This window comes from Heptranchias perlo, chromosome 33 (genome assembly GCF_035084215.1).
Source record: "Heptranchias perlo isolate sHepPer1 chromosome 33, sHepPer1.hap1, whole genome shotgun sequence".
Taxonomy (NCBI): domain Eukaryota; kingdom Metazoa; phylum Chordata; class Chondrichthyes; order Hexanchiformes; family Hexanchidae; genus Heptranchias; species Heptranchias perlo.
Window position 1 is genome coordinate 14675179 of NC_090357.1, and position 72089 is coordinate 14747267.

The window sequence follows — 72089 nt, forward strand, 5'->3', positions numbered from 1 at the left end:
TTTTGCATCGGAGGTCAGCATTGTGCATGAGAAAGTGTGAGGAACAAACGAAAAACAGAAGTGTAATCTTAGATTTCTAGCTGTAAATTATTACTAATATAGTTACTGATTCATGGGCCAAAAGTACTTGATGGAAAATGGAAATGCACTTTAAAAACAGGACATTTTTCTAAAAATAATGGTGGCTTTAGAGTGGCAGTAGGCTGAGGCTGAGTATTATGACTAGAATTTCTAAATTAGGACTGATTTGTTCTTTAACTTTCGGCCCCACTGCAAGGCCATGTGAAAACAAACTGCTTCGGTTTTTATGATCGTCTTTCATTCAAATTAAACTTGGGTGGGAAGGGTTATGCTGAACACAAGTGTTAAATACCTGGTGACCTAAAACCTAAATACTAAGCCTTTGTTGCAATTAAATATTGGTTTGACTTTGGAACAATACCGTCAACAGCCATCCTTCCTCTAGGCTCACTTCTTCCAGGTCTTTCACAGCTATCTACCTTCATATCCCCCAGTGCCACCAGACAATCTCTTTTCTCCTCTTGGTTTCCAATACTAGTTTTCTTTTCTAATTCATTCTGGCAAACCTCCAAAGAAAAATTAATGTATGCAACCTTCAAACAAAGTATTTTTATACCTGGGGATTATTTTCATATGGCAATTATGCCAATACATTTTCTATTTACATTCTGCCCATTATGTCTGTATATTATTGACCCAGGATTAACATTTACACTGGGACAGTGAACTTTAGCTACCAACCACATCGACAGAAACTTCAGGCTCTTCCACCAATACAAAACAACATACATGTTAAGACATCATCTTAGAAGAAATAAGGCTTCGTAATTTAAAGATAAATCTCATGAAATCAAGACAAAGATGCTACCCTACAAGCATGTACATTTTAAAATCTTCTATTAAATAAAACAATTAATCATAGCCAGTGCCACTAGATTATGGTGAATGAATATGTAAAATTACCTTTATAACATGGATGATTCTGGGATATTTGAAGCTTCTCTTTGGGATTCACATTCCACAGTTACATTTATTTTTCTGTCAAAACTCAAAATGCTGTCGCAAATTCCATGTAGCCTTGGGACAAATAAAGTTGATTAGACCTTGGTTGTTATTTCTTCTTCCTAAGCTCTCATCTCCATGCTCTCCTGTACTTTTACATAACAGTGCTGCAGATCATGTGGATGACAGGGCTGCTGGTGAGACTGAACCACAGGATCTTCTACAGTTTCACTTAATGGGTGATTAAAAAAAAGGTACCTATTTATTGGTGTTATACTCTGTTCAAACTCATTCCCACAGTACAAATAGGAAGTCAGCCCCTCAACCACATCACTGTTCACTCCATGCTGGTCAGATAGTTGCATTAATTCAAGTCTTTTGAAAGCAAGACCTTTTTACCCTGCATCAAAAAGATTTTTTTTAAGATTTGATTTATCTGTGCTACTTTGATTAAATGATATTTAGAGAAAACACTTTTATCTGTTCAAAGCACAAAATGACATTGCCTTTACTGATAATCAGTCCAAGATCATTAAAAACACCTCTTTTCCTCCAATTACTTTTCCAGCATTGATCATTGAAGTGACATTTCCCTCACATGTTCTCCAAACACACTAGTCAGCGTGAAGTGGGAGAGTAACTACTACCTGCTGTCAACTAGGAAAATTGCTTCCTCCATAACAACCTGAAAATCTATACCTCAAAGAGCGATTCCATTCAGTCTCTTTATTCAAATATTTCTATAAAGTCCTAAAATAAAACCAAAAAAAGCTGGAGAACAAAAAAATAACAGCAGGAAAATCAGTATCTGTAAAGTGAAATGACAGGCTAATGTTTTGGGTACAGATCCTTCACCAGAACTGGAGAGATTTCGATCCACAGAATTAATCTCTCATTTTTCAGATGCTGATGGAGCTGCTATCCATTTCTAACATTTTCTGTTTTGATTTCACATTTCTTTTTAGCCGTTCTATGAAATCCTTATTTCTGCTTTGCCGTTTACGTATTTTGCAGTGGTCATTACCAATATTGAGCATATCTATAGGAATATAGGAAGGACATAGGAAATGGGTAGGCCATTCAGCCCCTCAAGCCTGCTCCGCCATTCAGTTAGATCATGGCTGATCTGTATCTTAATGCCATCTACACGCCTTGGTTCCATAACCCTTAATAACCTTACCTAAGAAAAATCTATCAATCTCAGTTTTGACATTTTCAGTTGACCTAGCCTCAACAACTTCTGGGGAGAGAGAGTTCCAAATTTCCATGACCCTTTCTGTGAAGAAGTGCTTTCTGACATCACCCCTGAATAGCCGAGCTCTAATTTTAAGGTTATGCCCCTTAGTTCTGAACTCCCCTACCAGAGGAAATAGTTTCTCTCTATCTACCCTATCAACTCCTTTGATCATAAACACCTCAATTAGATCACACCTTAACCTTCTATATTCAAGGGAATACAAACCACGTTGATGCAACCTGTCCTCATAATTTAACCCTTTTAGACCCAGTATAATTCTGGTGATTCTGCGTTGCACCCCATCTAAAGCCAATACATTATTCCTGAGGTGCGGTGACCAGGACTGAATGCAATACTCCAGGTGGGGTCTCTGTTCAGCTGTAACATAACTTCCACTCCTTTGTATTCTAGCCCTCGAGAGAAAGACCAACATTCCATCAGCCTTTTTAATTGTATTTTTGTACCTGTCCATTAGCTTTTAGTGATTTCTGTACTGGGACTCCTAAATCTCTCTGCTCATCCACAGTTCCTAGCTTCTCGCCATTTAGAAAATAATCTGATCTATCTTTCTTACAGCCAAACTGGATGACCTCACACTTTCCTACATTGAATTCCACTAGCCGCAGTTTTGCCCACTCACTTAATCTATCAATGTCCCCTTGCAACTTTCTGCTCCCATCTACACTATGTGCCACAATGCTTATGTTTTTTAGACACGCATCAGAAAATAAAATTGAGAAAATTCAACTGATTGAATTGGGGGAAAAATTAGGTTAGGTCCAAAATGGGTGACGCATTGCAAGCACACGAGAAGCCAAAGGCCCGAGACTCACTTCAGGCCTGTTTTAATAATAGAGGTGAAAAACTGATTTCCAGTGATTCTTGAACCTGGACAATAGTCAGTTAAAGAAAGTCACACTCATGGTAGTTTCGTTAATCATAAGTAATTATTTAATGATGTTATAATAAATCCGAGCATGCATGAAGCAAAATCAAACAATACATATGACCTTACTCTCCCCATTATACACTTTGTAGTTCGCAACGTAATTATTTAATGATTTAACAATTCATACAAACATCAGGCAAATCACGCAATATAAATACCTTAAATCAAGGGTTTTATTCATCAAGGCCTGAAGGGTGATCAGCTCTTCTGCTCTTGAGGTCTTTTCTTCTTTTCTGATGTCCTTCCTGTAACCAAAGCTTCTTCAGACTCCATCGACTGCAAAGAGACTTTTTTCATCGCAAAGTCTTTTTATATTGTTTTGGACCAATGGGACGTAGGATTGGGAGAAAGAGTAATTCTTTTTGTCCAATCATTCTCTTTGTTACTAGGCTTCATCCATTACTAGCTTTCTTTGATGTAGTTAAGACCACGTGCAGTGATCTCAAACCATCGGAATGTGGGAGGCCCCCCTATTATCTTTGTTTAGACTCTTTCATGCAGAGATCGGAATGTGTGGCCCCTTTTTCTCTGTATACAGACTAAGTTTATAGTCATGTTGTCTCCGATTTTAAGGCTTCAAAAATATCTTCCCTTTTCCAATCAGTCACTTTCACAAGCTGAAGGCCTGCTAGGAATTTCTAAAAGCTTTTCCAATGTTTACAGATGCTGTTGGTTGCAAGCCTGTTTTAAACTTTTGAAAGCTTTGCCAACTTCTGGCAATTTTCTGTGTTTGTAGTTTCAAATGTAATGTTTGAAATGGACATAGTTAACATTTTCCTTCAAATGTAGCAATGTTCAATAAAAAGGGTTTTTTAACACCACAAACCATTGGTGCCTGTTATGCCTCCAGAGGCAAGTCGCCCGATGTCAGAGATCGACTTTGGGCCTGCTGACTCGTCGGCAGTGGCCCTCGGGTAAGGCCTTAGGGAGGGGAGCTTGCATGGCGCTGGTCCGCCTAACCTTTAACAAATTTTGCAGAAGGGATCTGAAATAGGCACAAGCCCCTTCTTTGCATTTTTAAATTGGTCCAACACTGCTTTCAGGTGACCACTAGGGACTCTAAAAACAGCGAGGACCAATATGGTGGCGGCCATGCCTTGCGCCCAGAAATTGGTATATGTTGCACCTGTTTTACACCCGAGAAATGGGCAAAATGCTTACCAATTTCTATCCCATTATCTTTTCTTCACGACACACCAAAGAACACATGGCTCATATTTTCCTCTCTTCGCTAACTTTAGTAAAAAGCAATTTACTGTTGGTAGAAGGTGCTAATTGGCCATGTGGCCATGGTAGACCTGCTCTGAAGATTCCTGCTCATTCAAAAATAGAATCATGAATATAAACGAAAAGCAAGTCACAAAGCTTGTTCGGGCCTTGGTAAGGTCATCAATAATAAATCCCTGCAACATTCTGCAGCTGCACAGTTAAATTAAGAAGTGAGTGATTTACTCCAGATCCGACCTTAGTAAGTTTGATGAAGGGGAATATTTTAAAGTATCACCCGAGCAATCAAATAATACTGAGGCATTTTATGTCCAAGAGCGTGGGTTTAGTGGTCATTGATGGACATATTGTGGTGGGTTAGGAGGCCTGAGAGTCAGCAACCTGGGCCTGGCAGAGGAGCAGCAGTATAAGGAGACTCAGGGTACTCATCATGAGGCCATCTCCTCACAATACCCACTGAGCTTCATGAGCATACAATGGTGGGGTAATTTTAACCTAACCCGCTGGGTGGGAAACCGATCAGATCGGCCACCCATTTAACACCCCGGGTTCTATTAACTTCTGTAAAATCAGGTGGGGTGTAAAAAGGGCAGCCATTCCAATCCCGTCAGTTTCTCGTCGGGCGGGTTAGGTTAAATTTACCCCCTAGACCTTGGAATACTTCTCTCTTGGCCATTCTCCAAGCAAGTTGAAGCTGGCTCTGAGTGCATCTTGAAATGTGGAAATCAAAGCTCCCTGACCAGCATTCAGGAGAGAAGTGACTATTTTGCCTATGCCTTAAATTAATGAGATCTCCACTACAGATGCTACTTGTGTTTCCAGGTTTGGCCCAATCTAACCATATCACATTCCAATCCCACATATATCTGTGCAACACAGATCCTGTGTTTTAACAGGCTCCATTAGAAAGTCAGCCCACAAAGGTGTGTGTCTCCATACAAAACAACCGGGATACTCAGCACAATGATCTTCATCCTGTACCAGATGTTTTACATCAACCCCACCACTGCTACTCCATTGTCACTCGTTTGGTGGCTTGCTAAAACTCACTATAATCTTCAATTGTAGGGTTAGTTTGACTCTGTGGTAGCTCTCTTCCCTCTCAGTCAGAAATGTTGAGTACTGAAGTAGTGTTGCAATGTCCACGGCACTGTTTTTCTGATAAGAAATGAATCCTTTGTGTCTTTTCCTGCACTACTTAAAGAAGAGCAGGGAGGTCTCTTGGCCAACATTCGTCCCACAAATAACATCAGCAAAACCAGATTAATTAGTTATTTATCTCATTTAGGACCTTGCTGTGCAAAATTGGCTGCTGCCTTTGACCACATAACAACAATAATTACACTTAATTAGCTGTGAAGTGCTTTGGGACATCTTGAGGATGTGAAAGCAATATATGAATGCAGGTTCCTTCCTTCTCATAATGTGTGGTGTCTACTTAAAGTGGGGGTGGTGACAGTTGGTGCTTATGTAAACGATTGAGTTTTCCTGCTTTGTAAGAAGACCAGATGGAACACTGTTAAGAATGTCAGCACATTTATCAATTTGGGTATTTTGTTGTCATTACATGCTCTATTATTTGCTTGTGCACAGTGCATACAGACAGGTTGATGTAACGTATGAAGTGTAATTTTCTGACTTTGCTCACTCAGAAGGTGCTTTGCCTGTCAGAAACACTTGTCAGAAATTCAGGTGTGTGCTTCACATGATGTTCTAACATTAATAAATGGTTGAAAATCATACACAATGCATGCCTGAAAATTGTTTTGAAGAAAAATATATCAATCATGAAATCATTTCTTCTGTGTCCCATAACAAGATGATACCTTCCTATAAGCTATGTGTACTCTATTCTCTCCTCCTCTCTTCCCCCTAAGTTTTCTGCTTGCATTTATTCTGTTCTTCTAGGCTGATAGCTCGTAGATGCCATTAATCTTACTTCCTGGTCACACACTGTGCTTGAACATGGGCAATAGAAACTCTTTATTGGCCCAGTTAAGATTGTCAATCTCGTTCTGGTGGAAACCTACATGCAAACAACAGTAGAGGCTTGAATTTAACTTACATCTACTATTATAGTCACCGGGTATCCTCTCCGTCTGAAAACGTTGACATTTGTTTCATTGGTTTTACTTCATTGGGCATGGACATCCCTTTTACCACCTCCACAATTCTAAGCACAAACTCATTCTTAGAATTTGTTGTGTTACCAATCTTGATTTTGAGTGAGGGGCCAGCTTTCCTTTGAAGGTAGGTATTCCCTCGGTACTGTGTTATCGTTCCTATGTTGCAATATTTTTTAGCTCCTGAAGGATGGGGCATGTTTTGAAGGTGTCTGTCAGACTTGTTTTCCGGTCACTACTGGAAAACTGATTGACTTAATCTTGAAATAAGATGAAATAAAATGTCATGGCAACTGCCTCTCTTTGGTGTAAGGAATGATGCATTATTTAAATGTGCTTTGAGGGCACTCCATACAGATTAATACAAGTTGTGTAGTCTGGTAGGTTATAGAGGTGCTGGACAGAATAATCAGATCTATATTTATCAGAGAACAGCAAGGTCCAGAGAATCATTGTGATTAACTCATGCATGTACACTAATATGCTGCAATAGCATGCAGCTCAGAGCAAGTGTGGTGTTCGTGTTCAATCCTATGCATGGACTGCATATATTGATGGGAGTACAGAAGTAATTTAAAGGATGCTTGTGTAAGCAGGCCGACCTGACCTAACTGACGAGGGACAAGGAAAGCCCACAGGTCAAATACATTTTGCATAAGTATATTACTAAATCAACATTTTCTAAGCAATATTCCAGTATATTTCTGAATGTTGGGTGAATTTACATGGAATGTAGGTGTGGAAATTTGTTTTGACCCTTTTTCGGGCCTGAAATAAGCAGAGGCCTGAGGGTCATCTGAAATTGGGCCTCAAGCCTCATCAGTATATTGCCGGCAAGCTGTGGACGCCAATCAGGTGACCGGAGGCAGCTCATCAGTTCCACAAGGATGAAGTTGGGCCTGCTGTTTCCCCGGCAATGGCTCTCAGGTAGGTCCTGGGATTGGGGGGGGGGGGGACGCGATGGGCAATCGGGAGGAAGGGAGGTGATCAGGAGGGAGGTAATCGGGAGGGAGGGTGGCGATTGAGAGGGGTCCGACAACGGTCCTTATGACTGCTTTGGAGCAGCTTCTCCTGGCTCCACATTCAGGTAAGGTTTATACACAGACAAACAACACTTTTCATCATGTATCTCAGGTGCCTTTCGATAAAGTGTGTGCACATTTTCTATTTGAAGGTTACGACAGCTTTTTGGGACTGTTTATGCTTGTCCTTAATTCTCGATACTCTTGTTTACTGTAGCATGTATGATTCTAAGCTTTACTAAAAGCTCTGCAGTCCTGCCATAACAGAAATAACCCATTCAGTGAGAAACATGCATGGCCATCCTGACAGATACAATATATTAAAACAGCATTAAAAGCTATTCATTTCTAAGCGACTCTCAAAGACTGTGAGCCACCCTGTTATTTCCAGAGGGGAAGGGGCTCGCTGGGATGCTAAGAAAACTTAGAATCCAACCTTTGAAACTGTAGAAATCGGAAAGTGATCCATCATCAGGTAAACATTATACACACATTTCTTAACATAAAAAATAAAATATGGAAAGGATATTACATGTTATCTCCAGGATAAAGTGATTGTTTGCTCTTAACCTGCAGTATTGTATTAATTAGAAAAACATTTTTTGTGCAATAATTTTCGATAATAGAGTGTCATTTTATTTATAACCAGATATTTCAACAGACAAACAAAATCACGTCAAATGGAAACATAGGGACAGGAATTCAACTCACAGACGTTTGTTTTGCACCTGAGAAATGGGCAGCCATGAATTGAAAATCAAAGGGGCACTTCAGCTGCCTGCCTGATGCCATATTCAGGCAGACCTGCAAATGGGCAAGCTACCCGCCTGTCTGAATCAGGCATTAGGCTGGCTTACCCAGCAAATCAGGGTCCTAGGCCAGTTGTAGGACCTTGATGTAAAATTCAGGTAGAACTGTGCGGCACAGATGTACCAGGGAGTTGCGCGGCCTAACCAGCTGTCCTTAAAGGGACCGCTGGAGGAGGCTCATCAAATGGGCACAAGACTTTTTCAAACCTATATTCTCATGGAGCCAGAAGGAGCATAAGAACATAAGAACATAAGAAATAGGAGCAGGAGTAGGCCAATCGGCCCCTCGAGCCTGCTCCGCCATTCAATAAGATCATGGCTGATCTGATCCTAACCTCAAATCTAAATTCATGTCCAATTTCCTGCCCGCTCCCCGTAACCCCTAATTCCCTTTACTTCTAGGAAACTGTCTATTTCTGTTTAAAATTTATTTAATGATGTAGCTTCCACAGCTTCCTGGGGCAGCAAATTCCACAGACCTACTACCCTCTGAGTGAAGAAGTTTCTCCTCATCTCAGTTTTGAAAGAGCAGCCCCTTATTCTAAGATTATGCCCCCTAGTTCTCATTTCACCCATCCTTGGGAACATCCTTACCGCATCCACCCGATCAAGCCCCTTCACAATCTTATATGTTTCAATAAGATCGCCTCTCATTCTTCTGAACTCCAATGAGTAGAGTCCCAATCTACTCAACCTCTCCTCATATGTCCGCCCCCTCATCCCCAGGATTAACCGAGTGAACCTTCTTTGTACTGCCTCGAGAGCAAGTATGTCTTTTCTTAAGTATGGACACCAAAACTGTATGCAGTGTTCCAGGTGCGGTCTCACCAATACCTTATATAACTGCAGCAATACCTCCCTGTTTTTATATTCTATCCCTCTAGCAATAAAAGCCAACATTCCGTTGGCCTTCTTGATCACCTGCTGCACCTGCATACTAACTTTTTGATTTTCTTGCACTAGGACCCCCAGATCCCTTTGTACTGCAGTACTTTCCAGTTTCTCGCCATTAAGATAATAACTTGCTCTCTGATTTTTCCTGCCAAAGTGCATAACCTCACATTTTCCAATATTGTATTGCATCTGCCAAATCTCCACCCACTCACCCAGCCTGTCTAAATCCCCCTGTAGGTTTTTTATGTCCTCCTCACTCTCCACTTTCCCTCCCATCTTTGTATCATCTGCAAACTTTGATACGTTACACTTGGTCCCCTCCTCCAAATCGTTAATATAGATTGTAAAGAGTTGGGGACCCAGCACCGACCCCTGCGGGACACCACTGGCTACTGGTTGCCAGTCCGAGAATGAACCATTTATCCCAACTCTCTGCTTCCTGTTAGATAACCAATCCTCCACCCATGCCAGAATATTACCCCCAATCCAGTGATTCTTTATCTTGAGCAATAATCTTTTATGTGGCACCTTGTTGAATGCCTTCTGGAAGTCTAAATACACTACGTCCACTGGTTCCCCTTTATCCACCCTGTACATTATGTCCTCAAAGAACTCAAGCAAATTTGTCAGACATGACTTCCCCTTCGTAAAGCCATGCTGACTTTGTCCTATTAAATTATGTTTATCCAAATGTTCTGCTACTGTCTCCTTAATAATAGACTCCAAAATTTTACCCACCACAGATGTTAAGCTAACTGGTCTATAATTTCCAGCCTTCTGCCTACTATCCTTTTTAAATAAGGGTGTTACATTAGCAGTTTTCCAATCTGCCGGGACCTTTGCCGAGTCCAGAGAATTTTGGAAAATTATTACCAAAGCATCCACAATCCCTACTGCCACTTCCCTCAAGACCCTGGGATGTAAGCCATCAGGTCCAGGGGATTTATCCGCCTTGAGTCCCATTAATTTACTGAGTACCAATTCCTTAGTGATTTTAATTGTATTTAGCTCCTCGCCCCCAGAGCCCCCTGTTTGTCCAGTGTTGGGATATTCTTAGTGTCCTCTACCGCAAAGACTGAAACAAAATATTTGTTCAGCATTTTTGCCATCTCCATGTTTCCCACCATTAATTTCCCGGTCTCATCCTCTAAGGGACCTACGTTTGCCTTAGCCACCCTTTTGCTTTTTATATAACTGTAGAAACTCTTGCTGTCTGTTTTTATATTTTTTGCTAATTTATTTTCATAATCTATCTTCCCTTTCTTAATCAATCCTTTAGTTACTTTTTGCTGTCTTTTGAAGACTTCCCAATCTTCTATCCTCCCACTAAGTTTGGCTACCTTATATGTCCTTGTTTTTAGTCGGATGCTATCCTTAATTTCTTTACTTAGCCACGGATGGCTGTCATTTCTTTTACACCCTTTTTTCCTCAGTGGAATATATATTTTTTGAAAGTTGTAAAATAACTCCTTGAATGAACACCCCTTCTCATGTACCGTCTTACCCTTTAATCTATTTTCCCAGTCCACTTTAATCAATTCCACTCTCATACCATCATAGTCTCCTTTATTCAAGCTCAGTACGCTTGTTTGAGAACCAACCTTCTCACCCTCTCATTGGATATGGAATGTAACCATGTTAAGGTCACTCATTCCAAGGGGATCCTTAACTAGGACATTATTAATTAATCCTGGCTCATTACACAGGACCAGGTCCAAGGTTGCTTGCCCCCTTGTAGGATCAGTTACATACTGCTCAATAAATCCATCCCTAATACACTCAATAAACTCTTCCTCAAGGCTGCCCTGCCCAATTTGATTTGTCCAGTTAATATGATAGTTAAAATCCCCCATAATTATAGCTGTTCCCTTATTACATGCCCTGACTATTTCCTGATTAATACTTCTTCCAGTAGAGTTGCAACTATTAGGAGGCCTATCTCCTACGCCCACGAGTGTTTTTTGCCCCTTATTATTCCTTATCTCTACCCAAACTGTTTCATTATCCTGATCCTTTGTCCCAATATCATTTCTCTGAATTACAGTGATTCCTTCCTTTATTAACATAGCCACCCCACCTCCCCTTCCTTCCTGCCTGTCCTTCCTGATTGTTAAATACCCTGGCATATTTAATTCCCAGTCGTTGTCACTCTGCAGCCATGTTTCTGTAATGGCCACAAGATCATACCCATACGTAGTTATTTGTGCCGTTAACTTGTCCATTTTGTTACGAATGCTACGTGCATTCAGATAAAGAACTTTCAAATATGTTTTGTGACACTTAGTTCCTGCTTTTTCCTTTTTTAACACTTTACCTTTTACTCCATACCTTCTGTCCCTTCCTGACACGCTTTCCTCTGTCTCCCTGCTCAGGTTCCCAACCCCCTGCCACAGCTTTGATGCTGGGTTAATCGCCTTACGCCTTCTAGTTTTTATTTTATCTGTCGTGCCTAAAGTACACTTTCTTTCCGCTGCTCTACGCTTTTCCCTCTCACTTGTTCTTGAACAACTGTTTGTACTATTTGAATTGTAGATTTCCCCTGGGTCTTCCCCTCTCTTGCTGCTCTCAATTTTATTCCCTTCTGACTCCCCGCTCAGGTTCCCATCCCCCTGCCACTCTAGTTTAAACCATCCCCAACAGCACTAGCAAACACCCCCGCGAGGACATTGGTCCCGGTCCTGCTCGGGTGTAACCCGTCTCGCTTGTACAGGTCCCACCTTCCCCAGAACCGGTCCCAATGTCCCAGGAATCTAAATCCCTCTCTCCTGCACCATCCCTGCAGCCAGGCATTCATCCTGTCTATTCTCCTGTTCCTATACTCACCAGCACGTGGCACCGGTAGTAATCCTGAGATCACTACCTTTGAAGTCTTGCTTTTTAAATTTATCTCCTAACTCCTTAAATTCACCTTGCAGGACCTCGTCCCTTTTTTTCCCTATGTCGTTGGTTCCAATGTGGCTGTTCACCCTCCCCCTCCAGAATGCCCTGCAGCCGCTCGGTGATATCCTTGACCCTAGCACCAGGGAGGCAACATACCATCCTGGAGTCACGTTTGCGGCCGCAGAAACGCCTATCTGTTCCCCTTACAATTGAATCCCCTATCACTATAGCCCTGCCACTCTTCTTCCTCTCCTCCTGTGCAGGAGAGCCACCCGTGGTGCCCCGAACCTGGCTCTTGCTGCATTCCCCTGAGAAGCCATCTCCCCCAACAGTATCTAAAGCAGAATATCTGTTTGAGAGGGAGATGGCCCCAGGGGACTCCTGCTCTACCTGCCTACTCCTTTTACTCTGCCTGGCGGTCACCCATTTCCTTCTGGCTCCACAAAAATACTGTGTGCTGCTACCCCCATCCCCCCATCATTATGGATTTGATTCCCTTCCCCCCAACATCATGGATTTGATTTCCCCCCCAGGACCTACCTGCGGGCCGGCTCGAAGTCGGAACGGGCCCTGACCGGCAAGCTGCATTAGGACATCATTTGGCGCCCGCAGCTCGCGCTTGCATTCAAATCAGGTCCAGTGCTGACTTAACTCGGGCCTCAGGCTGGCGCGGAGCCATCTCTTCACCTGTTTTGGGCGCAAATTGAATTTCTCTCCTATAAAGAGCTAATTTTCTGACTTTGCGTTGCTGGAGTGGGGTGGGGGGCTGGGTGATCTTTGCCTGCTGTTGCTGCTTATGAAAAATGCAGGAATGTACATCCAAGTCTCCATCACATTTAATTGATGCTATCAGTGGCTGAGGCTTCCTGTCAGCAATGCAAGTCAGTAAATTACCCCATGCAATGTTTCTTTTCATATCAGAATGAAACACTTCCTTCACCCTAAGATAGAAAGAGGCAAACAAATTAATGGAAATGATGAAAGTAGCAGTAAAGTCATCTAAAGGAAAGGATTTGCATTTATATAAGGACTTTCACGACCTCAGACTGTCCCAAAGCGCGTTATAGCCAATGCAGCACTTTTGAAGTGTAGTAACTGTTGTAATGTAGAACTAATACATAATTCACATCAAAAACAGACTTAACAAGCGCATGAATTCTAGGTGTTAAATTATTAAATGAATTGAAATGTACTCATTTCAAAAAAACCTCCTGCTGTGATTAATTAGATTTTAACAATTCTGATCCAAGTTTTAAAAAAAAGATTCATCAGCATCTTGCTAATTCCCTCAATATTCTGCATCTGACAACCTAAATCCTTGTATGGTGTACTTGTCTCCATCATTAGGGGTACACTTGTTTCTGAGGTTCCTATCACAACATAGTTCCCAACTGTAACTGCCCAGTCATCTTGTTATAAATGCTTCCAGCATTCCAGGACTCAAGGAGGTGACTTTGGTCTCGGGCAGTAGTGAAAAATGGGCGACTTTAATGGGAAAGAATATTGGGCAGCCTGTTACACAGGGCACATACAACCTCAAATTTTAGACATCGATAATGTCAAGGATGAGGCAGAATTTGTACACGGTGAGTAGAAGTTATACACAGTTACAGAACTACCCCTCCCACACACCACCTTCCCACCCGCCCCCCTGCCCGCCTAAGAAAGTCAAACTCAGCATCAAGCCTTCTCTGTTCTACAGCCTGAGTGGCCCTGAAGTGCTGCATCCTTGAATTGAAATATCGCTGATGGGAGACTGAATCTATTTCTGGGGAGGTTTTGTCTAACATCTTCTTAATGGTTTTGAGATTTCATTAAGACAAGTCAACAAAATGGGAAGGCTTCAACTTTAAAATTAAAAACCTGGAAAATTACTTTTTAACTACTTTACTAATCAGAGTTCCACATGGCGCCCTGTTTTGCTTCTTCTGTTAAGCTGCTGCCACGATAATCATATTTAAATGGTTTCACAGCCACGGACAATTGGAGAGTTTGAGAGAATATAATATGGTGTGTTGGGCAATGGTCTGCTACTAATTAATACATTAATTTGCTTAACGGACAAGGCTCTGATCAGACAAGATGACACTCATTGCAGAGTCGATTCAGTGAGACGCTATTGATATTCTATGCATGGGGTACTGACTCAATAAAGAAAGAGGCTACGGCAAGTACTATCCACCATGATTATACATAGAATGTAAGATGCATGAGAGTGAGGGTTGAGGTGTAACATTCCCAGGGGGTTCTGGTGACATCAACATGCATGATATTAAGGTTCAAATAATTTAGAGTTTCATTTGACAATGTGTTCAAGGCACCATCCACTGTCACATTTACATTTTATTTTATATACTCTATGTACCTTGTGCCATCAGTTACAGTGTATGCATTGCATACGGCAATCTTCAGGCTGGCACTCGAGTACATTAAGGCCACCAATACTTGCTTGTTTGGATAGCTTCTCCAGGATTCTGACTAAAGATCTTTTGATGGTCATGTTAAGAGGAGGTGGAGATTTTAATGCATTCTCTTGCTGGTAAACAACATCTGAGGTATAACATCGTGTTCAGTAGCGAAGCAATCTCCGTGTTACAGATGCTATTATAATAAAGCTATTGGATAGTGCTTCCCAATTTATTTCATGATCCATTTAATGCTGTGTTGTGGAAATAACATTGATTTTAATGAAACATGAAACGGCTAGGAGACTAGACTCGCTTCAGCAAAAGTAGTGCTAGGAATGATAGTCTCATCATATCAGAAGCTACAAATGCAAAATTCCTAAATGGTTTAACCCCTCCATTAGATGGTTTAGACAGACATTTGGTATGAGCTTACTTGTATGATGACACCTCCAACTGTAATTTCTGCTCTTTGGAATATTCTATAAGGGTGAATAACTTTCTTGCTACATTTGGCTCCAGCTGCATTTTTTGCTACCTTATGAAAAAGAAAAACATAAGTGAATAAGAGCATATGTTTAAATGGGAGTCCGTGTGTGTACAAAATTTCTTGAATAGGGACCTCATACCTTACCTGTGACGAATGCTTTGGCCAGGAATTTCCTTGAAGCTGCTCCCACTCCACTGTTGTAACTTCACAAGAAGTGCGGCAGAAACGGGGAACAGCTCAGAGGAAATTTCCGGCCTTGTTTCTGTTGGCTCATGAAGTGGCCCCGGCATTAATGCCAGCATCTCAGCATCTGCACCGGCTGACTGCTCCTATTTCCTATCTACCTCTTCTACATGTTTCTGAGCTTATACCTTCCTTTAAGTGCAATAGACCTTTAAGACCTCCCGTCCCCACTCTTCCCCCAGTCCAACGGTGCTACTTGGGCAGGTGATAAAATGCAGGAAGCATATTTAAATTATTTAAACAACCCAACCATGTAGAATCTGGTAGTCAGCTGCCACACAAGCAGTGCAGGTGTGCTTGGGAGCTCTCAGAGGACTGTTCGGTTTTAGTCCCATTTGGAGAATCCCGGTTCAGCCAGTATTGGTTAACTCTGTATTTCAACTTCCATACAATAGACTGGACGAAACTGTCTGGAAAAGAGCTCCACAGGCAGGAGAAATGGTGTGTGGATGGGATGATAAGGAGACTTTTTCAACTGATACAGAATGTGATGATTACTGCATTTAGTTTTAAGATGACTGCTTAAATTTTAACATGAATGAATCTTTGCAAAACATTGCTCTCTTTGTTAAGATATATTAAATGATTAATGCTGGTGACTTTACATGTTAAATCCTGACCTTGTTTGATTTTACTGAATTGTGGCTACAGGTTTTAAATTCAAACAGCTGCAGTCAAGGTTTATGAACTTATGGAATTACTTCTGCAGTGAACTGACTGGATTTGAATGCTCATTTATCAAAATTATGTCCATAGCTACTTGTGATCGATTGTTTCTCAATGCTTTCGTCTGACCAGTTGTAACAGTTAATTTGTATTTGGTGAGTAATCTTGCTGATCACTCCCAAAGGCTGATTCACCAATTGGGGAGTTTAAATTGATAGATTTTCAGGGGCTGTAGGCCCATGACCTCCCGACCAGCACTCACTGTGAGTGCCCCTTCTCAATGAAAATACCTGGTCGGAGAATCAGTCCTTCTATCTCTCAATGTCTCTGATTGATGGATAAGGCCCTGAAATTACGTGGGGGTTCTCCTGATCTGCCACCCTAATTTTAGCGGGAGACCTCTAGCAAAACAGTGCAAGTGGCAGAAAACGGCCATTACTCTGGGGGTTCTGGTGGTCTCCCACCGAAGTTACAGAGGGACACAGGGAGAACCCCCATAGACTTTCAGGGCCTAATTGTCCATACTTGTATCTGTTCCAATATAACCATTTATTAAACTCTGACTATAAACTGTATAAATAAGTTACTGTTTTAATAATTTGTTATCAGTCATGACTATGTATATAGCCCATTATAAGTAGCGAATTGCACAAAAAGGTGTGAAATTCCTTTTGATACTAGTACAGTCCCTGCCGCTTATATTGGGCTTGCTGGTATTGACACGGTTAATGAGGTGAAATGAGTAGTGCTTCTCAAACATTAACCTGACAATCGAAATGCCCCCAGATCGCCAGTAAAAAAAGTAAACCAGCTAGAGGAGGGCCAGTGAAAAGAGCATCTCTCCTACATGCATTGTTAAATCAGTGCAAAGCTGCCTCCTCAACTTCCCCTCCCTTTCCCTCGAGCTTCCTCTTTCTGTCTGGGTTGGAATTTTTGATGCCATTCAGTGGACAGCTGCTCACGTTGTCTCTGATAATAGATTTAGGTAGACCGAGGCGCTCTGCTTGTTTGCGCTGACTCATCTTCGGCAGCTCCTCCATCTTGTTTCAGAGGTCAGTTTTCGGGCTGAGGCTCATCGCTTTTCTCTTTCCAGCCATGTTTGCTGCTGCAGTCAGTGATTTTAGTGCAAACTGTAACTCAACACTAATGACAGGCGGGTTAAGAAGCACCTTAACGAAGAGAATCACGCTTTATCGAGCTACGAACTGTTGAGCCAGCCCGAAATAGCCAGAGTATAATCTCACTAATCCACACTGCCCAGTAGTAATAACATGTCTTGCTCTTGTTAGCATTGGCTTTATGGACCTGTTCTGCCTAAGAGGTAGTACATTTGCAAAAAGAGAACTGCTATCCCAGTGAAGTTAGTTAATAGGCGATTCTAGCTCATTTTGGGAGACACAGTTCTGGGAATAACATGGGGATAATGCTAATGAATCCTGTTACATACAGTTCAGTTTGCTTAATTAGAAACATGAGAAAATTATCTTTTGCCAACAAAGTGCAGGCCTGTACTGCTGTTAAAGATAAGCATACAGAAGCTGTAGTGCTCATGCACATCAGATACATGCGACCCACATTATCAGGTGCTGAGATCTGTTGTGTGCCCATTGTGCAGAGCATGGGATAATAGCCCTGTGGGCCCATATACCATGCATGCAATATGCTCATTAAGGCCTCAGGAACAATGTTAATTCATTCGGTATCTGACTGTGGTCATTCAGAGCCCACGTAATACTAGAGCTGAACGGCAGGCCCGAAAGTCAGCCATGTTGGGTCCTCTTTCTTAAAAGGGATTCAGCTTGGTACGTATATCAAGTAGCTGTATTTTGACTCACTGACTTTTATGTTAACACATTTTTGCCCATCTAATTGGAAATATGCAAATCTTTTTTAAAGGGAACTGCAATGATACAGAGCCTTTTTAGGATCTATATGTCTCCCACTTGGAATCCTTTTCTATCTACAGATACTGGAGGAAGAAGAGGAGGATTAGTGCAGCATCACACCAGCTGGTTTTGTACCTCCACACTCAAGAAGGAGATGGCCGTATGCTATCACCCATGTATACAGGTCATGGCACTCACACCTGCACATGTCTGAAGAGATCTGCATGCTGAGACTATAAGATAAGGTGGGACCTCACAGAATGCACCCTTATGATTTACTACAGAGGCTGTGATAGAACTTTGCAGTATCCCGCAGCCAGACTTCAAAACTACTTTGAGAAGGACAGGGCTGTCATTGGTTGTCGAGGCAACCCCTGCCTTGAATTTTTAAGCCAATTTGTTATTGCAAACAACAGCATGAGATATATGATAAACCTCCAAAGCTCAGGTCAATGGAATAGTAAATCGGGCAGAGTGTAAAACATGCTGCTGATTGGCTATCGCTCATTTTGTGTCACTGGCTAGGATGAATTACTACCCCTATGAGTGGGTGGGGAAGGAGATAAAGAATTAAAACAAAGGAAAATACCAACTGAGAGCTTGAGATGGCCTCCAACTTCCTCCTCCTCACTTCATCTATCGTCTTTAGGCCCAGAAGCTTCCATACTCTTGCCTCAGAAGGTTTTAAATAAGGTAACCTATTACAATCTGTGTGCACTGCTACCTGTTATATGTGGCTTTCTCCTACAAGTAGAGAGAAAAGGTCTATGAGGGAAGATGTGTTTAAGTCTGAGTTCCCAGCTTAGCAGTGTTTGGTATTTATTATCTGCTACGTTTAATGGATCACAGAGTAAATGCATTGTCAAGGCAGCCATAAAGACTGTTTGCTAAAACATGGGCATGTCTGTGCATTTGGAAAGTGCATGAAAAATTGTGTGCTGTATATTGTCCCTGTGCAATGCTCCATCAAGCTTGCAGTGAAGTGCTATTAAGATGAATTATAAGGCACGTTGTAAAATGTGAGCACACTTACCTTGGCAACCCCCCAAGGCCAGCAAATGTCTTGTACACCAAACCCAGCAACAGGTGGAGAAGAGAGACAGCAAATAATCTTTTAGTCACCTCCATCCAGGCTGCTCTGGTGTTGCTCTTGACTGGAGGATATCCCTCAACTCTAAAAAGAACTATCTATTTCTACAGGACCTCACTGAATGGAGCATTTCCATTTCATTGCATTGCTGTGGCCATTTCTAACTCCCTCTATTGTAGCAAGATAGCTTGAAGGTGAGGAGTAATCCTTCAAGAGCTGCTTGCAACAGGTAGTCTACCCCTTGACCCCCTACACACTCCCAGCAATCAGAATATTACGTAACTAGAGTAAGTAGCCAAGTGGACTTGTAACCCAAGGGCTATCAGTTCCAATCTCTCCATGGTAAACTATGAAATTGAATTCAATGATAATTATTTGAGCTATGAAAATTTCCGGGTTGTCATAAAAACTCAACTGGTTCACTAATGTCTGTCAGGGAAGAGTGTTTGTCTCCCCAATCCGGTCTGGCCTACATGTGACTCCAGTCCCACACTACGTGGTTCACTCTTAATGCCCTCTGAAGTGACTAACCAAGCCACCCAATTGTAAACAAACAGTACAATGTTCAATAATAAGAAAAAAATTGTATGGACCTATCGGCAATGATCCAGGTATCGTATCAGAATAAATCTAAAGCAATATCAACACATTTGACCCTGTAAAATCCTCCTCACTAACACCTGGGGGCTTGTGCCCAAGTTGGGAGCATCGTCCCAGAGGCAAGTCAAGCAACAGCCTGACATATTTGCATTCACGGAATCATATCTATCAGCCAGCATCCCAGACTCCCCCACCACCATCCTTGAGTATGTCTTGACCCACCGGCAGGATGGACCTACCAAAGGTGGGGACACAGTGATATATAGTCAGATGGAAGTGGTCCTGGGAGTCCAGAAGGCTCATGGATTCAGGTCAAACAAGGTAAAGGAAATCTCCTGCTGATCACCACCTACCACCTTCTTTCCCTGACTAATCAATACTCCTCCATGTTGAACATAACTTGGAGGAAGCTTTGAGGGGGACAAGGGAACAGAATGTACTCTGCATGAGGGATTTTAACATCCACCACCAAAAGTGACTTGGTAGTACCACCACTGACAGAGCTACCTGAGTCCTGAAGGCCATAAATTGCCAGACTGGGCAACTACTAGTTACCTAGAGGGTAAGGAATCCCTTGACATCACAATTGTATGGGACTCTGCAGATGGACCAGCTGATGTATTCCTGTCTCACGTTTTCATATATTCATATTACGCACCATCCTGACTTGGACATATATCATCGTTATTTCATTGTCACGACATCAATATCCTGAAATTCCCTCCCTAGCATTATTGTGAGAGCACCATCAACACACGGACTGCAGCAGTTCAAGGAGACAGCCCACCACCACCTTCTCAGCACAACTAAGAATGGGCAATAAATGCGGCTTTGCCATCATCACCTACATCCCGAGATCAAATTTTAAACAGCTGACCTTTCACTATAAAGCAGTGCAGGCACATTCAATGCCCAAAGAGCAACCTAAATATAACATCTACAAAAAGCTGGTTGAAGAGCCTTGGATTGGATGGTTTACTGCAACTATAAGAATAGTCAAGGTTTTTTTAACATTGGGTCAACAGCACACAATTTACCACAATTTGACATTAGACTGATAATCTGACTCACAAGTTCAAAATGAATGCTTGTTGTGGGAAGTGGAAAAACTCATACTGGTACTTTAAGAGATACTCTGATGTTACAGTTATTCCATATTGTTGGGGGAGAGTAGGGAGATGTTTACATCTGACTGGAAGGGGGGAATTTTAGCCCCCCAGGATGGATGGGAGAGATGCGGGGGGGAGGGGGAGAGGCTGTAAACACGCCTACTTCTGGTTTAATTGGGGTGGGCAAGTAACCCGCTCTCAAGAGGCGGGTCGGAAATTCTAATATGCTAATGAGGCTGCGTGCCTCAGATTTTAGCAGCCATTTTGATTTAACTTATGCGGGCCGGGTATCCCAGGGCTCAGGAAACCTGGCAGCTAAAGGGAGGTAAGAACTGCCGGATCCAACAGGTAAATGCTTTTCCAGCACTGCTTGTGGGCCAGGAGGAGCAGGAGTGCTTCCCTTCGGCTTCTCAAGCTAACCTACCGCCATCTGCCTCCCCCCCAACAATATCCAGACACCCCCTCCGCAATCTCTTCCCCTCCGTGATATCTTCCCCTCCGCGATCGCTTCCCCGCGATCTCTCTCCCCCCATTGTGATTCCTCCCCACACCGCGATCTTTTTACCCCTCACCCCCTGCGATAACTTCCCCTCCCTCCCTGCCCCCCCCCCCATAAATATTGGGGCCAGAGTGTTTGATGCTGAGCCTGGATGACAAAAATGGAAATGTGCTCCATTTCCCAACATTGGCTTCCCCAACTTAGAGATGCTTAGAAATTCATCAAAAAAATGAAACCAGTACTTTCAAGGACTGGTGCATTGCAGCATGTTTCAAGGGTCATGCCAGCACTGGAACACCACAAAGCACTAGTTCCTGATTTGATTTATAAATTGTCACAGAATTGATTTCCAGTAACTTTATTTAGATGTATTTCTCGGTGCCTTGCACTCAGAAATCTTGAATCCCTTCCTTGAAGTCTTGCAAGACTCGGCATAAGTAGAACTGAAAATATTTAAAGGGAAAGGAAAGTCCAATGGGAAACACTTTCTGTTCAGACTGCTCCCCTGGAGCCTTCATTAAAAATAAAGTTACAAAAATATTTCTTGACCTTCTTTAAAGCAAAACTTCAAAATTTCCAACCCTGTGGATACCAGTGATTTAGGGCTTCTTGCCTCCAGCCCTCCTCTGGTGACATCACTGAAGGGCTGGGGCTGCCTGGCAGCAGAGCAGCTCCATTTATTTTAGTGGGGGATACAAATTCAGACTTGTCTGGGACCTGATCAATAGCCATTAGACCCCAGGGGAACAAGCAGCTGGCAAAATGGGAGTGTAATCAGCTGGTAGCATGTTTTGCCAGCATTAGGTGCCTCTGGGTGAGCTCCCGGGCTGATCTTTAGTCTCCATTAAAATGAATAGAAGCGCTTTGTGTTATGCAAATAGCTGCTGCCTGTCTGTTCCATCATCCTCTCTTGGGGCAGAAAATTTGATGATTTTTGTAATTAAAAGGCTTATTTTCTAGAAATGTATGTTTTTACATAGATATTGCAGGAGTACTTTGAACAAAATTACTCCCCTGAGTCTTTCCTTCCTTTTTAAACAATTTCGAACACTTTCTTTTAAGTGCCTATTGTAAATTAACAGCAAAAAAAATCTAACAAAGCCGTAATAATCCAATGTTTTAATAATAATGTAATAATATTGTCATAAATATTTAACATGGACTTGTCCCTTTGAGTACTGTAAAGCCTTTTCAGTTTTGGAAGTACACACTTCTTTTCCATTGCATGAGTGCCATAAAATGTAATAGATTGGAGAAAGTTCTCCATTCACCTCGTCTTATGTTACTTTCTCTCATTTTTGGTCTCCTCATACAATGTGATGCATGATTGCCCAACAAGAGACAGAAAGGCAATCTCTTCCTAGGTATCTGTTAATGATCTTCGAGCTGGCTGCTCAGAGTTGCGTAAAAATGCTGTTTTCCTACCATCTCTTTGGGTGATATCTTGCCTCCACTTGCTGCTTCCCAGACACAGCTTGGCCACTCACCACATGGAAAACATACCCTGCAACTTCATGATGCAGTCACTAGTTCTTCAACATTCTGCAGCACGAGTTCCTCTCAACAGGGTGATTCTTAATTCATAGATATTCTGGAGAAAACTAAAAACTATTTAACCTCGATATCTCATTCCAAAAACTCCCCCCAGTGCTCAACGTATTAATTCTGAATGTAAAATTGTGTTGGTTAGATGAGAGTAATATCTAGGGCTCTCAGTTAATTGAGGGGTCCCAGTAACATCAAAAAGGAACATAGGAACAGGAGTAGGTCATTCAGTCCCTCGAGCCTGTTCTGCAGTTCAATTAGATCATGGCTGATCTGTACCTCAAATCTATTTACCCGCCTTTGACCCATATCCCTTGATACCCTTACCTAACAAAAATCTATCGATGTCAGTCTTGTAAGGTTCAATTGACCCAGCATCCACAGCCTTTTGGGGGAGAGAGTTCCAGATTTCTACTACCCTTTGTATGTAGAAGTGCTTTCTGACTTCACTCCTGAATGGCCTGGCTTTATAATTTTAAGATTATGCCCTCTTGTTCTGGATTCCCTCACCAGAGGAAATAAATTATCTTTACCTGTCGAATCCCGATATCATTTTAAAACTGGAAGAGTGAACCTTTAATGCTTTCTGGCTGAAACCAGAGCTAAGGTAAAATTACATTCTGATCCCTTGCTTCTACAGCCTACAGTTTTAACTTATAATGCACTTATTTAAATAATATGCATCCTATAATCAAAATAAAATAAAAGCCATACAAATGACTGTTAAAAGTGGTGCTAAAATTATATTAACTCAGGACTGAGAGTGATGGTGATGTCATCACTACAGTGTAATATATCATGTGATGCACAGTAGCATGTAATAAGAACATTACTGTCAGGAATGAAAACTCTGGGTTGCTGAGACGATATAATTATTTACAAATTATGCTACAACATTTCAATATTTAATTATGAATTCTAACCAATTACACTAACACAGTAATGTGAAACTTCTATGGGCGGTATTTTAACAAAATATGACATAAAAGCTTTGTTAAAATAACACATAAAGGAATTATACATGAGCGCCTTAATCAATGAGGCAAAAATAGTGCTCAGTGGAATTTCAACTCTAGATAATCTAATCCCATGCTTATTAGATAATGACATCTTCATTTGTAGAATAATAACTTAACTGAGAATTGTTTGTATTTGAGGTGATGGTGATGAAAATTATAACACCAACACATATTTAATAATTCATAACCAATGTATATTGCATATTTATAATCTAGACTAGAAACATGATTCTGACTGTGTTCTTGGGTTAATTAAATATTATTAATAATGAGGTACACAACATTTGTCTTAATCGAGTATACTTATAGTTAAGCTCCATGAACATAAATAACTATATGTTATTTATATTTGGTATATTGCAGCTATCTTAAATATTAAGTACAATATTACAACAGATGCATAAAATTCCTGTAAAATCCAAAGGATTAGTTGTATTGCTCTCACATACGTAATTTTTACTTTGGGTACCAGTTGGAAAAAGTTACTCATACTGGTTCATAAATCACAACCCTAGGTTCACAGATCATGCATTAAAGTGCACTGACTTCACCCATCACACTCTGTAAAGTCATCATTGAGTAGAGATGTCCTAACAAGCCTTTGTGTAAATAAATTTCAACTAACCTATCCCTTTTTTTTTGGTGATGGTCTTAAATTTAAGCCCTCAAGTTACTTTCTGATCAACAAGTGAAAATCATTTTTCTCTATTCATTTTATCAAAACCATCATAATTTTGATCACCTCCATCAGTAATCCTCTTAACCCTGTCTGTTCTAATGCAAAGAGCCCCAGTTTCCCTTGTGTCCCCTAATGACTAAAGCTTCTCATCTCTGGCATTATTCCAGTGAATCTCATGTCCAGTGAGATTCCAGCCTTTTTGATTTTGGCATGAACAAAGGCTGACATTGGTACTGATTAAATGGCTTATTAGCTGCTTGAGAAGTGTTAAAGTTTCGTAATTACAGGTGTGTTGTGATTAGTTATTTTTTATTCGTTCCAAAATTACACATCTCTAAATGGTGTGGTCCCAGTGGGTCATAGGGTTTAGTAAAAAGTGAACATTTCTTCGAGTCTGCTCGAAGTGAAAAAAAATGTCCCCCTCCCCCTCAGCTTTCCCATGGGGGTTGGGGGGGGGCGGAGAAGAGTGAGTGTTAACTAAGCTGTTCTAACACTCTCTGCTGGCAGCCACTTACAGAGATATCCCTGCCAACAACTGAATCAGGAATTGACATGTTGCATAATAAACCAAAAATGGGAAGGGGGGGGAAGATGTAAACAAAGAATCCGAGTATCACCAGAGCAATAAAACTGTGGGGGGGGAGTTCCTGAATTTATTTATCCAGATCATCCACGTACTCACGTGTGAAGCAACCAAAATATTGGGCTCATCATCAGGTAATAACAAAATCTACATTTTCATGTAATTTCAGTGCGGCACAGAAATATTAAATTGCTGTTTGGGCACAATTGCAATATCCCCAAGTATTGACACTAAGATAAGCTGATACCACTGCACAGTTCCAAATATATAATTGGGCACAATTACAAATTAAAGCCATGCAATACTTAGTTTAACATACTCTGCACCATCCATTTTATTGAAAAAATGCTTCGAATGCAATAAATGAATTAAAGAGGAGCTGTTTGAATCATGCAGGCGACCTTATGAGTTCTCCATAACTGTGATAGTTATAAAGATCATAGTCATAAATTCCTCCACCAAGAGGTTTGATTAAGCTATATGATAATCATAAAACACATAAAAGTTAGCATGCAGGTATAGCAAGCAATTAGGAAAGCAAATGGAATGTTGGCCTTTATTGCAAGGGGGTTGGAGTACAAAAGTAAGGAAGTCTTATTACAATTGTACAGGGTTTTAGTGAGACCTCACCTGGAGTACTGTGTACTGTTTTGGTCTCCTTACCTGAGGAAGGATATATTTGCCTTAGAGGAGATGCAGCGAAGGTTCACTAGATTAATTCCTGAGATGAGAGGGTTGTCCTATGAAGAGAGGTTGAGTAGAATGGGCCTATACTCTCTGGAGTTTGGAAGAATGAGAGGTGATCTCATTGAAACATATAACATTATGAGGGGGCTTGACAGGGTAGATACTGAGAGATTGTTTCCCGTGGCTGAAGAGTCCAGAACTAGGGGGCATAGACGCAGGATAAGGAGTCGGCCATTTAAGACTGAGATGAGGTGGAATTTCTTCACTCAGAGAGTTGTGAATCTTTGGAATTCTGTACCCAAGAGGGCTGTGGATGCTGAGTCGTTGAATATATTCAAGGCTGAGATAGACAGATTTCTGGACTCGAGGGGAATCAAGGGATATGGGGATCGGGCAGGAAAGTGGAGTTGAGGTCGAAGATCAGCCATGATCTTATTGAATAGCGGAGCAGGCTCAAAGGGCCATGTGGCCTACTCCTGCTCCTATTTCTTATAGTCTTATGTTCTAATCTAATCATAAGGGGCTTCTGTTTGATAACTTTCAACTGACAGCAATATAAAATACAAGCAAAATTGGAAAATATTGCAGATCATATTTTTGCTGCTTTACTGAGTCTCATAGTTAAAGCTTAGTTTGTGTCAACAAACCCATCAGTAGTTACATCCTCTGCCTCATCTCTGACATCTATACAGCAAAACTCAATTGCATAAAAACAAATCTAAGTTAAAATTTCTAGATTACCCACCTAGTGGAGCTATGCCAGCTGCAGGGCTTGGGTTGGATGATGACATCAGGCTATTGCAGTCACATTCCAGACTAGCCCTGGAGGAATTAGGGCAGGGTTATTGATGTAGCTGATACCTGCAGCGGCTGACCTAGTGTTCTGATAAAAAGTGGCAGTTTGCTCTCTTTAAATTAAACTACTGAAGGCACCAGATTGATAACATGAGGGTAATTTCCTTACTGTCAAACAGACAAGCATCCATTCTTGACAAACGAGCATCCGTCCGAACAGACCTAGCATTTGTTGCTCACTGATCCTCTCCTCTATCCCAAATTGATTCACTTCTTTGTGAGTCTTTCTCACATCCAACCTTCCCAATTTCTGTTCCTTTTTCAATCATGTTCCTCTCTGACTTTCATTTCGATTGAACCTGGACTTCCTTTCTTCTCTAGCTCTGTTAATTTTTCTCTACGTTACATCTACTCTGTTTCTATTTCCTTGCTTCTTTTCTTTTTCAGTTTCTCCTTGCTGATTGACACATATACCAACCTTTTCCTTCAGAGTACCTACGTTAGTCTTAAATATAGCTTAAAAACTCAAATAAAAACAGAAAATGTTGGAAATACATAACAGGTCAGTAAGCATCTGAAAATAGAAAAGATAGAACAAAGTTTCAGGTAGAGTCTTTATTCTGGACAGAAGAACTCAGATTACCACAGTAAACAACAAGAATTTGCATTTATATAGTGCCTTTAACATAATAAAACATCCCGAGATGCTTCACAAGAGCTTTATCAAACAAAACTTGACATTGATAAACAGTGGTACATTTTTTATTTTAAAAAGTACTTAGAGCATTGAGATATATTAATCATAAACAGCAGTCTTTTTTTTAAAAATGTAGAACCAAGGACAGTCTCCAGTTGGAAATTAAACTGATTCTGTTTACTGAGCTGTAGAGTTGGTCTGATGAGATTGAATCCCAGTAAGTTAGATGGCAGCTGAATATGGTTTTCTGGCCTTCCTGAGATTGACTCTCACTTCCCCACACTGAATGTGGGGAAGTGAGAGTCAATGAAAACACAGGTCTAAAGTAAGACACTTAACTCACCAATTTTTGGTCGCAAACCACTCAATGCCTTTCTCTAAGCTCCAGAACTTTTTATAAGAATGTTAGGCCTCACAAAATTTAATTACATTTGGTTTGGAAATGTATTTAAACAAAGGAATACACTTTTCTCATAACAAAACTCTTGGATTATAAAAGTTAAAAGAACTCTTCTTAAAAGAAGCTCAAAATAAAAGACTGTGGCCTAGAAATTCATTGATGCCGCACCCATTTTACAGACGTAAAACAGATGCCTAAATACCAATATGGTGGTCACTCCATACGGACGTGTTAGTGGTAGCACTCTCGCCTTTGTGTCATAAGGTTGTGGGTTTAAGTCCCACTCTAGAGACTTGAGCACAAAATTTAGGCTGATACTTCCGTGCAGTACTGAGGGAGTGCTGAACTATCTGAGGTGCTGTCTTTCGGATGAGACGTTAAATCAAGGCCCTGTCTGCCCTCTCAGGTGGACGTAAAATATCCCATGGCACTATTTCGAAGAAGAGCAGGGGAGTTCTCCCTGATGTCCTGGCCAATATTTATCCCTCAATTAACATCACTAAAACAGACCATCTGGTCATTATTACATTGCTGTTTATGGGACCTTGCTGTGGGCAAATTGGCTGCTGCATTTCCTACAACTGTGACTGCACTTCAAAAGTACTTCATTGGCTGTAAAGCACTTTGGGACATCCTGAGTTCATGAAAAGCGCTACATAAATGCAAGTCTTTCTTCCTTTCTTACCCCGCTGGATGTTAGCCCAGTATTTAGAGAACATAGTCCAATCTCTACTTGTTGTCTGGAGCAGAACTGAAACTCTTCACCTTCTGACTCCGAGGCGGGAATACTAGCAGTAAAACAAAGGCTCGCTCCAGGTTACTGAAAGATAGACAGTTTCAAATTATGTGGAATTCTCCATTAAGCTCGTGCCTGTGATGCTGGTCACCTGACACTGTAGAAACTGCCATTTATTAATATATTATCTTTCTAGAACCTTGTCACTTCTTAGCTAAACTGAAAGGTGTACCATTCAGTGAGGAAAGCACTAACACCATCTTGTCTTAGAATATCCACCCAACAGGCTTCAAATGTGTAATTCATCTCATCGAACATAAGCTAGAACTTTAAACTGCTATTTTTTCAGGATACATACGATTGCAATATATTATGCACTTAACACATAGAACTCATGGTATTCGTCTTTTCCCGCTGGTTTCCAATTAAAGGCTTGCTAGATATTTATGTCTTCATTTTGTGTGCTAATTGCTTTTATTAATCAAATTGTGTGACAACAGTGGAAAGGTTCAATAGTAATATGTAATTTAGTAAATGATGCATTGCAGTGTTACCTTAATATAGAATTATTTTAATAACATTTTGCAATCAATAGAAGAAACAGTTTTCCAAAATAGGCTTTGTTGCTATTTAACCACAATAAATTAATTGCCCAACCTCCATGAGATATTGAATGTACAGAAAAGTAAACTTAGAATTTCTGTGTAAAAAATACAAATTCTTGTATTTAGTTTTCCTGCACTGGAATACCTTATTTGCTTTGTAAGATGTGACAAAAAAACTTTAGATTTTTATTTCATTTTTGGTTAGCTCAGTTTTGTGCAAGTGTGCTCATTAAATGGAGGAGTTTTTTTAAAAACTTTTCATACCTAGGTGAAGGACCAATGCCTTCAGTACATGATGTGGAGATGCCGGTGATGGACTGGGGTTGACAAATGTAAGGAATCTTACAACACCAGGTTATAGTCCAACTGTTTTATTTGAAAATCACATGCTTTCGGAGGCTTTCTCCTTCGTCAGGTACTCACCTGACGAAGGAGAAAGCCTCCAAAAGATAGTGATTTTCAAATAAAACAGTTGGACAATAACCTGGTGTTGTAAGATTCCTTACATTCAGTACATGATGTTACGGGGGTTGAAAATAAGAGAAGATAAGTTAACTCAAGAAGTAGTGATTAGGTAATGTCATATTTGTAATTTAAAAGCTTGCAGATTGAAAGAGGATGGAAAGATTGGAAAAGAATGGGTTAGAGTAGGATGAATCCTGATTCAGGAGGGTGAGAATGTAGTGAGTGTGTCACACAGCGTATTTACAGGTTGGGAGAAACAAGATGGGGATGTTCAGAGAGGCACTGACTATAAATGTAACCATAAAATAGAGAGAGGCAGGAGAGCCTGCAAAAGAGAGAGAATAGTTTCTTATCTTGTCCAGTAATCAGAAGAGGTTTCAAAAGAATCAACTGAGATATGGAAACAGTGTTGACGTCGTGGACAGATGACAGTGCTGATGCAACTTCTGATCATTACAAGGTTGTTGCTAACATTGAATACTCCTAATATGAAAATCTCAGATACAGCACAAAGCTCTCTCTACATTAATCTACTAAGGTGCCTTGGGGGAAAATTTGTATAAGGGTCCGTTTCGGGCGGGGGTAGCTTGATGCCCCACGCCCGATGGACCCTACGCAGGTAGGAAGCAAGTTTGGATCCACCTGAGGCCTTACCTGCAATCAGCGTTCCTTTCCAGGCCTTGCACGTGGAATCAATGCAATTCACACTTTCCACAACCAGAGGAGCTGAATCTCTTAAAGGGAGGATGTTTCTTAGAAATCTCTTAAAGGTAGCTGGTACCTGTTATTTGCTGAAAATAACAGTCTACTGTCTGCACGGAGTCTGAACGGAGATCAGACATCGCACACGTAAAACACAGATGCAGATCCCATCCCTATGTTTACACACTGATGAGTTATGGTAAAACATTGAATAAAGGTTGCGCACTACTAAATCCCGCATCCTCCAATCTGCACACCAGACCTCACCAATCTGCCGATCTGAGTTGGTACCAGGCCTGTGAGAGTGCATGCACCAAGGTTCTCTGCTGATACACTTGAGTGCAAGAGGTGGACAGAAGGAGGGACATCTTATATCCGCAGGGGGGCAAGAGGCCCTCCAGACATATACTCAAAAGGCAATGGGAGGCAATGGGGGACGAAGTCAATGCCAGGCGCACAGCATCATGAACATGAATGCGGTGCAGGAAGAAGTTCAATGCTTTGACATGAGCGATCAAGGTGAGTGAGGTCAACTGTCAAGTGGTGTCTCCTACCAACTGCACTGCACACTACACCCCCCATCACCCACATACCAATAAACTCTTTCCATCAGTACTCAAAACTTTCAATCAGATGCTTCCTCTCGCCCTTACACATTACCACTGTTTCAAACCGCCCACCCACAACTCACAGGCCACACACACTGGCAGCTATTCAACTATGACAGTTACATCACCCAGACACACGTGCCGCTTTCTTGCAGGAGAAGGTGGCGCATATCAAGAGGCAGTAAGTGGCAGTAGAATTTAGCCCATCGAGCCTGTTCCACCATTCAATGAGATCATGGCGGACCTGTGGCCTAACTCCATATACCTGCCTAAGCCCCATATCCCTTTCTTGGTTCACAGAAATCGATAAATCTCAGATTTAACATTTACAATTGATTATCAACTGCCGCCTGCAGAAGAGCCTGCCACGTGTAGAAGCATTTCCTAACTTCACTCCTGCACATTCTGGCTCTAAGTGTTAGGGTCTATCCCCGCGTCCTTGTATTCAAGTCTTGGAGAACTCCAAAAACAGTTACAAATGTCTCGGCAGCCAGAAGCAATAATCTAGCCACTAACCTGAAAATCCTGCATGGTCCCTTTAAATAGCGCCGGTGGGGGGGTCCTCCAGGCACTCTAAGTCACTTTCTGATGGTCGGGGTTAAGACTGTGCATTGAATTGAGTGATAAGTCCCAAAAGGGTGTCTATCACTTTAAATCAGCATTGCACATTGAAGCCATTTTCTCCCTACTTTACATGATTACAGTGTTCGTTATCTGCGCCTGCGCTAACTTCTATACCAAGATGGTGTCTGGCGCATGTCACACAGGAAACGTGCGTGCGCATCCAAGACGCCATCTTGGATGTCGGAGAGGCCGTATAGTGCCGAAACAACGGGCGCTACACGGCCCAATTTAGCGCCCCTTATCTCAACTTCAGGGGATGATTTCATTGGAAGAGCGTGCCAGAACACTGCCAATTAGTGGTCAAATGTGAAGACAGTCTTGTTCTGCGGAGCCACCTCCACAGGGAGCTAAACAGAGACTTAACAAATTAATTTCACTTAGTGACAGCCAACTGAGAGGGGATTCTGTCATTGATAAATATTAGCTAAGTTTCAACAGCGAAAGTCTAATGTGTTAACACACTGTGCTACACCACTTTGAAAGTAATTATTCAAAGAAAAACATGTTTATAAATACAGAAAAATGTCAAATAAATAAATTGCTTGCATGAATAGGAGCTATTGTATGAAATATTTTGTCCAATTCCAAACATGACACATCCAACCCTTAGAATTTACTTGAATTGATTACTGTCGAACAATTAGTTGTAGCTGAGCCTCTGGTGAAAACAATGATCTGAAGTGGAGCGACTAGTAAATGTATGCATGGTAATAGCCATTTGATCTCTTGGCCATAATAGCCATACGGTGACAGGCATACGCTTTCTTTGAGTTTTTGCATTGAGGAAAGCTGCAGTAATATTCCAACAGCAAAACGCCAGGGTCCCCGCAGGCAGAACAACTCAATTAGAAATATAAGGCCCAGGTGGTTTTCACTTTAAAAAACTGGACCCAAGTAGGAAAGGTGGGTAATGGCCTTTCAAAGGTCCTTACTTATGAAGGAAAGAATGGAGGACTGAAGATGCCAAATGTAATACTACTCTCGAGGAAAAATAGAATAATTCTAGAAACTGGACTTAATTTCAGTAGTGAGGAAAACTAGCAAAAACCGCTTGTAGATATGAAATTCAAAATCATTTGGATCAATCAAATATGATAAATATGAATCTATACATGATTTTAGGTCTTGATAAATTTGCTGGGTTTGCCTAGATACCATTGCTATGGAGATGCAGCAGGGCACACAAATTTATATCTTGAAAAGTAACTTGATAAGCTGATTTTAAGGGGATGAGAATGGAACTAGGGAAAATAAACTGGAAAAATTTACCGACAAACAAGGAAATAGAACAACAGTGAGAAACATTTAAAACAGCGATCAATAGAGTCCAGGAGAAATATATCCCACTAAAATGCAAGAACAAACTAGCCAGTAATGACACACCATAGATCAATAAAGAAATAAGGGCAAAATTGAAACTAAAGAAAAAGGCAAACACTAAGTACATAGACAACAAAGGAGCGGATGACAAAAGGGAATATGAAAATGGTTCGGAAAGATTCAAAAAAACAATTGGAAAGACAAAGAGAAACTAAGAAATTAAATTATCAAGGAATATAAAAAGAAATAGTAAAGTATTCCACAGACACATAAATAACTAAAGACAAATCAGGATAGGGATAGGACCACTAAGGGATACGCAAAATAAACTCTTAGGTAATGACAGCGAAATGCAGAAATATTAAATAATCACTTTGCCTCTGTATTTACCAGGGAGACAAACATGTTGGGCATGACATTAGAAGAAGAAATCAAAAAAGATGTATAGACATTCAAGATAGAAAGGGGGGAGATAATTGATGAACTAATCAAACTTAAAGAGGATAAAACCCCTGGTGTGGATGGATTGCATCCATGCATATTAAAGGAAGTTAGGGAAGAGATAGCAGAGGCACTATTACAAAAATGTAAAAATTCATTAGAAAAGGGAATAGTGCCAGACCGACTGGCGGACAGCTAATGTGATTCCTATATTTAAAAAGGGAGATAGAACAAGTCCAAGGAACTATAGACCAATTAGCTTAACGTCGGTGGTAGGAAAGATAATGGAATCCTTCCTCAAAGATGTAATAGAAAAAAATCTAAAAACCAAAAAATATAATAAAGAATAGTCAGCACGGATTTCAAAAGGGAAGGTCATGCTTGACCAACCTTATTGATCCTTTGAAGAAGTAACAGAAAGGGTAGACAAGGGTAATGTAGTAGATGGAATATATTTGGATTTTGAAAAGGCCTTTGATAAGGTACCGCACAGTAGACTCATGACTAAGGTCAGTGCATGTGGAGTCAGGGGACGAGTAGCAGAATGGATAGCAAGCTGACTACAAAACAGAAAACAGAGAGTAGAGGTTAAAGGTATTTACTCAGATTGGCAAAAGGTGGGAAGTGGTGTTCCACAAGGATCGGTGCTGGGACCTCTGTTGTTCACTATTTACATATACGATTTGGACTTGGGAATCAGAAGCACAAATTCAAAATTTGCGGATGACACCAAATTGGGGGGTGTAGTTAATACTGAGGAGGACTGCGACAAAATACTGGAAGACATTAATAAACTTGCAGAATGGGCATGTAATTGGCAAATGAATTTCAATATAGATAAGTGTGATGTGGTATATTTTGGTAGGAAGAATGAGGTCACATACTCCTGAGAATACCTACGAGGTGCCCCTCTAATGAAAAGCATATGTAGTAAGCTTTCAGTAGCTCAATAAGATGCCTCCATAACAAAATGGCAGTATGGTAAACCAAGGGTTAATATAAGTGGCCCATTTTGCTAGCTAGAATTAGAACAATGAGCTTTTCAAATGAGTTTATCCTTGATCATTCGTTTATGTTATTAATTTCCTGTATGAAAATGTATGCTTTATTATGAATCAAGCAAAGCGATATGATAAGCTGAATTCTGGGGTAAGCAGGTGTAGGGAGTGTTGTTTTGCAGCTACCTAATGAATGGATCCTTATTTCGGACAAGGTCGAAAAACATCCCATGCCTGAGATAAGTGAGACTCCCTTTCCTGTGACCTACGTATGAACAGGTATCACCTGTGAGTGGTCGGTCATTATGTCAGTTAGTATGGCTTGCCCAGACTCAGCTTATGATTGATTTTAACCCCTTGCTACTCATGTCCCTCCCCACTCTGAAAATGTATAATTGTGTGAACTTTGACTGTGTAAATTGCCTGTTCTATGAGATTGACCAGACTCTGTCAAGAGTTGAAATCAATTCTATAGATAGGGCCAGCTGCAGCTAATAAATTGTGTTAAAACTTTCAAGTGTATTCGCTTTCAGTTTTTGCTGAACCAGACTAAGAGTAAGAATCCGGTATCGTCACTCCTTGGACCATAAGAGTCTAAATGGGGTAAAGGAGCAGAGGGATCCAGGGGTACAGATTCACAATCAGTAAAAGTAGCAACCCAGGTTAATAAGGCCATTTTAAAAAAAGCAAACAAAGCATTGGGGTTCATTTCTAGAGGGATAGAATTGAAAAGCAGTGAAATTATGATAAACTTGTATAGAACCTTGGTTAGACCACACTTGGAGTACTGTGAACAGTTCTGGTCTCCATATTATAAAAAGGATATAGAGGCACTGGAGAAGGTGCAAAAAAGATTTACTAGAATGATATCAGAACTGAGAGGTTAAACCTATCAGGAAAGATTGAACCGGCTGGGGACCTTTTCTCTAGAATAGAGAAGACTGAGGGGTGACCTAATAGAGATCTTTAAGATTATGAAAGAGTTTGATAGAGTAGACTTAGAGAAGATGTTTCCACTTGCAGGGGAGACCATAACTAGGGGCCATAAATATAAGATAGTCACTAATAAATCCAATAAGGAATTCAGGAGAACCTTCTTTACCCAGAGAGTGGTTAGAATGTGGAACTCGCTACCACAGGGAATAGTTGAGGTGGCTAGCATAAATGCACTTAAGGGGAAACTAGATAAACACATAAGGGAGAAACAAATCGAAGGATATTTTGATGGGATTAAATGAAGAAGGGTGGGAGGAGGCTTGTGTGGAGCATAAACACCGGCATGGACCTGTTGGGCCGAATGGCCTGTTTCTGTGCTGTACATTCTATGTAATTCTATGGAAGGTCAGTCCTATGAGAATAATTGACAAAATATACAGACACATGATATTAGGAATGAAGTGAAAATTGGATAAATAAGTGATTAAGAGGGATTTTGAGTCGAGTGAAATGATAGTGCAGAGCTACAAGGATCACTCCTAAGCTCATTGTTTATCCTTCATTAATGATCTGGAGAATAGAATTTCGAGGAATCATCTAAACTTGCAGCTTGTTTTTTGTGAAACCAAGGTGAAGGGCCAAGACCTGTGGTACAGAGCCAAATTGATACACAAATCAGTAAAAGTAGCAATGCAGGTTAATAAAGCCATTTGTAAAAAAAGAAGCAAACAGGGTGAAGGGCCAAGACCTATGGTGCAGAGCCAAATTGATACACAAATCTGTAAAAGTAGCAACCCAGGTTAATAAGGACATTTAAAAAAAACAAACAAAGCATTGGGGTTCATTTCTAGAGGGATAGAATTGAAAAGCAGGGAAATTATGTTAAACTTGTATAGAGCCTTGGTTAGACCACACTTTGAGTACTGTGCACAGTTCTGGTCTCTCTGTATTATAAAAAGGATATAGAGGCACTGGAGAGGGTGCAAAAAAGATTTACCAGGATGATACCAGAACTGAAAGATTATACCTATTAAGAAAGACTGAACAGCCAAGGTTGAACAGAATAAAAGAGATGAGGCAAATCAGAAAGTAGTGATTAGGTTATACCAAGCTTCGGTTTGAAAAGCCTGAAGATTAAAGAAGGATTGAAAGAATGAGAGAGGTAAACATTTCCACAGTCTTGAAGTTCAAGAAAGAATGAACTAGAGTAGGAAACTTTACAATGAATCTTAATTTCAATACAGTAATTATTTGCCACTAGATTATATGGAGACACAAACTATTCAGAAGGATTTTGGATAAATATAGTGTGAGGATAAAAAAAAATGATAAATGTTCTTTAAATTGGATAAATGTAATGTTTTACATATTGGATCGGATAATATTATTTAGGAGTGTTAAATAAAGATGAAAACCAAAATAAAAAGCAAAGCTGAGAATGTTTAGGGCTGATTACAGATTGGTTATTGGAAATTCCTCAGCAATAAAGTACAATTTTTAAGAAAAATAATTCAATTACATATTAAGCCCAGGAAGTAGCACCTTAACTATATAATGTACTGGTGAGACTAGATTTATGCCTGTATACTTAAAGAAGAAAATATAATCTTCAGAATGAAACAAATAATAGAAGGAATGTGTAGGAAGAATGAGCCCAACAACCTTCAAGAAAGATTAGCTGGGATTAGGCTTTGCTCTTTACACCAGATAGTTCAGTAGATGTGATATAAACTGAAAATCACAAAGAGAACTGATAAAGATTGGTATAAGCTAGAAAGGCAATGATGATCCTAATGAGAATGGACTATAATATCTTCCAATAAATTCCCTCACATTAGGCTTTATGGCCTGCTAATACCTCAATCTTTATGACCAGGGGAGAGAAGCTTTGCTCTTGATGCTATGTGTAGGGACATCATTCATGAATGCCAACATGCCTAGCAACCAAAGCAGTTCCTTCACCTCCCCCATTGTGCTTTCTATTTATTTATTGTTTTCTATATTCCTTCTTTATTTTGTAATATTAGATCTCACTGTATTTTATTCTTTTAATGTTACATTTATCCTTCTGCTAACTTCCGTACCTTTTTCCATTGTTCCATCTTTTCTTTTTAAGAATTTTTCTTCGAATAGTTTTTTATCCCCAGTTTATTTTTGTGTGCAGTTTGTATCCTTCATTATCTTTCTTTATTCCTTTGGCTTTTGAAATATGTTATGGAATATTAGTGTGTAAATAACAAGGTGTAAAGATTTTGCTAAGCCACGCACCTCAAGCCCATGGTTTTCCACCTGGAATCAAAATTTCTAGCCCTTAATGCTTTCATATTAAATTTCTTCCTCCGCTATTTTAATGGAGGTGAGAACAGTTAATTTTAAATAGGTTATTGCCGTGTTATATAGCAGAGGAATGACCTCTATATAAATGCATTAAACATTTGAATGTTGCATAATTTCAAGGCCTTTATCTCATCAGCTTTTTTTTTCCTCTCGTCTGCATCTTTGCTTCAGCGTCTTTCATTTTTATTGTGCGCCATGTTTCCCATTAGTTGCTAATTTTCCTTCAATTCCAAACTTCTTTCCATCATTCCTTCAGTTTCTAACATGGGAGAGGAACTCTGGGATATATTTCCCAAGGAAAAATTCTCTCACTAAACTCTCGTTTTCAACAATGAGCTGGAAATTGTGCTGAGCGGCGAACGGACGCTCGTAAGTAACTAACTCACCCACAAACTTTTTGCGGGTTTCTGGGCGGCAACTTGCTTTAATTGAAAGCTGCAAGAAGGGCAGAGGTCGTTCCCGGGCTTCTCTGAGCTGTGAGAGGAGGAAAGGATCATTTTCTCCCCTCAACCAATCAACTTGAAGCAAGTCACGCTATGTGAACCAGGAAGTGAAGCTCATTCACAAACCATGCAGACTAAGAGCCAGGAAATGTCAGATAAGATTAGTAAATGTACTATAAAATCAGATAGAGAAAGCAAAATTAAAAGAGTGGGGTAAGATTAAAAGACTGAGATAAAAGAGACAGAAGAAAAAGTAAAAATAAAAAATTTTAAATTATTTTTTTAAATATCCAAAAACTATTAAAATTGGGCATAATGAGACTCCACATTTTTAAAGTTAATTTTCAATTCCAGTGAGGTTGTTTGGCAATTATTAATACTTACCATGCCGTTAAAAGCTAATTTAGACCTGATGTAACACAGTGTAGCTTTTTTCTGGTGAGATTGGATAGTTTCCAGCTAGGCAGGAGAGCAAGTTCATGCTGGCCTATTGATTCCAACCTGCGATATCTCTAACGTGGATCTGTCAGAGCAGCAGGGAATTGGGAAGAGCGAGTTCCGGATTTCCGTGTTTGGCTGTGCGTGTGCGCTCACCGGGACTTGCTCTTCCATTTGCCCTGAAAAAACGGTGAGCCCTATTAGCCTCGCAGTCATTTCTTGAGCAATTTCCAGGGCCATTGCTTACTTCAACCTTGTGCACAGAGGAAAATAGATCCTTCTGCCATCTACAAAAAAAAAGTTATTTGAAGATATGATGGATTTGCACATTAAGTAAATATTTGGAGCCTATAACCCTATGTTGATGAAGTAATAACATAAAAAGCAAATCAGAATAAACAACTGTAAGGGTAGATTACTGTTTTTATGGTGAGTTGCACAATGTTGGAGATATGAAGAACACAGAGAACAGAAATAAGAAAGGACAAAGGGAATATATTGCATTCAACTGAAAATTTAAATGTACCATTTTCAGAAACCTCATGGCAAAAAGGAGCAACATGCTGAGAATTGTTTTATTGTACAGAAGATTGGAGGCTTGACGAGCTATAGTGAGACATATTGAATCAATTATTTTCCATTCTAATGCAGTAGAAATGTTATAGAAAATGTTCACTTCTCTTGTTGTATGCTAATTTTCTTTACCAGTGGTAGTGCACAGGCTGTAGGACATAGGAGAATAAGCTTTTCATAGTTGATCCAGGAAGCAGAGCAAAAAGGATGTGGCTGTAAAATGTGGAAGAGAAGATAAAACCAGGAATCCAAGCAGCTATTCACACACAGAGAATTGTAGAAACTCAAAATAAATTGGTTTCCAATCGAGCTAGTGCAACAACAATCGGTTTGTTTGACAGGAAGATCTGTAAGGTATTACTGGAGAGATTAAAATTTTATAGAGGTGAAAGCTGAACATCTAGATTGAAATTTGAATTGAATTGAATTTGATCCATATTTGAACCATTTTAGACCTGGCCAATTACAGTGAGAAGCATACTGGGAGCAGCACCAGGAGTACCTAAAAATGAAGTATCAAGCTGGTGAAGCTACAACACAGGACGACATGCATGCTAAACAACGGAAGCAGCGTGCTATAGACAGAGCTAAACGATCCCACAACCAACGGATCAGATCAAAGCTCTGCAACCCTGCCACATCCAGTCCTGAATGGTGGTGGACAATTAAGCAACTAACAGGAAGAGAAGGCTTCATGAGCATCCCCATCCTCAATGATGGTGGAGCCCATTACATGAATGCAAAAGACAAGGCTAGAACGTTTGATCCTTCTCGGCCTCCTCCTGAGGTTCCAACCATCACAAATGTCAGAATTCAGCCAATTTGATTCACCCCACAGGACATCAAGTAATGGCTGAGTGCAGTGGGTATCGCAAAGGCTAAAGGCCCTTACAAGATTCTGGCAGTAATGCTGAAGACCTGTGCTTCAGAATTAGCCATGCCCCGAGCTAAGCTGTTCCAGTACAGCTAAAATATTGGCATCTACCCAACAATGTGGAAAATTGCCCAGGTATGTTCTGACCACAAAAGCAGGACAAATCCAACCTGGCCAAATACTACCCTAGCAGCTACTCCCAATCATCAGCAAAGTGATGGAAGGAGTCATCAACGTGCTATCAAACAGCATTTATTCACCAATAACCTGCTCACCGATGCTCAGTTTGAGTTCCGCCAGGACCACTCAACTCCAGACTTCATTACAGCCTTGGCCCAAACATGGACACAAGAGCTGAACTTCAGAGGTGAGGATAACATTTCAAGATAGCATTTGACCAAGTGTTGCACCAAGGAACCCCAGTAAAACTGAAGTCAATGGGGATCTGGGGAAAGTCCTCCAGTGGCTGGAGTCATATCTGGCACAAAGCAAGATGATTGTGGTTGTTAGAGGCCAATCATCTCAGCCCCAGGACATCACTGCAGGAGTTCCTCAGGACTGGGCCCAAGGCTCAACCATTTTCAGCTGCTTCATCAATGATCTCCCCCCCCTCCCATCGTAAGGTCAGAAATGGAACTGTTTGCAGATGATGGCACTGATGTCAATTTGCCATCCTATTCTATCACACACCAAAGCATGCACTGAAGAACAATTCCATGTTACTCATTCACCAGAAAGTTACATTTGAAGAGTTGTCATCAAGACACCATTGTAACACATGTTCTTCTTTTCTCTCTTGATGTCTCACAAGGAGAACAATAGGTGGCACCTCACAGCACACACTGTCATTCACTCTAATCCTGCAAAGCACCATCTCAGGGACATCCACCTCAGAGGATTTGGATAATGTACTGATGATATATAGAGTATGATTAAGCAGGAGCAAGAGGTAATAGCACCTGAGGAGTAGCAACCAGTGCCTATCAGCAGAGCATGTGTGGAATGGGCACAGATGACACTGTCTCTCATGATGACAACATCTCAAGAACCCTCAGGCATCCTCCCTCCTGTGACATGTAGAACAAAAGGGGGCTGGGCTCGACTGCCCCCACTGCTGTGGAATTGGTGAAAGTTGCAGGTGGATCATCTCAGACTTCTGCTCACCTCAATCCCCAGAGCTGCTAATGTACACCAAGCACCCTGACACATCAAGGAGCTCAGCCATTGGGGAAGGACATAGAATAAGCATAAGACACATAATTCACATCTGAGGTAATAAAAATTGCACTGTGTTCTTGTTATACCATTGGATTCTGATTCAGTGGGTGACAGGAATAGTATATTTGGCTGTTCAATATAAAATGAAGGTATATTTCTTGAGTGTATTTTGAAGATGCAAGGAAAACTGTTCATGCAATGGATGAAAGGGACAATTAGAAGAAGGTTTCATCAATAAGACCATGCAAAGGTGGTTTTGTAGCTGAACCTGCAGCTTCCTCCATCTTATCTACCTCATTTTCTTGCAGCTATTCATGGCCTTCTTCATTTAGGTGCTCCATGGCGGTGTCTTGTTGCACTGTAAATTGTACATCATGCAGCAGACCACAAAGATGTGGGAGACCTTGGGTGGACTGTACCGTAGTACACCCCCTAATCTGTGTAGGCATCTAAATCTCTGCTACAACATGTTCATGGTGTGTTTGATGATAATTCTGGTAGATAACTGGACCTTATTATACCTGTGCTGAGCAGATGTAAGTGGCTACCATAGAGGTGTCATGTCGCAAGTTTGGACATAAGAACATGAAAACATAAGAACAGGAGTAGGTCATTCAGCCCCTCAAGCCAGTTCTGCATTCAATTAGATCATGGCTAACCTGCATCTTAACTCCATCTACCCGCCTTAGTTCTGTAACCCTCAATACCCTTGTCTAACAAAAGTTTATCATTCTCAGTTTTGAAATTTTCAATTGACCTAGCCTCAATAGCTTTTTGGGGGAAAGAGTTCCAAATTTCTACTACCCTTTGTGTGAAGAAATGCTTTCTGACATCACCCATGAACAGCCTAGCTCTAATTTTGAGGTTATGCCCCCTTGTTCTGGACTTTCCCACCAGAGGAAATAGTTTCTCTCTCTCAACTCTATTAAATCCTTTAATCATCTTAAACACCTCAATTAGATCACCCCTTAATCTTCTATACTCAAGGGAATACAAGCTGTGTGTATGCAACCTGTCCTCATTATTTAACCCCGGTATCATTCTGGTGAATCTGCGCTGCATCCACTCTCCAAGGCCAACATATCCTTCCTGAAGGTCCTTGGATGACCTCAGTCTTTCCCACATTAAACTCCATCTGCCACAATTTTTCCCACTCACCCAATCTATCAATGTCCCTTTGTGACTTTCTGCTCCAAGCTACACTATTTACTGTGCCACCAACTTAGTGTCGTCAGCAAACGTAGATATATGGCTCTCTATTCCTTCATCCAAATCATTTATAAATATCGTGAAAAGCTGAGGCCCCAGTACGGATCCCACTTGTCACATTGGCCAATTTGAGTACATACCCATTATCCCTACTCTCTGTCTCCAACCTCCTTAGCAATATCCTATCCAAGCCAATAGGTTGCCTCCAATTCCATGCGCTCTCATTTTTGTTAACAGTCTCTTATATAGAACCTTGTCAAATGCCTTCTGGAAGTCCATATAAATAACATCCATGGACATTCCCTTATCTACCACGTTAGTTACCGATGCAAAAAAATTAACTCGGTTCGTTAGACATGACTTACCCTTTACAAATCCATGCTGGCTCTCTCTGATCAGCTTATATTTGTCCAAATAAGCAAAGGTTGCAGCGGGTAGTCTTGGTGTCCCAGGAGCCAACCTTGCACTTTTCTTTCTGGAACAATAATAAGGACGGTTTCCAGACTGCTGTATGTGACGTTAGCATTGTTGACCTGCATCAGTCTGTTCAAATAGCCTCAGATGAGCTTTACAGCAATTGTGTGATGGAGCACATAGGGCTACACGGATTCAATCAGTGATGCTCTGGACTTGGGGGAGTCATGCCATTCTAAAAAAAGCTGCAGTTTTCTCTCACGCTCCTTTGGGAAAGTGATGAAATGTCTAGCTCTGGTGAACAGCTTATAAATTGATTCATCTGTGCAACAAACCTGACAATACACACGTGTTACATTCATTTTATTCTATCTATAACCTCTAGAGGTAAGCTTTTGATTTTATCTGGACTGTGAATGTAAAAAAAGTCAAGCTTAAGTAATTGTATGATCGGAGAGCTGGGAACCCTTCACTGGTCTGACTCATGGATGAGTGAATTAGATGTGATGAATGATCTTCTCCATTCTCTCTCTCTCTCTCTCTCTTTCCAATGTATAGATATAACATATACATTTTACACAATAAATTTAACATTGATACAAAGCAGAGTGAAGCTCTTGCCGATTTTCTTTTGCTTTGCACCGCATGGAGCATAAATCCAGTGAGGTGTCAGTGAGGGAATCCACATGAGGGAATCCACTTTGTAAACTCACCTAACAACAATTTAAATGTTCATCAAGGTAAGGGGTGTTAGTGCTGGGAAATAGAAACCCTTCCCATGTCAGGCACAGTGTCATTTTTAATTTGAATAACTGCTCATAACTATGAAGACATTATGCATTGGTATCTCTCCAATAATTTTGATTATAAAATATGATCTACGTACGTAGTCAATCTCCATAAACATAGAAACATAGAAAATAGGAGCAGGAGTAGGCCATTGGGCCCTTCGAGCCTGCTCCGCCATTCAATATGATCATGGCTGATCCTCTACCTCAATACCATATTCCCACTCTCTCCCCACACCCTTTGATGTCTTTTGTGTCGAGAAATCTATCTAGCTCCTTCTTAAATATATTCAGTGACTTGACCTCCACAGCCTTCTGCGGGAGAGAATTCCACAGGTTCACCACCCTCTGACTGAAGAAATTTCTCCTCATCTCAGTCCTAAATGTCCTACCCCATATCCTGAGACTGTGACCCCTCGTTCTGGACCCCTCAGCCAGGGGAAACATCCTCCCTGCATCCAGTCTGTCTAGCCCTGTCAGAATTTTATATGTTTCAATGAGATCCCCTCTCATTCTTCTAAACTTGAGTGAATACAGGCCGAGCCAACCCAATCTCTCCTCATATGACACTTCTGCCATCCCAGGGATCAGTCTGGTGAACCTTCACTGCACTCCCTCTATGGCAAGTAGATCCTTTCTTAGGTAAGGAGACCAAAACTGCACACAATACTCCAGGTGTGGTCTTACCAAGGCCCTGTATAACTGCAGTAAGACATCCTTGCTCCTGTCCTCAAAGCAAAAGATTGTTACTGACAAATAAAAAAAAATCACCAACTTGCACAGAACAGATCATAGTCATTACTGATCAGGGAAATAGGTGATAATGGGACAGTGGAATGAGTTGTATATAACAGGTCATGTGCAGAATTTGTTTATATTAGGATTGTATGCAGGTTATGTGGATTCAATTATATAGGATACTGCAAAAATGATGCTGGTCATTCTAATGTAACTTTCTGTAGTGAGAACAAATGAGGCAGGAACCATAATGTAGGAGAGCTGAAACATTGCTTCTATTTAGTGTCATTCAATTCCATTATTACTCTTTTTCTGTATCCCAACCTTGATTGTTATATAATAGGGTAACAGACTGCCTGCTCAGTCTAGCAAAAGGAACACAGCCTCCTAAATGGCAGTAAAAATGTCTTTAAACAGTCTCAATCTGACACAACGTTTAATGTGGGGCTGCTGAATCATTATCTGACCTGACTTTGTGATGCCAAGGGTATTTGTGCCAATCATAGAAAACAGAAACTGATACAATAAGACATGATGCAATGATCTAGCGTCCTGGTGTAAGAAGCTTGATATGACTCTACAGGACATCTCTCATCGGGTGTTTTTACACTCTAGGTGTTGGTCTAAGACCAGCAGCTGCAGTTCAAGTTCCATCTCTTTGCCTGGCTCCTGCCTGACTGGAAATGTAGCAGCCTTTCCCAGGAGAGAGTTATGTGCATGTCTGATTACAGTGCTCTCCCAACAGCTAAAAAATTAAAAATGTTTAGAAACCGGATTAGAGAGAATGACCTCTCTTTAAACAGTTAAATTGAGGTTAGGACGTTTAGAACGTGCATGGAGGGTCCAACGAATCCCTAAGCACATTGTTTGCCAGATTTGACACTGAACTTGATTTACACTCCAAGAGATATTAAACCGACAGCTTTCAGGCCGTCTCCCTCTGGTTCACATCAATGCTAAATTTGCAGTGTAAATGTTTCCTTATTCAGTTGACTCAGGTTCTGCAGCTCATACATTTCTACCGCAGATGCAATAAATTCATGAGATGAGACATCATTTTGTCATCCTTCATTTCTGCCATTTTCTTCCCTTTTTCTTCTCTCCTCTCATGATGGCAAATGTAAGGAGTCTTACAACACCAGGTTATAGTCCAACAGCTTTATTTGAAATCACAAGCTTTCGGAGCTTTCCTCCTTCATCAGGTGAGTGTGAACACTCACCTGATGAAGGAGGAAAGCTCCGAAAGCTTGTGATTTCAAATAAAGCTGTTGGACTATAACCTGGTGTTGTAAGACTCTTTACATTTGTCCACCCCAGTCCATCACCGGCATCTCCACCTCATGATGGCAGTGATGCATGTTGGGGTATGGTTTCCAGGTGGCAGCAGGCCTTGCAGTACCTTGCCCAAGTAACCACTTACAACGCATTAGCCTAGACAGTGGGTTCAGCAGAATAATTAGCACTATTTGACAGGCACCTCAGCTAAAACCAATTGTGTCCTCAGCTGAAATTCATGTGCACACACTTTCCAACAGCACTGAACAGCAATCAGGATCGGGAATCTTGGCCTTCTTTTCCCTTGCTGGTCTGGAGACAATGGGCCAAATGTAGGGCATAGATTTTCTTTCTTGTTTTGTATTGGATCAGGCCCATATATTTGCTAAGATATCAGGCCTTTCAGATGATTAATCAGGCTGCCAAAATCAGTCTAATTCAAATTCCTACTCACCTCCAGCTCTGTGTAATATGCACTCAATTATACTGTTCTTCCTATGGCTTGGTTACTACAAACACTAAGCAGATTCATGACCTGACTGAGTCCAGTCTTTAATGTGAAAGGGACTTCCTTCGTTTTTGCACATACTGTTGTAGTTACTATTCTCATAAAACTCATAGCGCCCCACATTCTTACAACAGCAAGCAGCATCGACATATGGAGTGTTTGTGTCATCCATCCATTATCAAGATCTCTCTGTGGAGATCAGTTTCAGATATTGATATTTGGTATCTGTCCTGTTGACTCAGTTCTTTGTCTGATTTGCTGTCAATCACAACAGTCAGATTATACACTCTGCACAGTTCTGAAAATGCACCCCCTATACTTTATGTTAAATGAATAAATCAATCTATAAGTCATAGGATTGGGCCACTGAAACTTTGGAGCACTTCTAAAAATTTGCCTAATAGCACAAAATGAAGGACGAGGGACAAAAAGATTGTCACTGGGTTGGCCTGTCTTTCATTACTAGAAGCCCCCACTTAAGAGTGTATTGCGATACAGTATATAAGTTTTATTCAGTTCTACATAAACCTTGGCATATTAAATTCGATATCTGTTTTATATATGTCACCAAGTAGAACAGGAAGGTCAGGAATTTGAGGACAGTACGGATCCGAATTTCCGATTAGCGCTGACAGCAAGCAAGGCTCCCTGGAGAGCTGCCTCTTAAAATGGCGCCCTTAAATCCCAGAATGAGTCAGTGCTTCAGGAAGGCAGGAAGAAAGAGGAATTGTTTCTCAAAACAGTTTGTCCATTTTACAGTACCAGCACGATAAGGGAGCTCTGAGTTGTAATGAGACTGTGCACATGACCATAAGTAAGGAAAATGATAAAAAGAATAAGATTTTGTTGTGAGCCACGGTTTCATTACCATGGTACCAGTGAGGCTGCTGGGACACTAATACTGATGTCCCTCTATTTGAGTATTTACATAAGTGGCATAAAAGAAGAAAGATCAAGGTCACAAATTTACCTACTAATATATTATATGCCGCCTTTCACAACCTCAGAACATCCCAAAGTGCTTTACAGCCAATGAAGTACTTTTGAAGTGTAGTCACTGTTGTAATAGAGGAAACGAGGCAGCCAATTTGTGCACAGCAAGGTCCCACCAACAGCAATGTGATAGTGACCAGATTAGTGATGTTGGTTGAGGGATAAATATTGGCCAGTACATTGGGGAGATCTTCTTTGAATAGTGCCATGGGATATTTTACCGTCCGCCTGAGAAGGTAGACGAGGCCTTGGTTTAATGTCTCATTCGAAAGATGGCACCTCTGACAGTGTAACACTCCCTCAGAGTGTCAGCCCAGATTTTGTGCTCAAGTCTCTGGAGTGAGACTTGAACCCACAACCTTCTGATTCAGAGCCACAGCTGATGACTTTAGATCCCACATGCTCATTGATACTGCATTTATGTTGGAGACTCTCTTCCTAAATCAGCCCTCCAATGCTAGTTGCCAATGCTGCTGCTTTATAAAGTGGAGCAGTTTCTGCAACAGTCGGATCTGCTTCAGAAGAACTTCGTAGACAGAGACTATTTTGAAGAAACCAGTACCTTCCCCAATGACTGTGGTGAGGGCTGCACAGGCAGTGAGAGTGAAACCACCTTGCTGCTTTGTATGGTATGACAAGGAGTGCCATACCCACTTAGCTGCCTAGCAGCTAAAAAGCATTGACATCTTCGCCTTTAGCCACAAGCCACTATGGATTCAGGCTGCTGCAGAGATGTAATTGTAGCCTTTTATTTTGTTGGCGTACACTGTGTCTGGTGATAAGAGGCTCCCCTTTACAATCAGTTTATTGTTGGCTTTGGAAATGGTGTTGGCTGCAAACTATTAGTAAAAATGCGCTGTGAGGTAAAGTTATGATAGAAACAAGCCACTCACTGGGTGGGCTCCCGCAATCAGAGAATAATGAAATGTTCAAGCAATTTGTTCAGATGGACAATTTCAAAAATTGGCAACAGAAATCATGGTAGTGTCAACTATTGACTGATTTGTGGACATGACCTGCAAAAAATTGTGATATAAAGTGTCCCTATTATACACATAAAAGAATAGTCTTTCATGGAGAAAAACAGAACAGTATTTTTGCTTTAAAAAATTACCATTAGCTCACGCACACAAAGGGAGAGGGCACTGAATCTAATGGCTTTCTTATTTAGAATAATCATGTTACATTTGCCAACAGCTGATTTTCTTTTCAAATTGACAAAACTGTTATGTTTATTTAAAACTGTTTCCAATTACTTGCTTTAAATGTTCATAAGACACCTTCATTCTCTCTTGTGTAAAGCCCATATTCAGTGGGTGCTGTACGACTGGGAATACATTAATTCAATTCCACAGAGCCTCTCACTTGGCATTCTCGAATTCAGCTGAGCCATTGGGGAGCCACACGGCGGAGGTGAGGCAATTCCACACAGAGACGTAGGGGGGATCAAAATGCCTCTAAGCCCAGGCCACTTTTCTAACCATAACGGATTTGGCCTTTTACTGCCCAAGACCAAGTGTTATTTGGTTGGCTGTGAGGTAGGTCTGGGTCACCATGGAGTCTTGGTGGAGTTGCTGAATTTGGAACATCGAGGTTGATTTTAACACCCTCCCACCCCCCTCTCCCCACCCGGTGGGAACGGTGCGTGGGAGGGGATAAAATCATGAGTTCACTTATCGGCCTGAGGCCACACCATTCCCAACTGGCGACATTTTATCTTCATCAACTTTGAAGTCGGCTGAGGCACCCGCTGTAGGTAGACAAGGGCACAACTGAAATCCAAAAGTGACGGTCTGATGACATCACAGGTACCGTGACCCCATTTTAACTCATAGATTCGGGACACATGCATGGGGCCAATCCCGTCAGCTCTACCATGTGAGAGTCTGGAAGAGGCCACAGTAATTTAAGAAGTTTTACTTTTATATGGAATCCTTGTGGACCAGGCAGAGTAGGAGAGCTCCCCCAGTTCCCTCAAGGAGTCCTTGGGTCTTCCTAGCCCCGGGCTTGCCTCTTCCTCCCCCGGTCACCATCGGCACTGCAACCCCCCTCCCCCCCTTCCTTGTGCCAGACACCATCGTCTTGGGTCCCTGGTGATGACCGGTGCCTGCCCCAATTCCAACTGTGACGTCATTCTGGCGGGAGACAGATTTAAAAAATTTAACTGAGGCTTGGCCATTAAAATCAGCCACGCCTCATTTCCTTCACGACTTCCCGGTGCGCCCACCGCTTCGGGCCCTCCATGCACCGATCCCACCCCGAGTTAAAATCGACCCCATTGTGATCCAAGTGCACACAGGATTTCACAGATTTAGTGCACAAATGGCTCTATACCACACTAAAAGGGGTGTAAATAAGATACAGAGCCATCCACATACTCTTTAGATGGGCTGAAACGAGGCTGTGTCCATGGACCATCCACAGCTTCCATGATAGTTCTGCCACATTTAAGTGATAGGCTATTGTTCAGATTTACAATGAAACAAGAGAGATGTGAAACATGGATCTTAACCTATCAGTGGCTTTGAGTCTTCGACTGTTTACAACTTTACACCCATTGGCAGCATGAAGAACCAGGTCAGGTATAGTGGAGGCCACGTGCAATGGGTATGGGAGACGTCCCCTGCCCCCTCCCTCCATTCATGATCTGGTCTCTAAAAGCACGCTGTTCGGTTGAATTTTACATTCAGCTGTTTCTTATGGCAAAAGGTTTTATTGTATTTTCTAACCTTCATAGTGCAACACCTAGTCAGACAGTTCTAATGGTATCAATTATTTTCTTACAACACCTAGAATCATAATAATTACCACAATCACTCGTCACCAGGTCTAACTTAAGGCACAATAACTGCTGTCATCATATATAAACTGAAAAAAAGGTTTCATGCGCACTATTATGTCAACATATATTGTATCAAATATAAAAGACTCCCGGCTCAGTGACTGAGGTGGCTGCAGACAATTGAGGCAGTTGCTATTATTCAGGCTTATAATGATATGTGCATTGTATACAAATGGAATTTGTTAGAGAGAATTTAGTGAAACACTATCTTGTCCATAATTTAAATACAAATCCAGGCTACTGGGTTTCACTAATGTGACAGTACCAAAGCTAATCTTTTATCTGCACATTCTAATGCTCAATCCTATCCTCCAGCTAACTGGCATTTGTCCAAGAAGGGCTGAGTTTAATACTAATGTCATTAAGGCTTTCTGCTTGCTGTGGCATCAGTAGAAAACTAATAACCTTTCCTGCAAAATACAAATTACACTCGGTGTCTATTTATGCAAAGCACAGTCCCTGCAGAAGCATGGGACTCCATTGTAATAGCTAATGAAGAGATTTCAAAACAACTCCATATAACTTGGAAGTTCTGTTCTTTTGGCTGTGCCTCCACAGAGGGATGAAGGGAAAAGGACACCTTTTACATTACAAGTTCATTTGAATTCTGTGGACGGCACATCAAAGGAGGGAATATCATTTTTCTGGGATGAATCAAGAGATAAAAAGAAGTTAAATCTTTCATGCTTAAACAAATGTAAGGAATCTTTACAACACCAGGTTATAGTCCAACTGTTTTATTTGAAAATGAAACAGTTTGGACTATAACCTGGTGTTGTAAGATTCCTTACATTTATCAACCCCAGTCCATCACCGGCATCTCCACATCATGCTTAAACAAAACATCCATTTTTTCAAATGTCTGTTTGGCAAAGTTGTGTCAGTTGCAAAAACTTAGAATCGATTTCAACTAGTTACAGCGCCCCCGATGGCACTGCTTCGTGTTAAAGTGAGTTCGACAGACCAGATGGTTCCAGGTTCTGCTGAGTCAGGTGATCTCAGCCTGGGGGCTGTTGCAATTGCCCTCCGTGGACCTGGCTAGAAAGCAGAAACATCAGCCAGGTTGCTGCTCCTGATCACTCTCTTGTGAGCCCTGCTCGATAGGGCGTCGGATGAGGTTGGGATTGGGCTCAACTTTTATGCCCGCCACTTTCCAATTAACACAGCCACACTTGCGGTCTGGCCTCATGCTTGGTTAGGAATTGGAGAGTCATCGGGAGCTGGATTCCAGGATGAATCTACATCTTCAGGAGAGCAAGTGAATTTTTTTTTTAAGAATTGCAAACAGATAATTGCAGGCACATTTTACTTCTATTTTGCCCACGTTTAAAACTGAAGTTTAAACTTGAGGAGAATTTATGCATTCGTCGATTTGCAAGAACTGGACAATTAGTCTGTACATTGACAGATATATTGTCAGAATATATGAAAGACTTGATAGACTTGCATTTATATAGTGCCTTGGATGACTTCAGGATGTCCCAAAGCACTTGACAGCCAGTGAAGTACTTTTGAAGTGTAGTCATTGTTGTAATGCAGGAAACGAGGCAGCCAATTTGCACACAGCAAGGTCCCACAAACAGCAATGAGAAGACAATCTTTTTTTTAGTGATGTTGGTTAAGGGATAAATATTGGCCAGGGCACTGGGGAGAACGTCCTTGCTCTTCTTCGAAACAGTACTATGGAATCTTTTAAGTCCACCTGAGAGGGCAGTCGAGGCCTCGGTTTAATGTCTTATCTGAAAGATGGCACCTCCAGTATTGCAGCACTCCCTTAGTACTACACTGGGCCGTCAGCCTAGATTTTGTGCTCAAGTCTCTGGAGTGGGACTTAAACCGACAAGCTTCTGATTCAGAGACAAGAGTGTTATCACTGAGCTACGGATGGCACCACATTTAGGTAGGGAATGATATGAGTTTTTTTTTATTCGGTCATGGGATGTGGGCGTCGCTGGTGAGGCCAGCACTTATTGCCCATCCCTAATTGCCCTTGAGAAGGTGGTGGTGAGCTGCCTTCTTGAACCGCTGCAGTCTGTGTGGTGAAGGTTCTCCCATAATGCTGTTAGGAAGGGAGTTCCAGGATTTTGACCCAGCGACGATGAAGGAACGGCGATATATTTCCAAGTCGGGGTGGTGTGTGACTTGGAGGGGAACGTGCCGGTGGTGTTGTTCCCATGTACCTGCTGCCCTTGTCCTTCTAGGTGGTAGAGGTCACGGGTTTGGGAGGTGCTGTCGAAGAAGCCTTGGCGAGTTGCTGCAGTGCATCCTGTGGATGGTGCACACTGCAGCCACAGTGCGCCGGTGGTGAAGGGAGTGAATGTTTAGGGTGGTGGATGGGGTGTTAATCAAGTGGGCTGCTTTGTCCTGAGTGTGTATTAGTGTGAATAAAATGTAAGTCTATTGACTCCTTTGACTCCATCTTGTACCTATTGAGGAATTCATGAGGGCAATTTCTGCCATTAGCGTTATTGTAACAACACTAAGCCATATTAAAGAGGATGCTGCGACAATCTGTATGCTATCGATGTGTAAATGTGCAGGTCAGTCTTTGATCCAAAAATGTCAAATGCAGGAGGTCAAGTGCTGCATCCTGGACTCCCACAGCAATGAAAACAATGGAATGACATTGGTGCCGCTTTTAATATTTCTCCTATTGAGCCATGAGTTTCACTTGCTTCACCAAGTCTCTTATTACCCGCCTTAATTGTACTCATGTTTTTATCATTATGGGCAGAGCAGCTCCTGCGAGATTGTGGGGAGTGACTGATAGATCAGGGCCTGGGCTACATGTATGTGTACGGTGCCTTTATTGCGGGGAAAAGTTTATCAATGTTATAGTGTACAAAACGCAATTCAACAATACAACTTAAAGCTTCTAATTCTGAGTATTCTCAGATTCAGTAGCAACAATAAGAACGTAAGAAATAGGAGCAGGAGTAGGCCAGATGGCCCCTCGAGCCTGCTCCGCCATTCAATAAGATCATAGCTGATCTTTGGCCTCAACTCCACTTTCCCGCCTGATCCCCATGTCCCTTCATTCCCCTGGACTCCAAAAATCTATTCATCTCAGCCTTGAATATACTCAAGGACTCATCATCCACAGGCCTCTGGGTTAGAGAATTCCAAAGATTCACAACACTCTGAGTGAAGAAATTCCTCCTCATCTCAGTCTTAAATGGCCGACCCCTGATCCTGAGACTATGTCCCCTTGTTCTAGATTCACTAGCCAGGGGAAACAACCTCTCAGTATCTAGCATGTCAAGCCCCCTCAGAATCTTATATGTTTCAATGAGATCACCTCTCATTCTTCTAAACTCCAGAGATTATAGGCCCATTTTACTTAATCTCACCTCATAGGACAATCCTCTCATCCCAGGAATTAATCTAGTGAACCTTCGTTGCACTGCCTCCAAAGCAAGTATATCCTTCCTTAGATAAGGAGACCAAAATTGTACTCAGTACTCCAGGTGAGGTCTCACCAAAGCCCTGTACAATTGTAGCAAGACTTCCTTACTCTTGGACTCCAACCGCCTTGCAATAAACTCCAATATGCCATTTGCCTGCTCAATTGCTTGCTGTACCTGCATGTTACCTGCCTTCTCACCTCCTTTCACGTGGCATAAAAGAGAAGGCCTGGGAATCCCGGCCCCCAGGGGTTGAAATTGGAAACTCTGGAAAAATGGAGGCCCACAGGCTCCTTGAAAGGTTTTAATCACCAACCTGGCTCCTGGGAGCGGGTTGGTCGCCTGCCCCTCTTCCCAACCCCGGTGAAAACTAGATGTGGGTGGGTTGGAAGCAGGTTGGAGGCGGGACTGAAATGGTTGCAATTTTGAATTCCCCTCCCCCGCCCCCAACCCACCCGTTTTTCCCTCATAAAATCATGCCCTTTGTGTCTTCCTCACAGCTTACTTTCCCACCTCCCTTTGTATCGTCAGCAAACTTGGATATATTACATTCGGTCCCTTCATCTAAGTCATTAATTTAAATTGTAAATAGCTAAGGCCCCAGCAATGATCCTTGCGGCACCCCACTAGTTACAGCCTGCCAACCCGCGACCTCTACCACCTAGAAGGATAAGAGCAGCAGGCACATGGGAACACCACCACCTGCACGTTCCCCTCCAAGTCACACACCATCCCGACTTGGAAATATATTGCCGTTCCTTCATCGTCGCTGGGTCAAAATCCTGGAGCTCCCTTCCTAACAGCACTGTGGGAGAACCTTCACCACACGGACTGCAGCGGTTCAGGAAGGCAGCTCACCACCACCTTCTCAAGGGCAATTAGGGATGGGCAATAAGTGCCGGCCTCGCCAGCGACGCCCACATCCCATTAACGAATAAAAAAAATCTAAAAATGACCCGTTTATCCCTACTCTCTGTTTTCTGTCCATTAATCAATCCTCTATCCAAGCTAATATATTACCCCCAACCCCATGAGCTCTTATCTTGCATAGCAACCTTTTATGTGGCACCTTATCGAATGCCTTTTGGAAATCAAAATGTACTATATCCACTGGTTCCCCTTTATCCTGCTAGTTAGATCCTCAAAGAACTCTAATAAATTTGTTAAACACAACTTCCCTTTCGTAAAACAGTGTTGACTCTGCCTAATCATATTATGATTTTCTAAGTGCCCTGTTATTACTTCCTGAATAATGGATTCAAGCATTTTCCCAACGTGGTGGTGTTTATCCGTATCAAGCAAGTGGTGTTTATCTGTAACAGTGACATATTACAGCTGTTAACAGTTTTATTTATACAGAGCATACACAACTGGGCTTCATATACGCAACCCCACACCAGGCTTGTGCAAGTGAATTATGAGGTCTGACTTGAGTGATTTATTTTTTCAGTGTCTGTTCTATATCATCATTTTTTGCTTAAACAATTGTTTGAGATTGCTGTTTTAATTTTTTATGGGATTTGCTCTCACTGGGGCTAATATGTTGCTGGATGGTGGGTTGAAAGATTGCTATATACACTACTGTGTTCCCGAGTGTTGAAATTGCACCACTTCTATGCTGGGTTTGAGTTTCATGCTGATAATTTCTATTGTAGCCTCTCGCTAAAGGCTATTTTCCAAAATGAACTAATGTAACAAGAAGTGTTTATTCTTTATTTGTAGTTTGTTGATAATAGAAAGATTCTGTATGCCTTATGAACTGAAACCTGCAACTTCATTCAGTACGATGTAGGTTCAGACATTAAAAGAGAAACACTTTGAATTACTTATTGGAGAATATGTGGGTTATCACCTCTGAAAGTGAAAAATAATACACTGCCAGACAAATGTGTACAGGTTAAAATTACTTGGTCAGATTTATTTGCAATAAAATAATATAAAGAAATGAAAAGGCATGGAAAGATCATAATACAGTAATGATCAACTTTATGTAATTTATAAACTGTCTGTTTATAAACAAGAGAATCCAAATCCTTACAGCTTTCCTCCTCAAATTCTTTAAAAAAAAGTCTTTCATGTGGAATGATTCCTCACAGAGCGCATATATTAGCAGCAAGACAAATAGAGAACTAAAGACTCCAAGAAAGTCCATGGGTTATAAGACATTTTTTCCATTGAAGATCATATAATTTCTTCATGTTTAGGTAATCAAAATGTTAACAATTTTTAACACTCAGACGGACAAGGTAGTATTGGTATGGACCGAGACTACCAGTTGGCCTAATAATCTGTTCTAACACCAAACATCAATTGGAAAACAGAATTCCATTTGCCTCATCACACCAAGAGGGATGTAAATAACAGATCCCATCAGATCATCAGTTTAAAGAGATTTCTCCAGATATAAGTCAGATAAAATAGTGTCTTTGAACTTCAGAAATTTTAGAGACCACTGTTTTATAAATATAAAAAGCAAACAGGTCTCATGTATATTTTTAGCACACTGGATTTGGGATGTAGATAAACAAACTTCAGCAGACTGACTCCTCCATATGCTTTGGGGGAGAGTGGGCCATAAAGTAGCTCTAAGCAGTAGCTTCTGGCAATTGTTGCCCTGTAGAAGCTGATGAACAAATGTAATTCAAACCTTAGTGGGGGGAGGGTGAACATGGAATCCAGGTTATTCAGAGGCCTGGCAAATTGTTTTGTGCTACTTATTGGAAGGAGATTGGGGGAGTTAAATTTTAGACTTTTTGGTGAATTTTTTAATGAGTTTTTAATGTGATAAGTTTTATTTTTAAGAATTGATATCGGTATGGATAAGGCACTGTCATGGCAGCTGTACCTCAGAATTGTTCTTGCTGAAATGTGACTGCAATGAAGATTAAATTGTTGACTTCGCATTAATAACAGATTCACAAACCATGTATATTCTAAAAGAAAGAGTGCTTACCACTTGCCCATTTGTAGCTGGTTTTATATGAAAATAAATTGGAATAGCACTGAAGAAAAAACATTTATTTCGCAAGAACCCTCTCTCTTGATTTATTCCTGTTCAGATTAATGTTTCAGCAACCATGTTCAAACTCAGCCAAAGGTTTACCAAATGAAGCGCGGTCCCGCAAAAGATAAGGGCATAGCTTTAACAAAAATGTATTCAGTCATTTCTTCAGCACATTGCTGTTGGCTCCTCCTTCATAGGAATATAGGAATAGGAGTAGGCCATTCAGCCCCTCGAGCCTGCTCCGCCATTTGATAAGATCATGGCTGATCTGTGATCTAACTCCATATACCTGTCTTTGGCCCATATCCCTTAATACATTTCGTTGCCAAAAAACTATCTATCTCAGATTTAAATTCCGCAATTGAGCTAGCATCAATTGCCATTTGCAGAAGAGAGTTCCAAACTCACTGTAGTTACTGTATATCCAGGTAGATGGCCCTCCTGCAATGCAGCCTGACACTTAAGTCCCCATCAGACCACAGTCTCCCACCCTCCTGAGTCAACAACAATATCTTGCATTTATATAGCACCTTTCATGACCTCAGAACATCCCAAAGTGCTTTACAGACTTATGTTTCTTGGGTTATTTACCTTATTGCAAGGCAAGTTATTAAACAGGCTAATATTAATTAAGCTATTGGATTTGTCATTTGTCAGATGCTGATCACCGTGTTGCTACGGGAATCATTCCAGAATGGAGTAATACATAGCGTTTTTTTAAATCTGTGTGACTGTGGTTCTTGGGGCCTGTGTGAGTTTTTCAAATCCCACAATCTGTTTGCCAGATGATAACAGGAATACCTGCATCACTTTCAGAACTAAGGTCCCCTCTGCTGGATACTTATGTAATTATGTAAAATTGTCTTATTCTCTTAACACAGCCCTAGTGTGAATTTTTGCATTTCCCACACTAGATAGCCATGTGAGCTCTTTGATTACCAATTTAGACCTATTTAGTGACAAATTATGAGCACTTATGCATTGTAGACTTGTAGCTACTAATAACTGGGTTAAATTTATTTCATTTAGGTCACATTAAGCCAGCAAAGAGAGGGGAGGCTGTCAAAACATCAGTTGGGCCTGGATTTCAGGCCTGGCCTAACAGATTAAATCATATTGTTCTAACCCACTCTGTTACCCAGCAATCTGGCCCCAAACTTTAAAAAATTATTTTTAAGTTTTCACTTTAATGTTCTCACATTCCAAAATCCACCACTAACAATTAGCTCTGTCCACAAGGAATTTCAGATGTGTTTCATATATTCAATTATGAATGAAGTGGATGGTTATTCTAATGTCTTCACAAAGAGCGCCAGGAATGATGTGCAGATTGAACAGCACAGAAATAAAATGTAATTGTTTGAAATGAAATTTAAGAAACATACCATTTTAATATATCAAAAATGAAAATAGACTGAAATCTTTTGGAGGAGCTATTTATTTTAGTGCAAATGACTGATTTCCACAACAATAACCCTAAACATCTTTCAACCAAAGTTAAATCTTCTGGAGAAGTCAACAATGGGGATGAGCAGTGAACCAAGCTGGTCTCAATCGTTAAGGTTAATGTGCCTAATGCTAGAATTTGACCCATTTTGGATTGGGTTGGCCTGTCATTTAAAAATAAATGGACGGATCTTTTGTCCAGCAGAATAAAGTGCCACTCTTTCCGTGTTAATGGCAATTTTCCATTACAGCTACCTGATTATTTAAAAGCTGCACCAGTGCTTCTCATGTGCAGCTAATGGTGTAATGGAACTACTTGAATTTCAATCCTAAAGGTGCTCGTGAAGAGTGCGTCTGGTCCCCATTTATTTGGAAATAAAACCAATAAATGCTAGAAATGCCCAGTAGGCCGATCAGTGTCTGAAAGAGTGAAATAAGTAAATGTTTCATGTGAGGGCTTTTTTCAAGTTGTAGGCGATTGGACAGATACATCACCCACATGGGGCCCCATAACTCCTCCCCCATAGACCTGTAGTAAACATTTGTTAAAAAAATGTGGGAGATAGAAAATTGAGAAAGATGAATGGTCCCTGCTTCACCAGTAGCTAGTGTCTATAGGCCTATAACAAAGAGTGGTGTTTTCTTTCAGTACCTGTATTTTATGTTGAAGTGCATTTCACAGGAAGGCTTTCTGTTTTCTGTTTTTCACGCTGGCTGTGTTTTTTGGACCTGCTGGAGGAGGTTAAAGTTCATTTTTGTGAGGTTCTTTCTATTAAAATTAAGCCAGAGATGCTAGTAACCAAATTTCGAGTGACATTAGCACAATGTGATGGAATAATTGTGGAGATGTAAAACAAAAATGCCAGCCGATAGGCTGTGATGAATAGTGAAAGCATCACAATTTGAATTCATTTGGTGTTTCGACCAGAAGAATCTAGTAATGCAGGAAAATGAAGGCTGTGGATATTTCTGAGAATCACTCTTTTAGGAAAGAACACCCTCAATCTAAGTACAAGAATGATTGTCCTGGAGAGAGGTCTAAATCCTAGCATTCATCCCTAAGGAAATAATACAGGATACGGCATCAAAATTAGACTCTATGGTATTAAATATCTCTTTGGGGGGGGAGGGGTATGTAAGAGTGTGCGTGTGTGTGTAATATTTTGATTGGATTGTGAAAAATCATTATGCTCACAGCCAAATTACAAGGGTTTTTTATTGCCTTTGTGAATAAAATAAATGCCTACAACATCAACCAAATAAAAGTCTCTTCAGTAATCTATAGACAGTACAAATACAGGTGGCAGTATCCATTATCTGTGCCCAGCATGTATTTTGAACTGTGATGGAATACAGATGAACTGAACAACTACAGTAATTGTCCTGTCAGCTAATAAACAGTCACAGTGCTGAACCAAGGCAGAAAGCTGAAGTATCAAAGTTCTCTATGAAAGGGAAAGTGCAGAGAACATCAGAGAGTCCTTTGTTCTCAAAAACAGAGAGATTTCTTAGGCTGATCCAGACAATTTTTTCAAGCAGTAAGAGAAACACAGACAACGGCACTGTCTGCAACACAGACACAGATACTCATCTTAGGATTCGCAATGCTTCAGAATACATATCTGCAGTATGGATGTCTCGGCCCCTCTGATTTCACAAAGGAGCACCACTTCAACTGACCTGTCTGCTCCAGCCCAGAAGCAGTCACAAGAACCTCTTCTACAAACTGATGTCTGCCAAAGGTTTAAGTACCTCAGTCATCAGTCATCTGGGACTGACAGAAAGTAACGCGCTATGGATATTGCTGTAAGTAAATACATGTGGGTCTGATTTATGTTCACTTAACAGAGTTAAAATTATGGGGCTTTAAATTGGGCCACGTAGCACCCATTTTGTAGGCACTGCGTGGCCTCCTAAGGACCCAAAATGGTGTCCGGAAGCGCACGCACACTTCTTGCGTGACGTGCGTCAGATGCCATCTTGGTAATGATAAATGACAAACGCCGGCAGCATGTAAAGTAGGGAGAATATGTGGTAGATCAGTGTGCAACGCTGATTTAAATGGACAGAAGCGATTTTGGAACGCTTCAGCCGACGCACTATCTTAACCTCACACAGTTGAGCAGGTCGTAAACAGCATGGAGGACCCCCACCAGAGTTATTTAAAGGGATCAAGCAGGAGTTACAGGTTAGTTGCTGGATTATTACTTCTGGCTGCTGATGCATTTGTACCTGTTTTTGGAGGTCTCCTATTCTTAAATATTAGGACTAGGGGACATAGCCTAATAATTAGAGCCAGGACTTGCAGGAGTGAAGTTAGGAAATGCTTCTGCACGCCAAGGGTGGGAGAAGTTTGGAACGCTCTTCTGCAAACAGCAGTTGATGCTAGCTCAATTGTTAATTTTAAATCTGTGATTGATAGATTTTTGTTAACCAAAGGTAATGAGGGATATGGGGCTAAGGCAGGTATATGGAATTAGGTCACAGATCAACCATGATCTTATTGAATGAAGGAACTGGCTCGTGGGGCTAAATGGCCTACATCTGTTCCTATCTTATGTTCCTATAATAAAGTTTCAATACTCTACAGGGAGTGGGCTGGTTGGTTAAGAGGCAACAGCAAGGGCACTGGCAATGTGGCAGGGGTGAGACAGTAATACTGTCATCCTGAGAGAGGACAACAGGTTCATGTTCCATGGAGCCACTGCCACTTGCTGCCTCCTGTTATACGCCACCTTCTCCTGCCAGAAAGCAGGACGTGTGTCAGCGAGTGTCCTGCAAGATGTTTGGGTGATGTGGCTGTCATGGCTGAATAGCTGCCAGTGTGTGTGACCTGTGAGTTGTGGGTGTGCGGCTTGCAACAGTGGTAATGAGTGAGAGTGCGAGGAAGCATCTGATTGGAAGAGTTGAGTACTGATTGAAAGAGTTTGTTGGTATGTGGGTGATGGGGGGTATAGTGTGTGGAGCAATGGATGCAGCCAGTGGTGCAATTGGTAGGAGATGCCACTTGACAGTTGACCTCACTCACCTTGACCACTCGTGTCAAAGCTTTGAACTTCTTCCTGCACTGCATCCATGTTCGTGGTGCTATGCGCCTGGCATTGACTTCATCCCCTATTGCTTCCCACTGCTGCTTGAGCATTTGTCTAGAGGGCCTCTTGCCCCCCCCCCCCCCCACTGTGGATATAGGATGCCTCTCCTTCTGTCCACCTCTTGCATCAAGGCCTCCAGTGCATCATTAGAGAACCTTGGTGCAAACTCAGATCGGCAGATTGGTGAGGTCTGGTGTGCAGATTGGAAGATGTGGGATTTAGTAGTGCACAACCTTTATTCAATGTTTTAACATAACTCAACAGTTTATAAACAGTAACGGGACCTGTACCTGTGTTTTATGTGTGCGATGTCTGCAAAATATAAGATACGGGTCCGCACAAAGACGTGCAGGCTGCCTTTAAGTGGTGCTAGCCATTCGTGATACTGGACACCCTGCTGCTGAGCAGCCAATCAACAGCACAGCTAGGCCTGGCTGCTCACAGCAATCAGGTAAATACTGATTGCTGCGACCCCCGCGCCCGTTTTTGGGGGCTATCCAATATAACCCCCATGAAGCCAAGGGATTTTAAAAGTGAATTTTAAAACCCTACAAAGATCATATCGATGTAAATGTTTCTGTAGTGTGACCATATCTGGGTACATCGGTTCCTTCAGTCACCATAACTATAAAAACTGGGGGTGAAATTCTTCTGTGCCAGTGCTAATACATGCACTGTTTGTGTTATGAGTAATAATTTGGTATGTTAGCATTGGTGACTAATAATTTCTACCCTTGTATTTTGTTCTAATAAGGTGGCGTTACCGATCTGAATAGCTGCAGCAAAATGATTTAAGTATGGGTCTCATGCCACCATTAGTATTATGCTATTAGCATAGCACCACGAACATGGAGGCAGTGCAGGAAGAAGTTCAATGCTATGACACGAGTGGTCAAGGTGAGTGAGGTCAACTGTCATGTGGCATCTCGTACCAACTGCACCACTAGCCGCATCCACTGCTCCATGCAGCCATTAGTATGGTGGCATGTGACTCATACTTTTTTTTCAGGCAAAATAGCGAGTGTTCACCAATAAAAAGCACAAATTCCTCAGTTATAGAAGTTACAACATGGAAACAGGCCCTTCGGCCCAACATGTCCATGTCGCCCAGTTTATACCACTAAGCTAGTCCCAATTGCCTGCACTTGGACCATATCCCTCTATACCCATCTTAACCATGTAACTGTCCAAATGCTTTTTAAAAGACAAAATTGTACCCGCCTCTGGCAGCTGGTTCCAGACACTCACCACCCTTTGAGTGAAAAAATTGCCCCTCTGGACCCTTTTTTATCTCTCCCCTCTCACCTTAAATCTATGCCCCCTCGTTATAGACTCCCCTACCTTTGTGAAAAGATTTTGACCATCTACCTTATCTATGCCCCTCATTATTTTATAGACTTCTATAAGATCACCCCTAAACCTCCTACTCTCCAGGGAAAAAAGTCTCAGTCAATCCAACCTCTCCCCATAAGTCAAACCATCAAGTCCCGGTAGCATCCTAGTAAATCTTTTCTGCATTCTTTCTAGTTTAATAATATCCTTTCTATAATAGGGTGACCAGAACTGTACTCAGTTCTGAGAGATATTCAAATTTCTCTTAGCTTGAACAGAGAATAGCTGGTTTTTGGCCTGTCCCAGTGGAATTTAGGTAGATTTTAATTTCTGGCCTGTATGTGAACTCAGCCTTACTTTATATTGACATGAATATTTTTTCTAAATCCTATATGTCAGTTTACACCAGTGAAGGAGTTCAGCATTCTTACAGCTGTAACCTATAACATAGAAGGAAAGTTCATAGGCAAAACAGGAATACCCCCAAGCAAGTGAATCATGAACAAATTATATATTCAGGGAAAGTTCAACTCTCAAAATGTCATGTAACTCCATTGAGAATTAGGCCAGATTTTCTTTTTCTATCAAAGAAATGGGTGCAATGATTTTCATTGTAACTACCAACCTACTAATGGAATTGTGGGAGTGCATGACTTCAAAATGTGCAAATCCCAAGAATATGATTTTGAAAATGTGACTAAAATTAGCACTCAATCATGACTATGAACCTTAATACTACTTGAGCAGCTAACAAGTTTCTTAACCTCTACAGATTCGAAAAGGTTTGTTAATCCAGCTGTAGAGTAGTTATGTTTTGTGGAGATTGACTTCATGACAGTTGAGAAAATCTCAATATATCATTGAGGCCTGCTCGAGAAAGGCTTGAAGTATAATAAGTCATTGTTACATTATGGTATTTGAGAGACAATAAAATCATTAATATAACAAGGAGGACATATGAGTGGGAATGATTTTTAATTCTGTCCTAGCACGGACCTGCCCACCTCTGAACTGGTCTTCTCTGAACTTCAATCTGTGCAGTTGTTCCTCTCCTGACAACATGCAACATAATAAATGTGCTGGAGGGTTTTGTTGTTTGGAATTCACGACCCACCAGAGTTGAAGGTACTCTTCATCATGCAAAATGTTTGAAATGCCTAAACTGGAGGCTGCTGTCATGTAGAGTTACACAGTTGTGTGTATCCTTTGGATAAGGTTTCTCAAAAAGGGTATATTTCAGAGGAAATTTTTTTATAATCACTAATCTGAAACCTTTAATCACATTTTACAAATATTTATAATGGACATAAATCAAACGGCTAGAAAACTAAACTCTGTACCAATGAAAATATGGAATTTGAAATACAATGCACATTATTTTATGCAAATGCAGTATATATAATGATAAAATACCATAACTAACCATTGTAAGACTGATGTTAATGGTAGATGTCAGGATTGACAGAGTAATAGGGAAATAGCTTCAATTTTCATTGTTCTTAACATCACAATGATGAAAATATCAAACATATGTGCAAGTTCAGATTCTGAGCAACCAGTGATGTTCTTAACATTGTACTAATGACATCTAAAATATTGTTCCATTCAAACTGCAATTAATAGTTTCATCTATGCATTGGTATTGCAAAGATTTGTTCATTATTTAATAAACATTTTTAACTTTATTGATGTATTGTTGAAATAAATCCTGGAGAAGTAAACTCTTCTGCTGATATTGAACAAACTCTAAGGCAGACAACGTTTACGTAAGGTAAGGTAATAGTCTCCGGGTCCAATTAATCTGTCATTATTTAGAATATGAGAGTGTAACTTTCATCTCTGTCCAGTAGTTTCAGGAAGTACACAGTGGACCCCTGGGTTTGTTTTTGACAACATTTCACATAAGTCTCATGAATGAAAAATTTCAAGGCAAATTCCTTGCCTGGATGCTGCTGGTGAGTAGCAGCACTTGCAGAGGGTGTTGGGTGGAAAATCGTGGTGCTGGAGGGTTTGAAAGTGGACCTTGGAGGTTGTACCCAGCCCCCTCAGACTGGAGCAACTGAGAAAAGGTGGCCTGCCAGCAACCTCCTGGAACCTCCCATTTGGCAAGATTGGCTGGAGGATTAATGAGCTTGAGACCTTCTGAATGCTGTTTTTTGAGAGAAGCCAGAAGCTGTGAAGCCAGTGGCCATTACCACCGCTGCAGACCCATAGAGGCCGACAGAAGCTGCAGACTTTCCGCCTCTTACTTCTGGGTGTGAGCCCCTTCCAAGGGGAACATCAGGATTGTAATAATAACCTGAACTCACTAACGTGGGCAAGTTTGGGTCCTGTGAAGTGGAGTGCACTTCAGGTGTGCTACGCTTAACTTATACCCATGCAGAGGAAGGGAAGGAAAATTGCCCCCATGTCTTTTCAATTTGCCTGAGCAGCATCGGAAGGCTCATTAACAAGGCCTTAACGAGCAAACTATCAACTTCTTATCTCACCTTTTGCAAATGCTTGAAAAAATTGAACTCCAAAGTACCCTGATCATACACAACAAATACTGTACATTTACAACAAATGATGTGCTCGTACTTGTGTATATGTACTTTTTTGCATGAGCAAGAGATGACGTCAGTTCATTTTGAACTGTAACAATCCATAAGAGTAGTTCCACACACAAGCCAATAGCCCAGTCCACCGACTCAAATTTACTTTTTTTTTAAAATTAAAGACCCTGAAATCAGTTCCAGCAAGTACAAAACAAAAGCAAAGCTTCGGGCAGAATTTAAGTTCAATCTTGCTTTCTGTAGTAGACTGTGGGACCTCAAAGCTTGACAGTTAAATGCAGATGACTCAAAAATTCTGTCTGTAGTTCACGTGTGCATTTTAACATCAAACCATTGACAGCTTTTAATGCAGAATTCAAATCATTAACAGAATATTCCTTTACTGCAATATCTTTCATTATTACTTTCTATAGTAGTTAAGAAAAGTCTGAATAATTAAGCCATTAACTCCAGTTACATAATCTCCTGAACCGCCTCCAATTACTTTCTGATATCCATATAAATGTTACTAAATGTTTGAAGATTCTATGACCTTGAAACTCTAGACCCAAATGCGAATAAAACATTGTTCATAGGCTTCTAAAGGTTCTATAATGGAATTTTCTGTTGCCTTCTTGCAGAGACAGTGAGCATGATTTTAACTTGGAGCCGGAAATCCAGTGCATCCCTGGATATTCACGTGAGGAACCTGGAAGCCAAATAAGTGCATCGCAATCTGCAATCGCAACTCAATTGAAGGTGAGAATTTGTGCTTCGAGATTTCCCATGCACCTGGCTGGCTGCCTGTCGGAAGGGAACAAAGCGGCAAAACAGAGAGGGGGGTGCTGGCGGGAGGGAGATAGAGATTGTGGGCCCTGGAAGAAATCAGAGTGGCGGGGGGGGTGGTGTGGAGGTGGAGGGATGTGGTCGACATCGGAGGGGGGGGTCCAGCATTGGGATCGGCAGGTCCAGCATCCAGAGGGAGCATCCAAATACCCTGATCTTGCACAACAAATACTGTGCACCTGTACAGTGAATCGGAAGCGATGGGAAACCCGAACAGGTGAGGTTAAATTCATTTTACTTTTGTAATACGCAAAAAATTAAGTACCTCAACTATTTCAATGAGGCACATTGCCCCTTTACTTATTGGTCCACTGGCTTTAAGTGGGGGCGGGACTTCCGGATGTCTGTTGTGCACATGCATACAAAGCTGTCTGGGTCAAACCCAGAAGTGGGCGCGTTGCAGCCGGGATGTGATCCCGCTCCAAAAAGCTATTACTTTAACCTCCCACCTGCCCCCAACCCACCCATTCTTGAGGGTTAAAATTACCCCTATTATTACTTCTGCTGTTGGTGGTTGACAGGTTCAGCATTGATCTTAAGTCCTGAACTGACAGGCTGACAGAATGAACCAAATGCCTTCTGCAAAGCAGCCAACATCGGCAGGCGCTCTTTATAACGACACGGTCTATTATCCTTAACTGAAGGCTTTTCATAGCCAGCCACTGAGCTTGAAAAAACTGAACTCCAAAATACCCTGATCCTATACAACAAATACTGTGCATTTACAACAAATGATGTGCTTGCACTTAAGTATATGTAGTTTTTGCATGAGCGAGAGATAACGTCAATGAAGGAGGGGAATTAAATGAAAGGGAAGCTAATTCAGAACTATAATCCATTGTATTTTATCAGAAGATGAAATAACTAATTATTCAGAAGCCTGAATCTGAAAGCCAAACTAATGGACTGCACTTCATAACACAGCACTGTTCACAGTGGTTACAGCTCAGGGGGTAATGGTGATGACATTTGAAGGCAAATCAGACATTGTAAAAATGCAGCACTGAAGTTTCTAATAATTCCAGTATCACTTAGAGACTAGAGGAAAGAACCATAGAAAGATACATGTTTACCACATAGAAGGAGACAATTCCACCCATCATGTCTGTGCTGGCTTTTCGCCAGAGTAATCCAAAATTAATCTCACTGTCCTGGGCTCTCCCCATCGTCTTATATCTTCTTCTGCTTCAAATATTTATCCAATTTCCCCTTAAAATTGCAATGGCCTCTCCTGACTCCAATTTTTGGATAACTAACCCTTATTCTTTTTTCTGGTTTTCTCATTTAATTTTTTGGTCTCCCTTGCCCCTTCTACAACAGTGTTTCTATCTCTTTCTATCTCATAGTCTCATTCTTTCCCATTCTCCCCTGATAATATTTTTTTACCATTTATTTCAGTTAAGCTTGCTGCTTCTACTCAAACAGCTTTAGTAATCCTGCTCTCCCTCACTAATCTCATACCTAGATTTTGCCCACTCATTCTTACTCTCAGTATTAATTACTATGACCATTTCACTAATAGCCGAGAAAATCCCAGATCAAAGCACAAAATTTTCCTCCATATCCAAATATTGCTCTGACCATTTAATGGAAATGTCATAACACAATAGCATTAAACTTGTTTAAGGCCAAATGGATATAGTGTTGGGAGTTACTCTGGGGGTGAAGCAATAACCCTAGTATAGCCTTTGACATTCATTCAGGAAAGATTAGGGAAACCATTGCAAACTTGTTGGTACCTTGAAGGCACAATGATGCTGTTTGTCCCTTTTCTCCATCTCCGACTTGCACTGTTGCTCCTTTGCTTTCTCCTCGTGCTTCTGCCGCTCCTGCTTGTACCTGCTCCATTCCTTTTCCCCCTCTAATGCCAATCTACAAATTTTCCGCTGACTTCCCTTTTCTTCAAGCTGATGCTCAAGGCCAGTTTTTAACCCATCGCCTCAGGCCTCCACACACAATAATATTGGTGCCCTTTGCTGTGAGACCACGATAATCTACATTTACTTCCATAGATCAACTGCCTCAATTTTGAAGGTGTAAGCATATATTTGAATGATTTCAAATTTCCATTGGCTTAACTTCTCAGTGTCAGTACATTAAGAAATACAAGGTTCAAATATTCATTGTTTAGTTCAGCATTTCTGAACGCTGCAGAAAATGGCTAAAGGTTAAGCCTGCGAACCCAAATATAGTGCACCAGGTATCCGACCTTAGATTTAGATTTAGATTTAGAGTTATACAGCACGGATAGAGGCCCTTCGGCCCATCGTGTCCGCGCCGGCCATCAGCCCTGTCTACTCTAATCCCATATTCCAGCATTTGGTCCGTAGCCTTGTATGCTATGGCATTTCAAGTGCTCATCCAAATGCTTCTTGAATGTTGTGAGGGTTCCTGCCTCCACAACCCTTTCAGGCAGTGAGTTCCAGACTCCAACCACCCTCTGGGTGAAAAAGTTCTTTCTCAAATCCCCTCTAAACCTCCCGCCTTTTACCTTGAATCTATGTCCCCTTGTTATAGAACCCTCAACGAAGGGAAAAAGCTCCTTAGTATCCATCCTATCTGTGCCCCTCATAATTTTGTACACCTCAATCATGTCCCCCCTCAGCCTCCTCTGCTCCAAGGAAAACAAACCCAATCTTCCCAGTCTCTCATCATAGCTGAAGCGCTCCAGCCCTGGTAACATCCTGGTGAATCTCCTCTGCACCCTCTCCAAAGCGATCACATCCTTCCTGTAGTGTGGCGACCAGAACTGCACACAGTACTCCAGCTGTGGCCTAACCAGTGTTTTATACAGCTCCATCATAACCTCCTTGCTCTTATATTCTATGCCTCGGCTAATAAAGGCAAGTATCCCATATGCCTTCTTTACCACCTTATCTACCTGTTCCGCCGCCTTCAGGGATCTGTGAACTTGCACACCAAGATCCCTCTGACCCTCTGTCTTGCCTAGGGTCCTCCCATTCATTGTGTATTCCCTTGCCTTGTTAGTCCCTCCAAAGTGCATCACCTCGCACTTTTCCGGGTTAAATTCCATTTGCCACTGTTCCGCCCATCTGACCAACCCATCTATATCGTCCTGCAGACTGAGGCGATCCTCCTCGCTATTTACCACCCTACCAATTTTTGTATCATCAGCGAACTTACTGATCATACCTTTTACATTCATATCCAAGTCATTAATGTAGACCACAAACAGCAAGGGACCCAGCACCGATCCCTGTGGTACCCCACTGGCCACAGGCTTCCAGTCACAAAAACAACCTTCGACCATCACCCTCTGCCTTCTGCCACTAAGCCAGTTTTGTATCCAAAGTGCCAAGGCACCCTGGATTCCATGGGCTCGTACCTTCTTGACCAGTCTCCTGTGGGGGACTTTATCGAAGGCCTTACTGAAATCCATGTATACCACATCCACTGCGTTACCCTCATCCACACGCCTAGTCACCCCCTCAAAAAATTCAATCAAATTAGTCAGACATGATCTTCCCTTGACAAAGCCATGTTGACTATCCCTGATTAATCCTTGCTTCTCCAAGTGGAGACTAATTTTGTCCTTCAGAATTTTTTCCAATAATTTTCCTACCACTGATGTTAGGCTCACTGGCCTGTCGTTCCCCGGTTTTTCCCTACTCCCCTTCTTGAATAATGGTATTACATTAGCGGTTCTCCAGTCCTCTGGCACATCCCCTGTGGCCAGAGAGGTTCTGAATATATGTGTCAGAGCCCCCGCAATCTCCTCCTTTGCCTCACACAGTAGCCTGGGATACATTTCGTCCGGGCCTGGGGATTTATCCATTTTTAGGCCTGCTAAAACCGCCAATACCTCCTCCCGCTCGATGTTAATATGTTCGAGTATATCACAGTCCCCCTGCCGTATTTCTATGTCTACATCGTCCTTCTCCATAGTGAAAACAGATGCAAAAAATTCATTTAGAACCCCTCCTACATCTGCCGGCTCCACACACAGATTGCCATTTTTGTCCCTAATGGGCCCTATTTTTTCCCTAGTCATCCTCTTACCCTTAATATACTTATAAAACATCTTAGGATTTTCCTTTATTTTGCTCGCCAGTGTTATTTCATGGCCCCTCCTTGATCTCCTAATTTCTTTTTTAAGTATCCCCCTGCACTTTTTGTACTCCTCTAGGGCTTCCTCCGTCTTTAGCCTTTTGTATCTGCCAAAAGCCCTCCTTTTTTTCCTAATCCATTCTCGTATATCCCCTGACATCCAAGGTTCCCTGGAGTTCTTGGAACCACCCTTGACCTTTACGGGAACATGTTGCCATTGTATGGTCTCAATCTCCCTTCTGAAAGACTCCCATTGCTCCGTTGCGGATTTTCCTACAAGCAGCTGATCCCAGTCCATTTTGGCCAGATCCTGTCTTATCCTATTAAAATCGGCCTTCCCCCAATTTAGAACCTTTATTTCCAGCCCCTCCCTGTCCTTTTCCATGACCACCTTAAATCTCACCGAATTATGGTCACTCTCACCAAAGTGCTCACCTACTAGCACTTCTTCCACTTGGCCGGCCACATTCCCTAGAATTAGGTCCAGTAACGCCCCCTCTCTTGTCGGACTTTCTACATGCTGGCTCAAAAAGCTCTCCTGGATGCACGTTAAGAATTTTGTACCCTCTAAGCCTTTTACACTCTGAGTATCCCAGTTAATATTGGGGAAGTTGAAATCCCCCACTATTATTACCCTATTATTTGCACAATTTTCTGAGATTTGCCTGCATATCTGTTCCTCTATCTCCCCCTGACTGTTTGGGGGTCTATAGTACACTCCCATCAAAGTGCTTGCCCCCTTTTTGTTTTTAAGCTCCACCCATATGGCCTCATTAGAGGAACCTGCTAATATATCATCCCTCCTTATGGCAGTAATTGATTCTTTAATTAATATTGCGACCCCCCCTCCTCTTATACCTCCCCCTCTGTCTCGCCTGAAGATTCTGTACCCCGGAATATTGAGCTGCCAGTCTTGCCCCTCCCTCAACCATGTCTCTGTGACAGCAACAATATCATACTCCCATGTGTTTATCAACACCTTCAGTTCATCCACCTTATTCGCAAGACTCCTTGCATTAAAATAGATGCCATCCAGCCTTGCCCTCACATATTTGCCCTGTCTTCCAAGCTGACTTGTTTTTTTCTCTATATTTGGCTGCACATCACCCCCTATTGTAGCTCCACTCTGTATCCCATCCCCCTGCCAAGTTAGTTTAAACCCCCCCCAACAGTGCTAGCAAACCTCCCCGCAAGGATATTTGTCCCGCTCTGGTTCAGGTGCAACCCGTCCGACTTGTACAAGTCCCACCTTCCCCAGAAGCAGGCCCAGTGATCCAGGAAACTGAAACCCTCCCTCCTGCACCAACTCTTTAGCCACGCATTCATCTGTTCTATCCTCCTATTTCTATACTCACTAGCCCGTGGCACTGGGAGTAATCCAGAGATTACAACCTTTGAGGTCCTGCTCTTTAATCTGCTACCTAGCTCCCTAAATTCTTGATGCAGGACCTCATCTCCCTTCCTACCTATGTCGTTGGTCCCAATGTGGACCACGACCTCTGCCTGCTCACCCTCCCCCTTGAGAATGCCCTGTAGCCGCTCAGTGACATCCATGACCCTGGCACCAGGGAGGCAACAAACCATCCTGGAGTCACGTTTACGGCCACAGAAACGCCTGTCTGTTCCCCTTACGATAGAATCCCCTGCCACTATAGCTCTTCCACTCTTTTTCCTCCCAGCCTGTGCAGCAGAGCTACCTCTGGTGCCAGGAAGTTGGCTGCTGCTGCCTTCCCCTGATAAGTCATCCCACTCAACAATATCCAAAGCGGTATATTTGTTTGAGAGGGGGACGGCCACAGGGGACCCCTGCACTGCCTGCCTGCTCTTAGAGTTCAACTGATTTCTTTAACAAATATGTGAGATGATAATGCAATTGCTGTTGCCAATGAACGAAAACCCGTTGGGTTCTGGCACCAATATTATTGCGCGTGGAGGCCTGAGGCCTACTATGCATTTAATGCACTCTGCATCCCTCCGCGTGGCCAGCCAGCGCGTGTACAACATGTGTGCAAGGCTCATTAAGATCTCACAATATATGTAAGTTAGTGGATCTCCCCAAAATGTGACTGGAGTGTCTAAGTGGCTTCAAGTAAGGTCCTAATAGAGGTAGGGATTTGGCTGCTGGGTAGCCCTCTTCACAATTATAGGGCCATTCATTTCTGACATTTTTTTTCAACTTTCAACAGCCTCGATCCAGCAAGGGGCTTGAGTCCCTAGTGTCTGTAAGTTTAAAAACAAATGGCACTAATGCTCAGGCAGCCAGCTGCCTTTCACTGGCTCCTGTTGACCCACATCCTGCCACCTGCGTCCCCATGCTCCTTCCAGCAAATCATGTGTCATGTGCCACTCAAACATTTAAATAAACATGACCTTGCATTTCCATGTGAGGTCAGCTTATTAGTTTCAAGGAGAGCCAGCAGTTGATTCACTGTGGATCCTGCATTATTGGCCCCATAATGTTTAACAATTCTGGTTTATCCACAGATGTGAAGTTACAGTTAGACCCAAAGATGGAAAAAGATTTTAATATTTTCCATCAGTTTTTGGAATTTGTTTGAAAATCACACTGAAGCTGATCTTGGATCGATCTCATAGAGCCTGAGGACAGGATTTTTTTTTCATATTTGGGCCTAGCATGAAGAAATCCTTCTTTATTGCTTTATTTGACCCTGAGATGAGCTTCCGATCAAATATCCACTCCATCACCAAACTGTCTATTTC